Consider the following 72,089-nt stretch of genomic DNA (forward strand, 5'->3'; position numbering starts at 1 on the left):
GAAGAACACCGGTCATAAATAGTGTAATAGACTTGGTGCCAGGTGAGCATCTGCATATTTTTTCCATTTACCTCCCTTTGTGCTGGTGATGCTCCAGGATCCCAGAAAACTAATTCTGTCCCCATCCTCCCCTCTGCTTCTGCCGTCACTTATGGAGTGGCCACCCCTTTATCCATCCCACCTTGGCTGTTCCCTGCAGGAATATCCCAAACTCTCACGTTGGCCTCTGCTCCAAGTAGGAGGATCCAAAGCCCCCACGGTGCTGCCTGCTTGGAGCAGGGCAAGGGAGAGGCAAGGCAGGGATGCCCCCAGGGAAAACGCCATTTGTGTTGATGCCTTTTCGGGGCTACCTAAAAACAGAGTCCAGACAAAATTAGGAGAATAAAAAGCAGGTATATTTATTGAAGGGCCTTCAGGTACATTTTGGGCAGAGGAAGCCCCCCAGTCCTTTTTGGGTGTAGCCCCCTATTTTGGCTACACCCAAAATGGACCATGGGTTTTCATGCTTTTTTTTTTTTGTAAGTTTGGTCCATTTGCATATCGGGTTAATCTTCCAATTGCAGCTTCAGGTAATGAAGTAATTTACCCCAAGTTTGCTCCCTTCCCAGTTCACTTTTGTTTACATTTCTTGTGGCCTGAGGCAGTGAGGTGTTCTTGATTCCCAGGCCTAGAGAGGAATTGTTGTGTCCAACCAAAATGGGAAAAGCAGCAGCTCACACTGTGGAGTTTAAAGTTGTACACTAAAGAATTGCAGAGTTACAAATACATGAAAAGTACAAAAGCTAAAATTCTAAGGCATCAGTGTCCCTTTTCCCCAGACACATTTGAGGAACACAACATATAGACCCTGTGGGGATGTTTATCAGAGTGCAGGGTGGAAAAGCCTGCCCAGGCTTTTCTAGGAGCTGTTCCTTGGGAGAGCAGCCCAGATTTACACTGCTGGGCTGTGTAGCTGGTTAATGTTAACACTGCCTCTGTGAGCATTGGGGGAATTGTAGTAAATCTTCCAAGAACAAAGAGCTGGTTTCATCTTGTTTGACACATTGTTTCCTGATAAGAGCTGCTGGGAAAATACTTCAGTTTTCTTGTTAGACCAAGTTCGCTGAGTTGTCAGGAGATACTCTGAATCCACAAGGTCCTGAAAAAGAAATTTAAACAGCCACGCTGTGGAGGGAGGGACAGTGAGGTATGAAATGGCTGAACACCAGGGGCAACTTGCTGAAGCATTGATAAATGTAAAAGTATGTGGAAATTTCTCTTTGTCACTGCCTGACAAAGGAAGGTGAAGCTTTTCATTTTCTCTGTGATTCCTGGTTGCTGTTGCTGGTTCCCTAGTTGTGCCTCCAGGTGGGGCTGAGCTATTTGATCTTGGCTGAAATTTGCAGTAGTCAAAAACTGCAAACAAGGGACTTGTTCACCTGGAGAAACTTTGGAGAGCCAAGGTGACTCAAGTGATGCTGTGTAGTTTAAAGGCAATAAGAAACAGGACACAAAACCAGTATACAGCAATGTGATTTGCTTTTTATTTTTGGTGGGAGGCTGAGGGATTTCTGTTCATTTTAGCTTAGTCCCACTGCAAGTCTGTTCCTTATGTTATAGTTTGTGTTCCCATGTATCCCAAGATCTCTCATAATCCCACTGATACTTCTTGGAATCATGGTCTTTATTGCAGAACGTTGTTTTGAAAGTGTGTGTGTGTGCCAGCAAACACAGAGGCTTCTGTTCTGAAAACCCAAAGCTTGGATAATACTTGAGCTCTTTTTGTGTGCATGAAGTTAAACATTGCTCTAGTTTTTGGTGGAAAACCTGCACTAAAAATTTACGCCAACCTATGTTGCAACCCACAGCCTGTGCATGGGCTCAACAGAATTTGATGGCTGGTTTTTGACTGAAGTTCTTTCAGACTCAGAAATTCAAAGGCTGCAAGCTCAGATAAAAGTAAACAGACTTTCCATGAACCACAGTGAACTGAAGCCATTATTCTCAGAAGAACTCACACTGAGTGGTGTTCAGCCCTGAACTGCATTGACTCCAGCAGAGAGGGAGCATTTGCTCTAAAACAATTGTGGATGTTTATTTTTGGCATCTCTGAAAATCCAGCTGTGGGCATAGGTGTATAGTGAGGATTTATTTGCCACCTGAGCTGCAAAGTATATTCTCTGCAAAGTATCCAGCATGAGAAAGAAATTAAAACATGACTGTGGATAGGGATATGATTTTATCATCAAATCTGTGTGAAGTAGGAAATACATCTTCATGCCCTGTGAATATTTCTTTTCAATCTGAGTTTCTAGTTGCAAGAAAGGATAAACACTTTTGAAAGAGCACACTCATGACAGACACACACAGTGACAAACTTCTAAAAAATACATGTCCCTAATTTTCTAAGCAGCTGTTTAAAACAAGATACATGTCAAAAACTACCTTAGTGATGTCAGCTCAGCCTTTTGCATTTTTCACTACCTGTCCCTGGGCAAATTCTGATCCACCACCCTGCACAATCAGAGATGTGTTTCTTCTACAAATTAAAGTAGTTAAGCAAAATGGGAACTTGAATAGAAAAGTTTATAAATTAGCTATGAAGTTCTGTAAACATGTTTGCTGCCTTTTTCCTTTTTTTCTTTTTTTCTTTTTTTTTTTTTTTTTTTAAGACTTAATTGCAGCTCTAAATGTTTAATTCAGCGATTTCAGCAGCAGACATAGCTAAGAGTTCTGATGGGGCTGCTGCAGAACAGCCTCCTGTCTGTCAAATGGACTGTGCTCCCAGGAAAAACAACCCAGATTGCCCAAAAGACATCTGTGTCAAATTGATGGTGAGCTTGACTGGCATCTTAGAAAGATCTTGAGATGGCAAGATTAACCCTCAAATGGCCTGGGAGGCAAAGGGCATGGCATTTGAAAAGAGGGCCTCACACAGGACTTGGCAGGTGGAAAAACCTGCAAGACTCAGCTAAATGCAAGTCTTCTTCAGAAATGATAACTTTGGAACTGGGGAAGGGGATGCAGGTGATGCTGTTGGTTCTCCCTGGTTTTCCTTGAAGTGGTACAGGTTTTTAGGATGTATTTTCTATGGAAATAGCCCCTGTGCAGTGCTTCATGGAAGTTACAGGCTGTGAAATGTTTTTCAGGCAATATGTTGGAAGGTCTCAAGCACAGAACCCTAAAATACGCTGAGCTAGAAGAGACTCACAAGGATCATCAAGTCCAGGTCCTGGCTATCCACAGGACAACACCAAAAATCTCACCCTGTTCCTGAGGGCATCATCCAAACACTGCTGGAGGTCTGGCCACCTTGGGGCTGTGACCACCGCCCTCTGGGGGAAGAATCTTTTCCTGTCATCCAACCAAACCCTCCTGTGGCACAGCACCTGTGCTGTTCTCTTGGGTCCTGTCCCTGGTCAAAGCTGCCCCTTGGGAGGAGCTGCGGACCCTGTTGAGGTCTGACTTCAGTCTGCTCTGGCCTCAGCTACTTCTTAGATGGCTTCCCCTCTGAACCCTTCATGTCTTAGTGTTCCTCCTTTGGGCACCCTTTAGTAAATTTATGCCTTTCTTACACTGTGGTGCCCAAAACTACACCCAGAACTCAAGGTGAGGCAGCACCAGCCCATCCTCCTGCTTTTCTCCAAGCTGGAGAAATCCATCACAGCTGGCCCTTGGTGCTGCTCTGGTGCCACCAGATACTAATGAGCCACCTTAAAAATTCAACAGTAGCTCCTTAACGTTTCCCTGAAGGAAAATAAAGAACATGAAGAGCGTTGCCCTGATAGTAAAGGGAGAGCAGTTGCCTGTGTTTGAATTTCCTCGTGTTTGAGTTGCTGTGCTTGTGTAGGGTCAGCAGTGTGACTCCTGGCATGGAAGGAGCCAGCTCCTCCACTGGTGTGTACTGGTGGGTCTCTGCTGCTGTCACTGGAGCAAGAGTTATTTACACCAGAGGAAGAGCTGACCTTCATAAATTGTAAATAGTCCTTGACAGGAATATGTGCTCGTGGCCCTGTCAGCTCTCAGAGGTTTTGTCAGTGTTGGTCTACTGGTAAATGTACTGGCAAACTTCCTCCAGCAGAGCCAGCAAAATCTTGTCCTTCCTGGCCTCGTATTCCAACATCTACTGCAGTAAGAAACCTAAAGGGCCACATCTGACCCAAAGTGAGTTCTGCTGTTGTGACTGCATCCATGGCACAGTGATGTTCATTGGAAACTCTGTGTCTCTGTATTTCTCAGTGTCTGTTCTTAGCAAAATTGTGCAGTGTAGGTATGACTTGATGTCTGTAATAACTCCACCACTGGAAGTAATTGACTGTCTCAGTGAATTTAGCTTTATTCCCAAGGCTTGCAATGTTTCCAGAGCTGTGGGGGAAAAAAAAAAAAAAAAATCAAACTTACATTCTGGTCATAAGGAGATAATCATATGTCTTTTAATAATTTTTAGGTCCCATAAAAATACAAGATAAGGCAAAGATTTGGTGTTTTCTCTCATGATAGTCACTGGCCTCACTTTGGAAATAGTCTTTGGAAACCAAATGTAAATTTTGTGCAAGTCTTATGTTGCTTGTGGTGTTATGACAGCATTAGAGCCCCCTGTGCTTCCCCTGTTTCTTGGGAATTAATCAAAGTGTGCCTGACATTTTCTGAGGATCAAAATAGATATTTAATAGTGGATAAATACTGAGATTGTTTTATTCCTAAAAATGAGCAATAAATTGCCTAGAAACAGTCACTGAGAATGTAAAAATTATTTAATACCTATTAGGCAGAAGCTGATGGACCTCAAGGCACTTTATTAACAAGGAACAAGGCTCCCACGTAGTGTTGTGATTGATATGAGTGTCTCCATGTACAGATGTGAAATACTAATGGAGGCTTCAGGAGAAGAGTTAGGGCTCTCCTGGGGATTTCTCACATTGCTTCAGACTGGGGAGAAGCAGAAGTTAACAGTGAGTTGTAAAGGCTCTTGCAGGTTTTCTCACCTGCTGTATATACTCGTTTATGAAACAAGGGGTTCACTGAAGAGGAAATGGACTCTGGAAATATGAATTTTTATGAAAAAATGCATTCAGAAAAATTCGAGGATGAATGAAGGCCAAATGGGAGCTTCTCAGAGTAGAAATCCCTTAAGTTTACAAGTTTCTTTTGGGGCTGCAGGAGGAGATCAGGTGTAAAGAGAACTGGAAGCTGTAAATTGGGCTGGCAGGTGCAGCTCTGCAGCTCTCAGAGAGCCCTTCTGACTGTGGGGATGGTGCCCAGGAGAATCCTGGCTGTGATGGAGAGCCAGGGGGTGAGCAGCAGCCATTTCAGAGAAATGCTTCCCCTGGCATCATAAATACAGGTGACCAGGGTATTATCCTCTGTGTGAGGACATCCAGCAGCTCTGGGTTTGTGGGTCATTAATATCTCAAAGTTCTGAACTGGCACAGACCACAGTGGTTTACCACAAGTGAATTAGATCAATTAATTTCCAACCCAAACCTAATGGGCATTTTAGAAAAGGATTTAATGTCTCATTTACTCTCTACAGTTATCTTGTTAAATCCCAATTAAGTATCTAAATATTTCTTACAACCTTAATGAATTACAATATAATAAGTTATAAATGATCACTAGTTTTTGCTAACATGCTGAAGTCTGCTGTTAACTTGAGGAAGTGAACATTAAATTTTCTTAGGACAGTTGTTTGTGCCAGTGAAAGAATTATTTTTAATAACGCTGTAATTTTAAAGGAATATAACTGGTAGACTACAGTCTCTTTTTTTTTTTTTTTGTCCAGTAGGATAATGTCAACAAGAAAAAGTTGAGATTGCCCTTTAAAGGTCACATGTTTGAAAAACTTTTTAAACTTATTTTTTCTCCTAAATTTTGCAAATACTTCAATTTCTTCCAATTAGTTGGTGATGTAATTAACCTCATTTTCACATGCAGTTGCACAGCTAAACTGAAAATCTGGCCCCACATTTTCAAAGTGATGAAAATATTATTGTGGAATTTCAGAGTGCAGTAGCACAAGTATATTTTTCCAAGTGTATTTGGTGTCCTTTAGAAACATCTGTGACTTTTTAATTTCCTTTTTTTTTTTTTTTTATTATTTGCATGAACCAGAATGGAATATCTATGAGTATACAGGTACAAATAAAATACTTGGAGGTGATTTCCCCCTCACTTATATTTGGGCTCCATCCTTTCTTTCTATTATTTGAGAACCATATGCAAACATCAAGGAGGTGATTTTTAATCAATCCTTTCTGTTATCCTCGAAGAGAAGAAAGCTCATTCTTTGGGACAAGTTGGGTTATGTCAAGGTGAGAGGTGCATAAAGCTGCAAAATCATGCAGACAGGGTCAGGTGGGGTGAGGCAAAGGACAGGATCTCCCCAAGCCTGTGAGCAACCCCTGGAGTGAAACCTGGGCTGCACAGATTCCATGATGATGATGATGATGTTGGGTTCTGGTCCTGTTGCAGTGAAAGATCTTTCACTCCTCCGAGGCCTTGGTCCTTCTGGTGGGGTGTGAATAAATTAACTTTGCAAAACCAGAAGGGACACTCTCCCTGCAATAATTCAGCAGCCTCAGGTTCCAGCTGAGTGCTGTGGCTGGCACTGGGGTTTTGAAGAGTGGCTGAGTCTCCTGGGTTGTGTGGAGCTGTTGGGGCAATGGGAGCTGTGCCTTGCAGCCATGCCCACAGCTCTCTGTTCCTACAGCAGAGCTGTTACCAAAGCTGGCTTGTGGTTTTCTGTGCTTTGTTCCCAGATTAGGGACTCTTAGGAGTATTCTGCAGGTATTATTTCTAAGCAGTGTCTCTGTGCATTGTATTAAAGGGAATGCAAAGGGATTTCATCTCCTATGCTGTAGTAAAGAGAATACAAAGGTATTTTCAGAATCTCTTTCCTTTGAGCATTGTCCTCCCTATTTATGACAGCAATTAGTTTAATCTTAAAAGGAGGAAAATAGAAAAAGCAGCACACAAGCACTCAAACTGTGCAGCTCCCTAAGTGCTTTTTTCCAATTTATGAAACAAACAAAACAAAAAAATCCCTCCGAAGTTAAACTAATATGAAACAGCCCCAGCATTTGAACTTGTCGCACGAAGCTGGTTTAAATTTTAATGTGAGCTCTGGAGTAGATTTGTGTAAGGCAAGGTAAAGCAAGTCCCATGAAATATTGATTCTGTACATTTTCTTATGAATTTTTATACTCCAATTTAGTAAATTTTTCATCTCGCCTGCACTTAGAGGTTGCCTATAAAGTCGTTACTACCAATTGTATTAACTGTTGTAAATAAATCATCTTGGTTTGGGCTATTTGTATGAACATGGGCCGACAGGGCCCGGTTTTGTTTGAGCTGTGGCATGTTATGGCCTTAGTCTGAAAGGGCTAAAAAGGGATTATCAAAATTTAAAATCCGTCATGGCACAGTGGCAGAGCTGCAAAGCCCAGGAGCATCTGTCAGAGGCAGGAATCTTCCTTCTGCATTTCCCACCTGGATCAGACAAAGCAGCAGGGAGGGGTCTCCAACAGGAAGGTTGTTTTCTGTTTTATGTCAGGAGAAAATGAGGTGAGAGGGGTGGCATTGCCACCTGTGTCCTTATACCTGCAGGTCACTCCATCGAAGAGAAGAATAAAAACCATAAATGTTTGCAATGCTTAGGTATAGCCTGACTTTGCAAAGTGTTTTCTCTAAAATGCCACCTGCAAAGGGACATTAGAACAACTGATTTGAGGGAAATCAGAAACGAAAATTTTTCCTTTGGTGATTTCAAGCCTCTAAATCCCAGTTGTCTCTCTACCCAGAGCTTCATCATGAGCTCTGATATCCTCCATCAAACCTAGCTTAGATGTTCACACTGCCTCCTCATCTCTAATTTTAACATATTAAGTGGGTAGGTAGGCAAGATTGTTCTACTTTGTTTCTCTGTATGAAACACAGGTTTTCTGATGCCTTTCCTTTTAAAATAATATTTTCAAAATGTTACACAACATTCAGCTGAACAAGCTTAATGATTTCTTTTCTATGAGCTATTCCACTGGTGAGTTTGGCTGCTTAACAGAAACACAGCATGAGAGCTTCTAGGTGTTTAAATGGTCTCATTATTAATGTTGAACTGTATTGCAATTAATGCATTTTATTGTTTTTAATTTGGTTTTCAATGCTGCTTTTCTGTTGCAACTCTGACTCAGAGAATTTCAGCAACACTCTGAGCTGAAGGCTGGTCATGTCTGGACTCTGCTGTAGACACAAGTGCAGGCTGTGAGCTATTAATGTCATTGCAGCTCTTTGAGTCATAAATGTCAGCAATCATTTGATGAGGGCCTGACTTGAAGCAAGTTTTTGTATGTGCTTATACCCTGTAGTCTTGAGAGGAGCTTAAATATCTCCTTAGAGCTGGAGTATATGCTTCAGTGTTCTGAAGATGGATGACATGAACGTGGCTTGCTGTGGTGGATGTATAAATAAGAACAGATGGTTTTTCCAGATTCCAGTTAATGGCAATTAAACTCTAATTTGTTATTTTATACAGAACAAATCTCTATTAAATTTCTGGCTTTGTAAATACTCTGAAACAATGCTTTTTGAGATATTGTCATGAATGTTTGGGCTATTTTGAGATAAGGCCAAACAAATTATTTTGTTATTTTTGATAACAAAACATACCAGGTGCACTTCTGATCTTGGTTATCTATGTATAACTTTCCCACCATTTTCTATTTCACCTACCTTTAAAGAAAGATTATAAGCTTATTTTCACAGTAGCCCTAAGCGCAACATTTTTCATAAAATGAACCTGTTAATAACCAGAAATTTAGTAAGTTTTTGGAGATAACAGCAAAACAATTCATAACTGAAATTCACTCAAAGTGTACAAATAATCCTCTTACTTGTCCTCCTCTATCCAAGCTGAGTCCTGCTCAGAAACCAGCTGTGCTCTGTTGGTTTATGTGTTGCTTGTAGGTTGGGTTCTTAGATAGATTTAAAGTGTGGTGGTTTTTTTTTTTTTAATTTTTTTTGGTTTTTTTTGTGGTTTTTTTTTTTTTTTTTTTTTTTTTTTTTTTTTTTTTTTTTTTTTTTTAAATTCAGAATATCAATAGTATCCAAGGAAAAACTCGACTATTTTTCAGAGGAGCAGCACCTCATTAGTTAAAAGGCTCTCTGTAATAATCACCTCGTATTCCATTTAGTTTGCCCTCCTTGGCTGGAGCTGACCTTTCAGCTCTCTGTATATCCTGAGTGTTTGTGTAAACAGCAAAGGATCCCGTTAATTACAGAGCCTTCCTCCCATTCAGCAGAGCGATGTCCGGCCTCCTCCGATGGCCAGGGCGATAGGAGAAGCCACTGGGAGACAGGAAGGAGCTTGCAGAGAGGGAAAACTCTGGAGGGAGGGAGGAGGCAGTGGGAGCCTGCCCTGCACTGAGAAAAAGTGAAACAGAGCAGGGGCACAGGCAGCATCTTGGTCTTTGGAAGCTGTGGGAGGCAATTCTGGGATTACAGAGCTGAATTCTCCCTGTTTTGGGGTAATCAGGGTTGTAGCACCAAAACGTTTTGCCCCAGAAGTCCTCACCAAACATTGCTGTTGGGGTTTGTGTCATATTCCCCAGTCTGTACTGGGGAGAGCGCTGACTGACGTGCTAAGAACCAATCCAAATATTTTCTCCAAACTTAGAGCTACTCCCTGAGTCTTAGGGGAGTTAAAAAATCGAGCCAACCCCCTGGTGTTGCTGCTTTTCCCCATGCAGCTCTCACTGAGTCTGTAGCTTCTCTTCAGTCATGGCTCTTGCTGATGTGGAACCTGCCTTTCCCTGGCACAGCATTTGTGGGACTTTGTGCTCTCAGGCAGAGAGCAGGGCTCGAGCTCAGGTGCCTCTTCTCAAGGGACATAGAATTTTTGTGTAGTGATAAATGGAATTTCACTACAGAAAGCAAATGAGATTGACAGCAAATCTTCGTGAAAGGGTCAACATTTACATTGCCTTGGTGTAGAGTGTCAAGACTGGGAAGGAAAGTTAATTGTAGAAGAAAACCAAGTTTTTCCTTTGTGTGTTTATTTTTACAACTCTGATTAGTGTTGGCTATTCTAAATTTCCATGCTATTCAGCCTCATTGTAGATATGATGGTGACGTGCTTTGCTGGTTTGGGTTGGATGGCAGCCCTGTGGAGCTATAAAATTTGGAGAATCTCAGATGTCACTCTTCCTCTGCAAACCTGCATATTATTGATTCATTTTGTTTCAAAAATGCAAGAAAAATCCTGCTGGTTGATTGGAACTGACAAAGTGTAACTCAATCAGTTATATATGAAAGACTTTTGAGGGCAGCTAGAAACCAATGTTACATTAAGTTCAGATATTTAGACTTCAACATATATGGCAAAAGCCATATATTTAAATTTTTAAAAGCTATTTTGTCATCATAGTATTCTCAGCCAAAAGAGTCTTTTCTTTTGAATAGCTGTTAAATCCATCATTCTCAAATTCTCTATGTGGAGTAAATAAGATGTAGACACAGCTAATTGATATCAGGGAAGGTAGGATGGTTGAATGCAGGAAGAGCATCCTGCATGTTTCCAGCTGAATTTTTAACCAATGGATAGGCAGGGTTGTCCTCTTGGCTGTGATATTGCCCAGTGTGCTAAAACAAAATTGCTCTGGTAAATGAAGCTGAGGGCCAGCCCTGTGCTCACACAGGTGTTATTGTTGGAACATCAGCTAAACCTTCCAGTAGCTACATATGGTTAAGTCCTGCTAGTATTTCTAATTTTTTTTTTTTTAATCAATTGAGCAAGTAAAAGCTCAGAAAACTGTTTTGATAGAAAAATGTCTGATTTAAAAATATTCTGTCCATTTTTCACCTGAGATACAACTGGAAGCATGGATAGCCGACTACTGCTTTGTGTGCTGAAGTGAAATAATGATCACATTAGATATAAAGTCCTAATGGAGGCAGCAGTTTTGGTGTATATTGGCTTATTTGCTGAGTTGCCTTAACTCCTCATAACTCACCCTGAATAGACTCCAATGTCAGGTGCTAGAAAGGTCAGCAGGGAGCAAGGTCAGACTCAAAGGCCCAGCATTTTCAAAGACAGGAGCAGATTAAGTTCACCCTTCAACCTTCTCTTCTGAGAAACCTGTTTTAGCTGTAGTACCCAAAAGTCTGACAAACAGAAACCAGAAACACTTCAGTGTGTATTTCTCCCAGAAGCAGGCAGTGTCAAGAAATGCAATTTTGTTAGATGACTGCATTAGCCTTGAACTTTTCAGGCAGATCTAAATGAAGAGGAGGAGTTTATCCTGGCTTCTAGGAACTGATGGGAGCCCTGTGGGGCGTAGGTTCAAATTTTTAAATGCTCACATAAAATCAGATAGTGGTGTCCACCCCCTCAAAAGCTCCACGGGTGGAGAAGGAAAGAACATACCAGTAAGCACATGCAATCCTTCAGAGTTCATTATACAGCAAGTGTGTTTCAAAGGACCTTGAGAGCATGTTTCCAAGGGAGGGGTAAGGTCGATGCATGGATGGGAGAAGCCAATTGAAATCAATGGGAATTGATTTAGAGTCCGGGGGCACTGTGTTAAAATCTCCAGTCTTACGATACACCTTCATGAATATTAACGGCAGCGGGATCAATACGCAGCTGATTTTCAGATGTACAGCTGGCTCCTTTTCGTCTGTAGATTAAAGACATGGCAATCTTTCTTTCTTTAGATAAGACTGAGAATTCCAAAAAATTACTTGTGACTTTAGAGCCCGTTCTCCAGGGCTGTTTGATGATGTTTACGATATTTCCCTACTTTTTAAGGATGCATTTCCCCAGTTACGTTTATCTCCAGTGTCTGTTTCAAGGATTTCATCTAAATAAAGCGGAGTGGGCTGCTCAGTGGAGCACTGAGGTGGCTTTTTCGTGTGTTTTGGAGTGCAGGGGTTTGGGATAGCCCTGGTGCCTGCCCTCCTGCCGGCTGCCTGCCAGCAGATGGCTGCCGCTCTCTGATGGAAGCGAGCGCTCCACCGCACGTTTCACCCCGTGCTCCGCAGAAAGTCACTGCAAAGCTCTCTGCCCGTCTAATCCCTGCCAGCTCTGCCTCCAAACCTGTGCTCCCACAGCCTGCGAGCCCCAATGACTGCTGCAATCCACGTGGAAGAGCTCTGCGAGGCTCAGAGGTGGAAAGCTGTGATGCTGCTGTGAGCGTGGTACAGCAGCTGAGCCTTCCTCACTCTGAAAGTGAAATCAGACTTTTTCAAGTCTCCTTTTCTCTCCCTTAACAAAGGATGCACGTTATTTCAAACATCCTGAAACGTTTTTGTTTGTTTTTTTTTGAAAGTGCAGGTCAGGCTCCAGACTTGGCAGCTTGTCCTGACTTCCTAAAGGAGCTGAGCAAATGTCCCAGGCCCAAACAACTGAAATTCTGGGAACATTTTGGATTCCTCTTTACAGCAGACAAAGATTGCCATGTTCAGGCAGCTTAATGACACAGAATAATGTTTCAGGCTTCTGTATACATTACAAAATACTTATAGAAAGCTGAGTATGTCTCAGGGCTTATAGATTTAATGCTTTTCCCTGTGGCTTCTTTAGGTAGTATCTGAAAAATGCATATAATTGAAAATATGCTTGTTTTATTCCAGTTTTGTCACTATGGCTGGTGATAAAGATGTAGACAATGCAAGATACTCACATTATCTCTGGAATCAGATACTGGAGGGAGTAACTCAGGGAGGCTGGGCATGCTAAGGTGGTCTAATGCACCCCAGGAATATGAAGTGGTCAGGGTTTCTTCCAGCCGGGGTTTGCCGCATCCTTGTCCTGCTGAGCTGTTCCTGATTGTTCCAAAAGTGGCAAAGTTACCCCTGTGCTGAATTCTGTTGATTGCTTGCACTTGTAAAGACATTGCTATGTTTGCATGTTGTGTTTTGCATTTAAGAGAGTTCAGGTTTTGAGACAATTTGCTTATATCTGTTTTTCAATGAATTCTGCAAAACTGGATTCTGAGGCCTGAGCTGATGCCTGTGACAGGGGAAAAAAAGCTTGAAAAATTAGGGAAAAAGCTAAAAAGTGGTTTCTGTAAGTTTGATAAGGGTCCATGTAGCAGTGCTGCAGTGGCTCTCAGAACAGTTTTTGAAAAATAGAAATGGTGTGGAAGAAGGCAATGGGAACAATGTAATACAAAATGGGGTAAACTGAGATTTTGTCTTTCTATACATTATTCATCACGGCTCATGAAAGGCGACTTGGCTTCTCTTGTGTTTTTGACGGCCAGTTGGAAATGGTGAAAATGTTTGTAACTTCTATTGTGTTTTTTCCTAATTAGACAAGACAAATAGTTTATGAAGAGCAAGGACAGAATTAATCATGGGCTCTTGCTCATCACAGCTGTGCTCTGAATGCCTGACAGAGCCACTTTATGGCATATAATTCAACATATAGAATAAATGTAGTACAAAGGACAGAGTTTGGAAAGCATTTGCAGTGGTGATCACGTTGTTTTGCAAAGTCCTGAGCATAACTGATTACAATTGAACTGAATGGGAGCTGTGAGATGCTTTGGAAAGTGAAATCCTCGCTGGCATTTCCAAAGAGGAGATCTGAATCTGGATTACAGCTTTTTGTGCAATTTGGATATAATTTCCATGTCTAATTTGGTGGGTGCATAAATGTATTGAGTGTTTTCTGTAGGCAGTTGGTTACCTAAGCATCCAGCTCTCCCTTTGGGTTTAAAAGCATAGAAATCAGGAGGTTCAGCTTGTACTTTCATGTCATATGATTAAAGTCTTCCCTCTACATCAATCTGAAGATTAGAAGCTGTATTTGTATTCCATATGAACGATGTGTGTGTTTTTCTGAATGATCTGTTGCCAGTAGCAATTGTAATTAATGTTTCTTATGAACTTCAGAGTGTATAAAACTTGGTATATTAGCTTTTTAATGAAATATCAACTTGTTATTGCTCTTCAACTCTTTTTCTTCCATCTTAGAATGAATCTGAAATAATTCTGATGTTCTATTTTGATTTTAAAAGCCCTCTCCTATTTTACCTTAGTGACTGTCCACTGTACAGAACATTACCCTTTGCATTGTATGAGTAGTTTAGCTTTACAGGGTGCAGCTGAAGTGGTTTCTCAGCCTTTTATAGGAGTCAGACTTCAAAATGATCAGTGATCCTTTTCACCTGGACATTTGTCTGCCTTGCACCTACTTGCACTGAGTAACTGACCTACAAGTCCAAATTCTGTCTAGATGTGCAAGGTCAATTCATTTGCATATTTAACTAGCTGTGTCCACACTTTGAAGGTCTGTTTTAAGTCACTTTGAGCATGCTACTGACAGGCAGAAGTGTGAGCCTAAGTGTTAGTGCATAAAATGTCTAGCAGAAAAGAAAGGGGTTTATTCTCTATCACAATATTATTATATTGCAGCAATGTCTGTAAATTTCAGGCTCATATAAAAGCTGAATTGGATGAAAGTGTGGCTTGCTTGGCTGTCAGTTCATCTCTTGCTAGAACAAGATGTTCACAGGTTTCCATTTGATTCATCGGTGTTTGTATATAGTATGCTAAAACACCTGACTTAAACTCTGCCAGCTCTGGCTGGAAATACTGGAAGCATTGCAACTACATACGTTAAAGTTTCAGAGAGTGAGATAAGTGTCTGATCATGGAGGTGCCTTGTGAAAACAAACCTTTCAAAATCTGCCACAGCTGTCTCTTGTCATGTGGCGTGAGCAGGTTGTGGCTGTTAGGTCCAACATACTTTTGATTATCAGTTTTTAAAGCACTGGTTTTCAGAGGGTGGAAGAGGAATCTTGGTTTGCAGATTTGTGTTATGAGCAGACAGGTTTCCAGTGTGCTTGTCTCAGTGTCTGATATCTCACACTGGTGTTTAGAATTTGGCAAAGTTGAGATCCTCACAGTAAGAGAGGACGGAAAGCAAACCTGCTGCTCCTTACTGGTGTTTGATACTTATTTCAGTACAGCAATTCAAACTTTCACTGGGTTCAGAAGTGCCAAACCAGCACATTTAGTATGCTTCAAAACACAAAAAAATCAGCTTCTGGAAGTGAAGAACATCTGCATCTAAAACACACCAATTAGCAAGAAGACACGAGTGATGCTAACGCGCTTGCTCTATTTTTGGTCACTGTCTACGTGATCAGGAAAGAAACAGAGAATGTTATGGCTCTGATTAACTCTTCTCATTCCCTTTCAAAAGCATTTCTTCTTTTTTTCATTAGTGAAAGGTTGGTGAACAAAGCAAGTCCATGATATATAAATATGGCTGGAATCAAGCAAATATATGGTCATGGACAATTTATTTGATATATTTACTAAATAGTCTGCAGCCTACTGAGTGTGATACACTGTACCTTGCTATACAAAAAGCCAAGAAAGGCCTATATATTTAAATAATTCATGTTTGTATAATTAAAGCTTGAATTCTCACATCTCCAATTTTTATTTTGTTTTGACTTCTGTCATGTCACTTGACATTGTTTTTTCACATTTTCAGGATAGTCCTGAGTTAGTGTTTCGTTTTAGCACAAGTAAACATAATAAAATGGCAGGTCCTGATACTTTCATCTCTACCAGTGTATTATTAAATAAGATTTTCAGACCATTAAAATTGGTATGAAACTCTGTTGGCAGAAGAAATCTTAGTAGAATCTGTCCAGCTCAGTGCACTGCCAGAGAACAGAGATGTGAGGTTGTTGTGTTTTAAGCATGGCTTCCTTTTTAATGTGTGGGGTTTCTTTTTGTTTAGCTGGGAATTTTTTTTAGTAATATTTTTTATAAAATTGTCTTTTTCCAAAATCACTTACTGAAAAGTCTGTTGAGAACATCCTTCAGACTACAGGGAAACATAAATTTGTAATATATTGTAATACTTTAGTTCATCCTTCTGTGTGTCTAAATATCTCACAACCACCAAAGTACAGCAGAAGGAGCAGTTTTAAGTTAATCAAGGAGATTTTGCCTTTTGCAAAACCAGGCCTGAGCCCTCACTAAGGACATAACAGGCAATCATATTAATGCTGATTATAGACAGGCACTTCAACTGGAAGCTGAATTTGGTTCCCAGTGCATATAAACAGTACAAAGTAATTCAGGTGCTTGGGTTTATGTGAAATGTGTTGCAAGTTGTTCAAGGCTTAGCTTGAGAGCTTGTGTGACTTCTCAGGCACGTGCAGAATGTGGATCTCTTGGCTCCATTTGCTCTTTTACTTCCTTCCAGAGGTCAGGTGTTGTCCATACCTGATCCCAGGCGACTGCCACTCATCCCTGGTGCCCTGGTTCAGCCCCTTGGAAGTGAAGGCAGCACTTCCCATGGATTCTGCAATTTTTCAGATAAAGCCATTAGCAGCTCTGCACCTGTCAGAGTTGCCATACCTTAATGGCTTTGAAGCTGATTTACAAATACTTTAGTGCTGTATTATCTCAAATGTTTAGCAATTTTCCTGGTCCTGTCAGGTAAAACAAACTCAGGTGTTAATTATTGTTACTCCAAGTGTAGCATATGGGGAAATGAAAAACGTCTTGCAGGTACAGCAATAAAACAAAATCCTAATTAGTCTTTGGGTAAAACTGACATCAAAAGAGGGCACTAGTCCTCCACTGAACCCAGGTGTGGTGTGTTCCCAGGTTTCCCTCTCTGTGAGTGTGGAGTGCTGGTGATAGAACAGTTATCTTTTTGGAGTGGAGCAAAATCTGTGTTTATTTGTATTTGTAATTTCAGTGGAATCCTTCCAATGCTATTTATGAGATCTTGAATAGACTGTGAGATGAGGAACAGGAAAGCTTAGTGCAGAACAGCAGTAGCCTCTATTTTAATCCTTCAGACCAGGGATGTGGAATTCAGCAATAGTCTTGGTGCTGGTGGTGTAATAGATGTGACCTTTTAAAAGTACCACTTAAATTATGTAAAACTACCCAGAACAGGGCAACAGACACCATCAAACTGCTTTTTCTACACCAAGAGTGGGGTGGGTTGCAGAGAGCTCCATGGTGCTTCACAGGCTCTGTCAGAGTCCACTGAAATGAATGAGAAGATGCCTTCAGAGCTAAATTATGGTGACTTTACTGGGTTTTGGGCTTTGCTCAGGTAGCTCACAGCATCTTTTTCTGTGCTGCTTACAGCAGGTCCCTCAGTACCTCAAAACTGCATTGTTTTAACCAGCAAGAGTTACAGATGGTGACTGGCCCCAGTATGGGGAAAAACTAAAAAAATAGAAAAAAAATCAGCCTTTTTTTCTTGGTGATTGTTCAAGGCCCATGCTTGTTCTGGTCTTTGTTGTTGGCTGTGTATCTCCCCTCAGGAAAGCAGATGGATAAGTCTGCAGAGCACTGGAAAACGACTGCAGTGTGGCAGTTTAAACCCAGTTCAGCTGAAATACAGGCAGCCAATGCCTTTGGCACCAACTCCAGAGGGCTCAAATAGATCTGCTACTGTCACACTGCTGCCACTGCTCCACAGAGCAGCTGAAGCCCTGAAATGGCTCAGCTTTGGGGTGAACTGAGCATCCTGAGAAACAAGAGTGCTTTGGTGGGTGGTACCACTGCTCAGGTGGCTGGTAAATGAGGTCCTCCATTTATATAACAAGTATAATCTTGTTGCAGCTACTTCCTTTGTTCCTTCACTTCAGCTTTGACTTAAATGGAAGTATATTTTCTAGAGATACCCAACAAGACCAGGAAAGGATCCTACACATACTAGTCATTCCAGCTACAAATAAAGAAAATAGGAAAAAAATAAAATCACAGGTTTTAAAACTGTCATTTTATAATTTTATACATTTTGTAATTTAAACATCAGGCATTTTTCAATATTACAGATGCCTTGAAATTGAGTAATATAGTCAATGTTTACCCTAGAGCTTTTTATGTTTTTCATTTTAGTGCCTTTGGTGACCAGGATTTTAATTTGTGTACATGTGATGTTGCTGTCCTGGTTTCAGCTGAGGGAGGTATTTTCTTCCCAGCAGCTGGTAGAGCGCTGGGGTTTGGATTTGGGATGAGAAGGGTGTTGGTGTTTAGGTGTTGCTGAGTTGTGCTTGTACAAACTCAAGAACTTTTCAACTTCTCATGCTGCCCTGACAGCGAGGGGATGGGGGACACAACAAGCTGGGAGGGGACACTGCTGGGACAGCTGACCCCAGCTGACCAAAGGGCTGTCCCAGGCCAGCATTTTGTGGTTCATCTATAAACAGGGAGAGGTGGCCACTGCTCAGGGACTGGCTGGGAGTGGCGAGCAATTGCACTGTGCATCACTTCCTTTGTATATTCTTTTGTCGTTCTATTATTATTTGTCCTTCCTTTTCCTGTCCTATTAAACTGTCTATCTCACCCCACCTTATTTTTTTGGATTTTCTCCTCCATCCCACTGGGAGAGAGGGAGTGAGCAGCTGTGGGGTGTTCCACTGCCTGCCCAGTTAAACCACAGCTGTTGCTAAAGCTTCAGTGGAAACACTGAAAACCTCTGGCTTAAACTCTGAATTTAGGTCTGGTACAACTAGATAATGGCTACGCATCAAAGGCTTCAAATATCTTTGCATTATAATTGATCTCTCTTACACACCTATCAAAATTTCTTTCAAAATTTAAAACAGCCTCAGGCTTTCCCCATATAAGAAGAGGATCTTGCCTTTCCCATATTTAAAGAGTTGATTCCAGAGAGGTTTGCCAGTGTTTGGTTCCTCTTAAATGCTTGCTATTTCTGTACAATTCCCTGAAGTGTATGATGGTTTATTTGATTTCATTAACATTTGGAAAGGATTTGAGGAATTGCATGGTTTGGTCACTACAGTAAAAAGATAATAATGCTCTTGGGAGCAGCTGAATGTGGAAATAGCATGTGAGAAGCTGCATGTCCATCCTAGGAGGCTGTAACAGCCTCTCTCCACGGTGTGCTATAAAGTTTTAACTGCTGTAATCAGCCAGGACCATCACTACCACTCATGTCAGAGGAATGGCTCTCTTCTATGATAACATCTGAGGGCTGTTCTCATTGATGGCCCTGCCTATAGATCATTTTCCAAGCATGAGAACACGTTCAAGTCCAAACTTGTTGCATATTGAAATGATTTGGAGGGAAGGCCACCTCGAGAGGAGGACTGGCTGGGATCTGGCACTGGATGGGGAAAGTTTGGATTCACATTTCCTCTTTCCATGCCTTCAAGCACGCCTGTATTACAGGCATGGGTATTAAGCCATTTTCTTCATCAAGCCACCTCTTTTACCAGCTACATCATGCCATGAGTACTGTCACACTGCCAGAGCAAGCTGGTGAGGTTGTTCCTTTCCCTAAAAGAAAGGGCAGGAAGGCAGCAGGGGGCTGCAGGTGAACCCTGGCTGGCAGTGGCAGCCCCCAGTGTGCTCTGGGCTGCTCTTCCAGGAGTGCTTTAAGCTCTCATAGTCCATGTGCAGCAGCTGATAAGTGCTGATGGGACTCCCATATTTCAGCAGCATCTTACAAAGGTGTTTGTGGAGTCTTACAAGTTTTCATTGAGTTTGGCAGGGATGTGAAGGGACCTCTGGGATGTGGCACACTTCATGCAAATCCCTGTTGCTTAGTAGTATTTAGATAGGCTTTTGCAGGACCTCAGAAGAGGATGCAGTGGTTCCTATGCCATAAATTGTTGCAGTAGCTTGCCCCAGAGACCTTCCAGCATTGCTTGCAGCCATGGGAAATTGCACTTGAAAGAGGCTGCTCTCACAGCAGCCCAGGCTGGCAGCAAGAACAAAGCAGTGTGTGGCCTGCAGCATGGTCCTTGCTCAGGATCACTGCCTGCAAACCAGCAAAAGGCTTGGAATGCTGCTGTAAGAATATTGAAGTAGTTTCATCTCTCTTTTTGAACCTGGTCTTTGTATTTTAGCAGAGCTGTGTACATTACCCAGCATTTGAGAGGATAATACAGGGCTTTATGTCAAATCTTTGAGAACTGCCTCCCTTGGAGTCTGAAAGGCTGTATCTGATAGTAGTCACTTCTTGGGAGGAGGGCTGCCCTGCTCCAAATTAGAAAGGCAAAAGCTCAATTTTATTTTTCTTTTCTTTTAGAAATATTGTGAATGAGGCACAGAAAAACTTATCAGCCCACTGTCACTTTAGTCTCTTGTGTTGAGAATTCAAGCTACAGTTTACATCCCTCCCTCCCTCCCTCCTCTCTCTGCCTCTTCTTTTACATCCTTTCCCTCCCCACCTCTTCTTCCAGCCCCATACATGTGCTTAATCTTAGACATGGGTGTAAACCTGTCTATTCCTTATTTTGCATCCTTTGAGTATTATTATAATCAGGCCAGTTTATTAAGAATTAATGCCCCTTCGTGAACAGAGGATAATGGAATGGCTACATTTCCTCTTGTGCTGGACTGTGATTTACTAATAGGAGCTTCTAGGGAAAGGATCATAAAAGAGTGAGTCCCCCACCTCTGGATTAATATTTAATCAGGTGTTAAGAGAGCCTTGTGCTGGATCCTAGAGTTGCTAGCAGAAACCTGCAGGGGAAATGAGAGGGTCCTGCATCTTAAAGGGGCAATGCAATAATAATTAAAGGCTTGATCCAAAGCCCTTGGACATAAATTAAAAGCTCGTGTTGACTTGAAGACCTCTGGATCTGGCCCAAAGGGAACCAAAAATAATGAATGTTTTTGCATGTGAGACATAGAAAGACAGGCATACTTATTTATATAATTATTTCAAAGGTATCAAACAAGGTTAACATGCATGGTCTACATTTAAAATGAATGGGATGGAAGAGGGCTGCTGCCAAAAACATGCATCAAACAAGCTGGGGGCCAAACTGTTCCAAACTTTTTAAGCATGTGAACGTGAATTCAGATGGCTTAGCTCTTGTGTTTCATGGCTAAATAAGCTACACTGAGAGAAGCATGGCAGTTGACTTGTTCCAAGTCTCATTATGGTTTGTGGACTACAGCTCAGTAATCTGTTTTTAAGTAGGGACAGATCAGCTCCCTTCAGTTTATAGACCTGCAGCTGGCTCCCTAAATCAGCTGTACCACATCCTCTGCAGCCCTGTCCTCCTGCAGGAGCAGCTCAGGTGGGATGCTCTGGGTGGGACACAGCCCTGCAGGCCCCCAGAGCAGAAAGTGCAGGCAGCCCATCTGACAGTGCATCTTGTAAATCAGATTTAATCTAATTTCTGCAAACCAAGTGCCTTTTTCAGTTACTGTATCATGTTTCCAGTACTGTCACTGGGTTATTTCATAATAAAGCTGGTATAGATTTTTAAGGACTTAAAATATGTTATTGACTTGGAACAGGGTGTTGGGGGGTGTGTTGTTGGCCACTGTAGTTTATTGCTGTGTTTCAAACTTTGCCCAGTAAGAAAAGCCTCCAGCTGATGTGAAACTCCTGATAAGAAGAAAGGATGTAAAAATGAGGGTGGTGCTGAGACTCTTTAGATGAGGGGGGAAAGGAGGGGCTGCTCTGCTCGTGTAGTGCCTGTGAGAGAATGAAGTTTGACCATGGCAGATCTCTCCTCTTGCTACAAAAAATACTTTGCTGTCTGGTGATGGGGTGATGAGGGGCTGCCCAGCTGAGCTGATTTTTATGATCTTGTGCCATCCTTAAAACCAGCCTCCAACCCAATACCCTCAGTATGTCTGGGAGCACATTAAATCCCCCAGGAAGATGGCCCGTGCAGGTGCTCAGTGTGACTCCCTGTAATTCAGAGCAGCCTGTCTCTGGGAATCCTTAAAATCAGAAGGTTTTGGACAAGTTGCCAAAGGCAGGCTTCAGAGATAGCAGAACTGTGATTAGAGCTAAGCAGTAGCCATAAGATTTGTCAGCAGAAAAATTATACAAGAAGTAGAAAGTAAGGACAAATAGAACAATGGTCAGTGTATTAACACTTGCCTAGAATAACTCCCTAAGTTACAGAAAAGTATATCTAGTGAGATATTAGGAAGTTCTAAGCTTAATAATGGAGCTCTGTGCATTGTATCTTAAGGCTTACAAGCAGGTATTGTAATACCTGAAATAAGAGAGCATTGTTTTAACCAAAGGTACATGTGCTTATAATGGTTGGACAGAACTCCTGTCAATATGCTTTTGCTTTATGTGATTGGTCAAAAAGTTTTTAAAGTAAGTTGTAACATCAAGTTCTTAGTCTGCTGCCTGGGACGTGAGCTGCTGGCATCTTCCCATTGTCATAACCATGTAATGAGGCTGATGCTGGAAAATAAACAGCTCGAGACGCGTTCCTCACAGTCCCGTCCTGCTCGTGATTTGTACACAGTGCCCCGGCCAGCGATACCTGTCATGTCCTAGGTCACTGTGTTTCATTGATCTCCATTTGCATCTGCTCTCCATCTAAGCTGGTTTTGCATTTGTGCTAAATATAGCACAGACAGGGGGCACTGATTAGGACTGTGTTTGCATCAATAAATCTCCCCTCTCTCTGAACATCCTGGGGGTGCCGTGCACGAGGTAACTTGGTGCAGTGTACTGTGGGATGATGATGTGGTGCATTACATCTGGTTAATTTAGAAAATCTGCCAGTATTCTTTAATTGATCTTGGCTATTTGTATTTTAAAAAGTAAAACCTGTAACAGGAGTGTAAATTTAGCTCTAAAACACAGCTACAGTGCTTGCATGAGTGATAAATCATTTGAGAGAAAATTGGTCGTGCACTTTCTTGTTTTGTGTTTTTGGAATTGCACTTTGAGCATGAATTCTAGTTTTCCTGCAAACTTACAACCTAGAGTTCAACAGAGACCCACAACATGCTGCATCTTCCAAACAACAGTGGAAGTGAATTTCTTTACTTTGGACCTGGATATAATAGCAGAATCTTATGAGCTGTATCTAAACCAAATATATTCATAATAAACCTCTACTCTCCTTTTTCCCAAAGTCATCTTTTCATTCATTTGACGTTTCTGATTTCATGAGGGAAATTAGAAACCTTTTATGCAGAATTTTTTAATTATAATTATTTGTTTGTGGGTTTTCCACATCCTGTGCTTTTGGAATTAGAAATCAGAAGTTAGATTTTATGACTTGAAATCTGTAGCTATAGAAGAACTTTTTCACTTCAGATTTACACTGAAAAAGTTGATTTGATTGTACACTCAAGTTTTCATGATGTGAAGGCAATAGAAAATAGGCTGTATGTTTTTGTTGGGTTTGTTTTCATCATCTTGAGGTCTTTGCAGCTACCTCAGGCTGCGTAGAATGTTAGGATGCCAAATTTTGGCATTTTGAAGTATTACAGTACAGTCAGTGTCTGTGAGAATCCCCAGCAGAGATGTACAGGGATAAAGAGGGCATGTGCCAAGCAGGAAAAGCAGGAATGGATGTGGAACCTGCATCCACAGCATCTCAACTGTGCTGCCTCCCTTGTGATGATTGCTCCCAGAGAAAGACTTTCCCTGAAAACCTCTTTCCACCACCATCTCTAATAGGCAAAGCTTATTTCAGAGTTTTATTCCAGCTCATTTAAGTTTAGGGAGCTTCCCTGTTGCTCATTAATCTCAAGGAAAAATGCAGATGAGAGAGGTTCAGCCGGTGTGCAGCCACTCCAGATGAATCTGGGCAAGGGCTTCTCTTTCCTCCTGCTGGCTGGAGGTCAGGAGCCATGGCTGTATTAAACCACCTCAACAGAGCAATGCCCAATTACACAGCCCCTCATAAGGGCTGGGGACTGTGAGACCATTACTATTGGATAGGAAGAGCTGGATCTCCCCATCGTTTGGTGAGAGATGAGAAATGATCAAAGAAAACTGACTGGTGTTTGAAATGAAGTAGGGAAGGGACTTTTGCTTCTAATGAAACACTAACAGCTGCTTTGTGATTCAGCCTGCTGCCCTTGCTTGAGAATAGTACCAAATTGTCCATTAGTGGCACACAGCATTGCAATAAGACTTATGAAAATTATTTATTGCTACATCAAGCTGTACAGTTCCTTCTTACAAAGCAAGATATAGCAGAAATGGGGTAAAGGCCAAGCATTTAGCATTAAATTCCCAAATAGTAAGGTCTTACCTAATGTGCAATGTATCCTTTGCAATTAAGAGTAGAAGTTAATGAAGTTTCTGACAGTCCTTATTTTTTCCTGGGGAAACTTTGGCAGTCTGGGGCTGGCCACAAAGCAAGTTCTCTCCAATTCGTGCAGACCTCAGCTTTGCTCAGAAAAGCTTCATTCTTTTCTCAGAACCAACCTATTAACCTTGCTTTCCTTTTCTTTTGGAGAGAGAATTCCTTTTTTGTGGATGTAGCTGTGAGAGATTTGTTGTCTGTGCAATTCTCAACCAACCAGACCTCATCCCCTCCATATCTGAGAGCTACAGAAGGTAGTGGCAGGTACCTGACCTGATCAGGCAAAAGCCTCCCCCTTCCTGTGGTCAATGGGAACGTTGCCACTGACTTGTTAGAGTCGGGATTTCAGCCCTGATGTTCTCAAAGAGATATTGGTGGCACCTGGTGGAAAACAAAACAAGGTATTTTATCACAAAAACAAGAACAAATGTGCAAATACAGCCACAGAGATAAAGGTTAAAGCTGTTTAATGGACCTTCATAAAGTTATGTGCCACTTAAAATCCTAATTAAATCCAGTTTGGGGCATTTCAGTGGGATTTAATAAATAGGCTTGTGGAGAACCTCTGCACAGGGTTGAATTTCAACCTTCACCAGGAAAACAGGAGGAGGTTAGTTTACATTAGGCATCTGTGTATTTTGTTCCCAAAGTAGCATTTAGGAAAATGGCCACAAACAGCACATGCTGTGTTATAGCTGGCAATTTAATCTGCAGGCAGGAACATATAAAATCCATGATAGGATGAAGTTTGCATTGCTGTGAGTGTTGTATAATGGAAGTACTCAACAAAAGCCAGAAAGCTGAGCAACAAGTGGCATTTCAAACCTCTGGGTTTACCACAGGCTCACGTATTTTGCAGGGTGGATATTGTACTTAGGTTTCTTAGGTTTCTAGTATTCCAGATGCTCAACTTGTCATGGAAACAACGGGGCTGCATTGGCAGGGGTGGAGCCAAGTGGTGTTACTACAATGCAGGAAAAAAATCCATTTATTCTGTGGCTTACTATTTATTTCATGGTTGGGGAAATATCAGTTTAAGTGATGATTATGTTCCCCAAGCATGTGGTACACTGACTCTATGTTTAATATAAACAATTACTGTATATGGCTTGCATGTGTGGTTGTAATGTCGTGGTGTGGTACTGAGATTTTATCAGGTCTGGGCTTGTCTCATTCCTCACCAATTCAAACTTTCCCTTAGGTCAAATGCTTACCATCTATGCAGGTCATCCCAAGTGAATGTGAGCAAAACCTTTAGACTGCCAGTTTCTCATCATATATTCCATTGTTGGCATATCCTGAATATTATAAATTCAGTGTCTGATGAGTCCTTAAAAGCACTTGTGGCACTCTACATGAAAGGCTTGGCTTCTTCATTGTCAAAATCCTGTGCAATAAACTGTTAGAAGAAAGGAAAATGTTCATTTTTTAAAGACTCTCTGGATATTATTTCTTTATAATGTGATTCTCTGTGGCATCTCAAGATTTTTGGCAATGCAGAGATAAGTGGTTTGAGCTCCTTGAAAGGGCCCTGGGAATTGCACTGTTCCATAGCACGTTTAGTTCACAAGACATTGTACTTGCTACCAGTTTCTGGGTTCATCCAGCCATCCTTATCATCTGTTCTCTGAATTTGTAAAGCAGAAAGGTCAGATTCAGTATTTCAAAATGTGGGGAATAAAAGCAATGCTCATTTCAACCTCACCCCTGGATCCTAGTGATGCATTTGGATTTGTTGGGCCTGAGCTTAGTCTGTCAAGGCAAGCAGAAGTGTTGTCACACCCTGCCTGTGGTTTTGTGTGCCCCCAAAGGCTCTTCCCCCGCCCAGGGCAGCATTTGGCAGGTGAGAAACCAGCCAGGCCAACCCTGACAGGAGATCTGGGTCGGGCATGGAAAGAGGCCCTGTCACAAAGTCTCTGAAAACAGCCAAAGCTCTGCTTTTGGTTAGCTGGGAGCAAAGCCTCTGAAAACAGCCAAAGCTCTGCTTTTGGTTAGCTGGGAGCAGCAGGGAGGAGGAAGGGACAGGACAGTGCTCCCTTGCCAGCAGGCAGATAAGGGTTACTGTCTCAGCATGGCATTTCAGTCTTGCCTCGTACTCCAGTACCCTCCCCCCCATCCTCCCTTCAGCTTTAATATCTAGGTTTGTCTGATTTTTAAACTGGGTTATTTGAATGTCAAACTTTCAATAACACTTTAACAGAGGTGTCCATTAACCCATGCTAAATTACAGCAGAACATCTCTGGAAATACATGTGACATCCACATGAATACCAAATGAATTCATTAGGATCGGCGCTATTACAATGAATACCAAATGAAACCCACAATGATGGGGACATCATCTCTCTGGGAATAATCGACAGCGTTCCTTTGGCACTAGTCAAACACATCAGCTGTTTGTTTCCACTGATGAGAGGTGGCAGTCTAGGTTTTGGTTAGATAAACAAATGATGACACCAATAATCACTTAGTTGGTGGCTGTAACGCTTAATAATCACATCCTGATATCATGCACACTGGAAGCAGTGCTGCACTTTTTATGCATAATGAATCCCAAACACTTCATAAAAGGTGATAACTTTCTTTGACCACTGAATATATTATTTATAAAAGTGCTCCCTTCCCTTCCCCCTTCCACCCTTGGAGATCCTTTTACTTTTTTTTTTTATCAAGTAGAATACACTGGTAGCACATCTTAGACTATGAGGTCTCTTCTTATACATAATTTATAAAACAATTTACAAGTGATTTATTTTTAGCAATAAGATAAAACATGGTGTGAAGGGTTTTACCAACAGAGATATAGACGGTTTGGGAGTAATACTTGTGGAGGAGACTGGGATCAAGTGAAAATTATTTTTCCATTTTTTCCCTGAGGAATGAACTTAAAGGAGTCTCCTCCTGCACCCATTTGCACAGTGCACTAAATACACACACTTTGCTACAACTGCATGAAATTGTACGGGACCATGCTTCAGATGGCCTTGAAAAATATTCTTTCAGCAAACATATTGGTGGTAGGTAGATCTTGTTGAGAGACACAATGAGCGTGTCCTTTCCAGATGCTCTCTGGTTTAGTGGCTGGCTCTGTCTGGCTTGAGGCCCTGCTGAGTGCTGGAGCTGCTGATGCCCACAGAGGTGAGACAAACCCTAGTTTGTAATTAACAACGCGCTGAGGAAGAGGAGGGGCTGTGCTGCCTCCCCTGCCCCAGGAGATGGCAGTGTTTAAGAGCAGGAGCAGAGCATCCTGCATGTCACGAACCTCCTGTCCTTGCACCAACCCTGGTCCTCATCAACCAGGAATTTGCAAATATCCTGGTAGTAATCTGATGGGAGAAGAACCATGGCTTGACCCAAGGATGGAGAGAGGACTGTGTTGTAGAAGAAGCTCTTTATTCCAGTTGTGGTAGTCTTTGATTTGAATTACTGTTTCAAGAAGATGTTCAAAGATGTTGACCTTGTAGTTCTCACATCCCAGCTTGCAGCTTCTTGTAGTTCTCACATCCCAGCTTCCTACTGCAGTAGGAAACCCCATCTCACTGACTTTCACACTAAGTATTATTTCATACCAGCCATGATTTTTCACAAGTCTAGAGAGTCCATTTCTACAAGGACCCTGCCTTGGAGCACTGGTAACCAGCACAGCATAAAATATATCCAGTAACCATTGAATGAGGTTCAGGCCTTCTCTTTCCAAGCCTCTTCAAAGAGATGTCAGGAAAAATTGCCTGTTCTCACTGGCTGAGTAGAAACACCGGTCGGGGTGATCCCAACCTGCTGTGGTCACCAACTGGTGGCTTTGAAAATTGAAGCTCTAAGTTGGGTTCTCCAGCATCTCCAGGTGGCACAGCCATTTGTGACCATGCAATATGCACCTAATGAGCATGCTGGTGCTCTGCTGGTGTGCAAAGCTTTGCAGCTTTGCTCTGTGCATGACCGTGTAAGATAAGAGAGGAGAAGGCTTCCAATTTTCAGAATCTGCTTTTCAGGTGAAAGATTGAGCTGGTTTTGACTTCTGGCATTTATGTGTCAGAGCTGGGGAAATGTGCAGCTGTTGTGGGTGTCCAGGTAGGAGCAGGGCACCAGGATTTGTGTGCCTGGAGGAAACATCCTCTTGGAAAGCCATCTGAAAGGGTAAACTTGGCACTACTTAACTAAAAACTTAATCAGAATGGTGCCTGTGGTTGTGTTGTGTCCAGGGACTGAAATGCCTGTGACATGAGAGAGTCCAGAAACTGGGGATATCCTGCCATTTTTGGGGGACATGTTCAGAAAACCTGAGGAAGAAGATGGAAGCACAGTCTGGGCTGTTCTGGGATCACCTTGCTGGATTCCTTTTGCATGTTTCCTCCTCTGTGTCTCACCCTGCACTCCTGGGCTGCCTCTGAGCTCTTCATTGTGGGATCCTGGCCTTGAAATGGTTCAGCCTTCCAACTCCTAGGCAACTAATTTCTTACTAATCTATTTGTTTAAAATTAGTATCTACAAAGATAACTCTGTGAGCAGCCTGGACTTTGATTTGGGGAGACTGGGGATGTACACCCCAGAAAACCATAAATGCAGGCACTGCTTTCCTTTGCATCCAGAATTCAACAGAGCTGTCAGATAACACATGAGAGATGGTTAATAATAAATTAAAAACATCGCAGCCACAGGGAAACTGCATCTCTCCCCTCCCCCCAAACTCCCCCTCTCTTTTGCTTTTTTCTACCCCATGGGCTTAATCAGCATCAAAGAGTAACAAATCCAATAAAATGCTTCCCTGAGCCAGGAACCAGCCTGAACTGGATACACACACACACACACCAGCCTCTCTCCTCTCCCCCTGACTGCCAGCCCCTTTGCAAAACAGCTGACAGTCGAGGTGGAGATAGAACAAAGGAAGAGATGGGGAATGGTAAATCAGAGACAGCCCCCCTCTCTCATCTGGCACTGGGAAGCTCTAACAGGCCTGTGCTTTTAGGCTACCGATGCAGAAAGAGCTTTTCTTGCTCCTGACTTGGTTTTTATCCCACTAAGTTCAGAGGTTCAGGGGGAGGGAAAGGAAAAGGGAGAGCACACATGCATTTCTACTGATTTCTCCCCTTTTAAACCTGAATTCAAGCAACAGCAGCTCCATCAAATTGCAGTAGGCCATATGTAGACCTTTGATGAGTTTATGGCCATGGTGCTCCTCAAGTCCCTGCCAGTGCCTTGCTTGGCTGAGAGCAGGTGGTGCTGTGGCAAGAGGGTCCATACAGCGGCCCCCTCCCCACCCTGCACTTGCAGGTTTCTCCTGTGCAGGAACATTTATTTTCAGAGCTGGGGGGAGATGTCCACCCAGTCCTGAGCAGGAGGAGAATGTGGTGGGCTGGATCTTCAGGGGTGAAAATGGATGTGGGTGTGTTTGAAGTCAACAGGCTGACATTGCTTTTCTGTAGCTAAAGATTGAGCCTGAGGGATCACCTGCCTAGCAGCAGTGTGCAAGTACTCCAGTAGTGCTTATGGCACCAGGAGATTGGAAAAAAATAAAAAGAGGTTAGCAGGAAGAACTAAGGAGAACATAGCCTCAGCAACTTCTTTCTGTGCTGCTCTTTGTGGATTCCTTCTTGGGGGTATATCTGTGTCCCCTGAAGCTGTAATATCTAAGCACTTCCTAGTCATTAATATGGTGAGTGCATCTTCTCCATATCCTTGGTGAGAGGGTTGCCATCATTTCTGTCTTACAGATGAAAACTGGAGCAACAGAGGAAAGAAGGTTTTGCTCATGGCCATGCAGAAAACCCTACAGCAGAGTCAAAAAATGAATCCCCATAAGTCAAAATCTGCTATATCAGATCATAGCTGGAAGAAAATTCCTTGCCTTTGGCCTGTCTGAGCTGTAACACTTTCAGGTGAGTTCAGACATCAAATCTGTGCTGTGCTGGGTCCAGCTTTCTAAATCTATGCTGGAGAATAACCACGCTGATGGTAGAGATTCCAACAGCTCTGCCTGCCAGGCTACTGGACATCTGGACAGCAAGTACTTTGAAACTTGAAAAGTCTGTGTCAATTAGCTGTGCATTTTGCCTGTGCACACCTCTTCCAAATGAGAGCCCCAAAACCTGCTAATGTTTCATGCACATTGCCAGAAAGATCCCTTGGCATTTTTCACAAGAATATTTCTTTACGTTTCCTGTTTTTTAATAATCCTTCCTGTGTGCTGCAGTGCTGTGGGTGCTGCCACCCTAGTGGATCTCCAAAGGTGCTCTGCCAGTGGTGTTTGTGTGGACAGGGTAGGTGTAGGGTAAGAGTAGTCTATGGCTCCTGTGCTGCCCAACTCTACAGGACTGGATCACCCTGAATCCAGTATTAGTCATGAGAGGAGGTTGAGGTGGTGCTGCTAAAGGAATTCTATCACAACACTAGAAGATACTGGCTTTTTCAGAGAGCAGAGTTCTTTGGATTTGCTTTCCCAGCAAGCCTCCCCCACGAGAAGGTGTAAGTACTGTGAACTAGCCAGGCTTTAATGAATGAATTCAGAAACTACCAAAGAATTCCGATGGAAATACAGATGACATCTGCATTACGGCCATAATTAATTAACCAATCAATTATTATGATGAATGTTATTTTAATGAATCAGTTGCAAATCATTTTTGGTTCTTATGGTTTTCATTCAGAGCACATTAATCATGGCAGGCTCTCTGGGTTGCAGAGGAATGCAGAATGTGAATCCAAGACCTTAGTACATCTTTAACAGAGGTGAGCCAGGTTCTCAGCAATCAGATCCAGATGCAGGTATGGAAAGCTCTCCTCTGAAGGTCAGAGGATCTTCAAATCTGGGAAAATAGTGCTGGCATATTATAGACATTGGCCCAGAGCAATAAAGAAGCAGGTAAGAAATGGCCCAGGATAGGGATGGGCTTTCAAACCCTTTCAGATTTGGACTTGGCTGCTAATTCCATTTATACTGGGAAGAAGGTAAAATGATGTTTTTGAAATGTTGGGAAAACCATACTAGTTTAGGGCTTTGGTTTGGAATTTTTCTGATATTAGATAGAATTCTTGTAAATTTGTATAAATTCAGTTGGCTTTGGCAATGCTGCAAAGGGACAGGGTGTGAGTGGAACCAGTTGAGGGACTCAGGTTAAACTTATTCTTGAATATTTGTTTGGACATTGCACTTTTTAGTTACTCCTGGGGTGAGCTTGCATGGTTTTACCATCTCTGAAAAAATCCAAAGAGTGTGATGAAAGAAGCACCAATTTGAATTAATTATTAGACTTCAACCCTTGGATATAACACCTTTATTTATCTGAGGTGTTGCCAAAACTCACTGCTTGTTCCTGGAATCAGTCAGGGGATGCACTGACTGAGCTGGGGTGTTTTGTACAGCTGTGCCTAAAGCTCCTTGGAGCTGGATCTGCTACAGAAAAGTGCAACAGGTACTTCACAAGACTCATGGCACTGAAGTGGAATGACACAGGGAACACAGGCTTTTCTACTGCAGGAAACAGGGATTTGTGATGTGGAGGAGAATTTTATTTCTATTTTTAAAATTTTATTTTAAAGTAGAGATGCCTGGGAAAAGAAAAGGTAGGAGAGAGATAGAGTCTTGGATAAAAAGAGTTCTGAACCAGTCTGAGGAGAATTATTAGCTCCTTATTTCAGGGTATTGTATCTGATGAGGAGAATCAAATTAGAACAAAACCTTAAACCAGCTAGAAAATATGTAACTTCATCCACAACATCAAGCTTGAGCCTGAGGTAGTTTTATAGTGTATGTAGCCATATAAGCATTAATTTAGGAATTGATCTCTGCAGTGTACCTGTTATGAATAGCTTATTTCACTTGCAGCTAAGAAATTAATAGATATCCTCCTGCACAGCTGAGGGAATGTCATGGGGTGGAGTCTGGATATCTTATTACATTTCTGCTCTCCCTGTTGGTGTAGCTGCTCAGAATGCAGTAAGAAGAGGTATCTTTAGTGAGTTTAATGGTTTGGGTAGATAACACTGGAAGCATTTTTTGAGACATAGGTATTATTTATATTATTAATTCAGATAATATGTTTTCTTTCAATGTTTATTACATGTTTCACTCTAAAAGGCACAGTTTTGGCAAATGGGAGCTTAATATTTGTTTCATAAAGCTATACAAAAGTATCCATTGACTTCTGGAATCCCTTTGAAACCACTGTCTTCTGATGGGATGTGGGCACCCAGTTCATGCAACAAATACAAAAGCTTGTGAATAGTCCTGACATGGCTGTATTAAAAAATGTGGGGAAATATTTGTGGGATATTTTCTGGAGTCTTTATACTGCTTTACTGGCAATCACATGAATTTTATATCTGTCATGAAATCTCCTGACATTTCCACCAATATGTTGCAAGGAGATCATTAGAACAATTACTGAGATGTGGAAAAAGAAGTAGCATTCCATAGCATCAATTGCCAGCACTGCCATCTCTAAGCAATTAAAAGCCATGAGAACAAAAATTTGACATTTTTCTGGCCTATGTATCAAGAGGGTGCACCCGCATTTGTTTCTGAGGTTTTCAGCATTGCTATAGTACTAGACGTACATTCTTGAAAAAGATGAAGCTGTTTTGGGAAAAAAAATTAAGCCAAATGAAAAAAAAAATTCACAGAAACTCTCTGTTTCATCCATTAGAACTCACTGACTTGATACACATTAAGATTTTATAGAAACTATTAAATTTTGAGGACTTCCCATGGGAAACAAACAAGTTTTGGTAGAAAGCTTGTTTTTCTGAGGTTCCATCAAATTTTGTTTCAATTGTTTGTGAACCTGAAGCAAAGAGTTGGTCCAATCCAATAGTCACAGTTGCCCATAGTCACTTCAGCCCTGAGCCTGGCCAGTTCTGGTGGGCTGAAGAAGAATCAATGAATTTTGGAATATCACCCTGTCTAGGGCCCTGGGGCTGGGGGAATGATGTTTCTGGGCTCCCAGATCCTCACCTGTCTTCCTCTGGAGTGAAGGAATTTTTCCAAGGGCATGGAGTGATAAAAAAAGGGGAAAAGGCCTGAAGGAGAAGGGAGGAAAGGTTTAGATTAGGTATTAGGAAGAAATTCTTTGCTATAAGAGTAGAAAGGAACCGGCACAGGTTGTGTGGTCTCCATCCCTGGAAGTGTTCAGGGCCAGATTGGATGGGGTTGAGAGCAGCCTGGTCTGGTGGAAGGTATCCCTGCCCACGGCAGGGGGTTGGAATTAGTTGTTTTTTGAGGTCTCTTCCAACCAAACCATTATGAGATATCAGTGATTTTAACCTATTGCCAGCGACCTGTGGTTTTCACAGGCCTTTGGATCTCAGAAGTCTTTAATTGCCAAATGGCTGCGACAGATTTGAAAATTAATGTGACACTTTTCAATGTGGAGTGGTAATGGCAAAATTACTGAGATGCTGTTTCACCCTTGCTTGGCAGGGATGAGAGATGCTAAAGCCAACAAAAATTTTGTCAGGCTTGAGCTGTAGCGACCGAGACTGTTTGACTTGCTGTAGTTCTCTAGGAAGGTATTTGGACATCTGAGAGATTGTAATTCATCCTGGAAATGGCATATTTCAATATTAAAGTTGAATTTCACTTCCATGACATGAAGCTGATTTCTGAATCCAGATGGAAAAAATTCCAAAACTTAAATAATTGATATCTGGTTTCCTGACCAGCTCTATTTCTCCTGTGGCAATAAGCTAGAGTTCTTGAGAAAATCAAGGATCGAAAGAACTGAGGACTGGGTGTATCAAAAGGCTCAGCCAGTCTCCCACTGTCAGTTATGCACGTAGGATTATTTCCCTGGAGACTCAGAGCTGAGCCTTCTGACAGTGTGGCCGTTAATAAAACAGGAAAAAATATTAGTGAGGTTTGTCCGAGACCTGCTTTGAGTTTGTGGAAACACATTTTAGTCCTATTGGATCCAAATATGTGATTTATTCCCCTTAAATCCTAAATTTAGCAGAAAATAAACCAGACTGGGCTTTCCTCACCCGGGTAACGAATTTCTGTATGTTATGTTGCTGGACCTTGGTTTTGGGCTGTAGGGACAGGGATTAGTTTGTTCATCAGCCAGACTGCATCTTCCTTGCCAGGCCTTTGCAGAAAGCCAGGTTTGCCCACCCTCTCACACCTGGATATTTTTCCCTCAGGTAGGAGCACTAAGTTGGTAGTTTGGACAGATGATAAAACTGCACAGGACAGGGTCTGTGATGGGTCTGGTATCTCCTGTTGGGTGGGATCCTAGGGTGGGGGGCTGCTGGAATGAGAGGGCTTTGTGGGAACACCTGTCTGTGTTTGGGGCAAGCCCCTTGACTGAGCCAGCCTTGAGCCTTCAGACCCAGCCTCCAGAGACTCCACTACTGTTGCAGAGGTGGTGGCTTGCACTTTCCCAAACAAAGCACAGCGATGTTTCCTGTAATTCGAACCGAAGAGACAACTTGCTGCTTTGTAATCTGTGGGTGGGGGAGGCACTGTTGAGTCAGGAAGCCCCCAGAGGGTGCTGGCTTTACTGGTTTCAGCTGTGAAATCAAAACACATGCATGAGTCAGGCCAGTGGTTAAGTTCTGCTCACTTTGAGGCCCTGGCTTTGATTAAATTCATGTGTCATTTTCAAAGGTCCATGTTTAGCTTGGTTTTAGATCATGCTCGCATAATTAGTTTATTTAAACTATGTCTCATGTTAAATCAGATTTTGCCTGTGGACTTAAGTACAACTATGTAATAAGATATACCTATTAAACAGATGTTTAATCTTAATGACTATGTTCTTGACAATCAATTGGAATTGAACATCTAATAACTACATTGCAACTAGGCATATCTCTTTGCATTTAATAAGATACTATAGTAATATAATTATAGTAATATAGGATATTATAAATAACATATTCATGGCAGTATACCAAAGTTTGTATAATACATGCTATATATATCTATATATATATAGATATAGATATATAAATCGTCTGAAAAATGAGGAGGCTTTAGCTCAGCTCATCATTTCCCTGAAGGAAGAGAACAAAAAAAAAACCCAATCCTCCAAATTTCCTCTTAGAGAGGAAACAATTTGTATTGGCAGTTTGCACTGCATGTCCTGTAACAGCCCAGTGTCCCCAGGTCATCACCCCGAGTTCATCCAAAGTGGTGTCACAGAGCAAAGCTCCACCTTACGTTCGTATATTTGGCGACTGGTGGGATGCCTTTATCAGAAAGTAGACTAAGAAAAATAAGGTGAACAATTAGAAGAGATATGTGGAAACATTTGCTGGAAAAAGAGCCAGCCAACCTCATCAGTCCTTATTGGAACTGTGCTTCTAGTTGTGTGCAAACACAATATTTCTGCATTTGTGCACCCAAGTCTCTGATTTTTGGTTGTGACCAATAAATGAACCATTTCTTTAACAGGTCCCACAGAATAGTTGATTATTCTACAAATTTGATCTGATAGTCCCTACTCCAGAACTTTATATTCTGCTACCAAGATGTGCACAAATATATTTGGATAATATATTTTTTGCCATGCTTCTGTACCATAACTGTATACTGATGGACATTTAAGTAGAAAACCAAATAGCTTCATTATGTTCTGTTCAGAATTAGCAAGTATGTGTCAAATAACCTGTTGAAACAGTTGAATATTTTAGTAGTTGTGCATCATTTTAGGATTTTTTTTTCTAGGCTGTAGTTTGAGGAAGCCTTTAAGCCCATGCTTAAATCTATCTTTTCAGTTGCCCATGTGTTCAGTATTAAGTGCATGCTAACTAGAAAAAAGCTGATTAACTTTTGTCTTCTGGTTGGACCTACTCTTCATTGAACTATATAGAAAACTTTCCATTGACTCCAATGAGCCCTGAGCTAAACACTTTAAAAACGTGGTGGAAAGGCAGAGAGGGAGGGTGGGAAACAGGTGGGTTAAAATGAGCCTGGATTATGTGGTATCTTTTGGGCTATTGAATATGTATGGAATGGAGCTCTTGTTAATGCAAATTACAAACATGTTTCAGAGTCTGTCTTGTGGCACATGCACACATGCAGTGATGGACTAGAAACATATGAAAGACATATTGATGATAGTAAACATTAGCTTGGCATTCTGGTCTCCAGCATTGCTCAGAATTGGGGGGAATAAAAAAAGTCTTCAAACTTTTCATGTTCCACAAAAATAGTTATCAAGGTCTCTTTTTGCTCAGCCTTCCAGATTCCTCTTGAAAAACTAGTCTGGCTTCCCTGAGCATCTCTTTCCCAGTGTATTATATTTTCCCCACGCCTGCCTGCATTAATTTTTGTTAATATTGTTGTTGCCATCTTTGCACTAAAAAATGCATGAAGCAGAGAGAAGTGTGTAGTGTTTGTGTTCTCCCTTCCTCCTTTCCTCATCTAACTCAGAGGCTAGGGGAAGAAGACACTTTTAAAAATTCCTTCCTTCACGTGCCAGGTTTGCAGTGAACAGGCAGTGAATTCTCCAGAGGGAAAGCCTGTTTTGGTGGCCTTCTTGTAACTGTATTACTGGAGGGCACGTCTAGCTAACAATGCACTGAGTTAAATTAAGCTTAGAACTTCTCAAGAGACTATTTTTACTGCTGACTTTATTTAGCCCCCTTCACCCTTCATTTAGGCTGGGAGAGGATGATGCTCTGTGTTTTGTTTTGGGTCTTTTTTTTTTTTTTTATTCTTTCTCAATTCTGTTGGTAATTTTTCCACACACCTTTATTAAAGACAGTGATTGCAAACACATTTGACTTAATATTCCACTCACGCTCTAAGTTAACAAGTAGTTCAAAGATTAATTACCATGTACCTTGCAGTTCATAGATTCTATTATGATATAACTCAAGCAAAGGGAACAGGGGAAAATCCAGCTGATTAGCCTGTGATTATGTGTTAGCCTGTGCTTGTGGTCTTTGGTTGGTTGTCACTGCATGATGCAAGAACTTCTGAGTGGTTACGCTTTCCCATCTGTATTTATTTTGATGTAGTTGGAGAGTTTCTAGGACTTAGAAAAACTATCAGTGGCAATATTTGTCAGGTTAGTACCATTTCAATTGCTAATACTTTATTGGGAGGAATTAATCTCAGTGGTGGGATGAGGGCAGCTGTTAGCTGTGTTTCACACGTGGCTCTCTGCAGCGTGGCTCAGCTCTGGCTGGCAACAGTCATGCACTGCCCCATCACCCAGGGCACAGACTCCATGGGATCTGCAGAGGGAGTGCTGCTGCCTCTGAGGAGTTCACCAGATTGGAGGGTGGAAGCCACCCTGGTGCTGTTTTCCTCCCAGCCTGCAGGCTCCAGGAGGGACTGTACGATTTTGGACCTGCACAGTTGAGGCCACATTACACTGGGCAACCTGGCCATGGTGTCCCTGCCCACAGCTCGGTCTGGAATTAGATTATCTCTAAGGTGCTTTCCAACTCAAACCATTCCAATTCTCTGATTCTATGCCTTACAGATGCCCAGCTAAGTTAGTATTGTGTCTGGACACTCCTGATTTGGCAGTACTGTACCTAAAACTACATTTACACCTCATCAGACTGTAGGGTCTGGTAAGAGTGGGTTTAGCAATGTGCAGAAAACCCCAGATGAAGAGTTCATCCCGTTGTCCCCCTGTTAATAGCTGGAGTTCTGTAGTTTAAGATTTGCAAAGTGAGATCTGTCAAAGCTGTGATTAGAATTTTCTTCCCACTCTGTTCCCATTGCAAGCAACTCACTGTTCCCCTTATTCTAGACTAAATCGATTAGGACTCAATAAAAAGCACGGGCAGAACCTGCTTGTCACTTCTTAAATGTCTCAGCCTGTTTGGAGACTGTGCCTGAATCCCTGAGCAAGCGGGAGCTCTTCTGGTGTGAATTCCCCACATATAGTTTCCCTGGCTAACAAGGGAAGGCAATATACATAGGACAGAACAGGTTTCTATTCAGCCGTGGAGAAAGCACTTGTGAATGTTGCAGGAAATGAGATCTTAAGTCAGTGCATGAAACAATCTAATCCATCACAGCCCCTAGAATGGCCTCTCATAACTCAGGGGCTGTCATACCCCTTTGTGTGCATGAAGGCAGTTGTGGAAGAAGTGACGAACTGCACACATATTCTGCTAAATCCGTTCTGGCAGCTGAGGTAATATATTTTCAATGCCAAGTCACATAATTTTACTTTAGCTCATTTGACTCCAGGCTACAAAGCTATTCCAGAAAACAAAGGGATGGTGTTTGAATAATGAATAATAATGAATTTAATTCTGTGGGCTTGTGCTGGGCTGAAGTCTCTAGGAGGTTAAATGCAGATAAAGTAATGGAAAGGAAAAGTTTTACCTTACAAAATGGTGTTGTTTTACTCTAGTTGCCTTGACTTCATTAGGCATTGATACATTTGGATAGATGCTGCTGACATATAATTTTAAAACTAATCTGTTATTAAGTGTGATTTACAGATTTACACCTACAAAATACCTTAGAATTACTCTCAATATCTTCTTCCTGCCCTCTAGGTGGGTTTTTTTTTTTTTTTTTTTTTTTTTTTTTTTTTTTTTTTTTTTTTTTTTCCCTGTCCTATTGTTTTTTCTTGCTTTTGATAGTTGTAGATCTTCACAGTAGTTGCAAGGAAATCTGAGTGTATCCTTGCAGCATGATGGATACACATGCACTCTCTTTCTGGTGTTATCAAACATCCTCAGCTGATAATTCAGTGCTTTTCAGAAAATGAAGAAGGCAATATTCCCATGGGCAGGGAGGTGATGCCTGCCTCTGCCTATACAACACTGAACATGCACTAGTCCTTACTCTGTCTGACACTTTTGGAATCACTTTAGTATCAATGCCAGGTGGGCAGACAAGGAGAGGGGATTCCCCCACAGGGAAATCCTGGAAGGCAACTTCAAGAAAGACTTTTGTATTTGTTAATTTGCCACAGACAGGAGTAATTAAATACCACTGTGGCTTAAAAGACCACTGAGCTCTGGGTGCCTAATTGTACCTTACCCGTTTGAAAATCCCCCTTTCCTTTAGTATTTTGAGGGAGCATGAGTTTGTTTACAGGCTATTTAGGTTTTTTGTGAAGTTGCTCAAAGCTTTTCCAGGGGAGAAGGGCTGTGCAGAAGTGCTGCAGGTGCTTGTCTGGGAGGCCTCACCCCATCTGGAGGGGAAGCTGGAGAACATGTGCACAAGGATGTCATAACCTTTGGGTTTCTCAGCACCTCACACACTTGTGTTTGGTCAGAGAGGCTGCTCCTGCTCAGCTGCTTCTGCTTCAGGTGGGGGTTTCACTGCAGGTGAGGTCCTCAGACCCTGAGGAGGACAAGCAGGAGGTACCTGCCCAGGGCTGAAAGGGAAGGCAGGAGCAGAGCAGCAGCTCCAACGGAGGCAGTGGCTGTGTGAGGCTTCCCTGAGAGCTGCAGGAAAGCCCTGCTGAGGTGATGCCTGGAGGTGGGAAGGGCCATGGTCAGGGGAAGAGGAAGACTCATTTCTTGCTGGTGCTGGCGTGTGCTAAACGGGTGTCTGGCAGTCCTGGGGGATGTGCTGCTCCCATCCTTCTATCTATTTTGACAGCAGGTCTTTTCCAACCTAAATGATTCTATGCAGTGGAAGTCACTGTGATACCAAACATGCAATGTCATTGTTAATTCACAGCAGAAGATCAGATAAACCAGGAAGGGGAAGTGACCTCTAGAAACAATTTGATAAGTACTAAAAAGGAAAAAATCCAGAGGTTTGATAGGCAAAGTGGGCTGTGGGGAACCATAACATAAACAGAGATTTCTGATCCTATTCAAGACAATTTATAGAACAGTGGGATGAACATTCCTTATCTGCAGCCTGAATGTGGCAATGCTTTGTTAATTTGTGAGAATGAGAAAGTGAAGTTGATTATAAACAGAAATTAAATAGTCATTCAGGCACTATGTGCATGGGACTTCTAGTGAGCTCCTTTGGAGGTCCAGGCACTGAATATTTGCAGGATTATGTGTCATCTCGTGGATCTGTTTTCACAGTCCAAGCCATCTGGCATACAGGAGTAAACAAACATCAGAAAATATAATAAGTAAACTGGTTTTTAACTATTTTTTCCCCAGTCTAAATACTAGAAGAGCCAAGGAATTTTGATTCCTGAAACAGATTAATTTTAGATTACATTTTATATTAAGTGAAATAATATAAAGATTATGACATCTTTATGTTTTAGATCTATGTGTATTAGATCTAGATGTATTTAGATTGCATTTTATATATAGTGAAATGATATTAAGTGAGTGTAACATTTCCACCTTGCAGGAAGGAGTCTCCTATTTTTGTTCAGAAGGCTGTGCACATGTTTTCTCCCAGCTCCAGCTTAGTGAGGAAATGAGTGAGCTCAGCCCTTCCCAAGGTTGCTGCCAGGCCTCTGAAGTGATGCTGATGCAGCTGGGTAGCCCTGAATACCTAGGACTGATGCAGGCAGCTCTGGACACAATTTTTGGTGTCACTTGGAGAAGTTATAATCATTTTGCTGAAGAATGTCCATTGGTCACCACTGCCTCACTGGTCTGCAGCATTTCACCAGTGTTGTTTCATAGCACTGAGCACAGAATTTCACTACAGGGTGGGAAATCACATTGACCCAAACTTGTTTGTTTCCTGGTTTTGCTAAGGAGAGTCTGGCAGAAGGGTTACAGCACCCACTTGCTTGAATTCCTGGTGATGGTTCAGAGAAATAGTTTCTCAGAGTAGCTAGAAAGGTTCTGTATTTCATCAAAAAGTCTTTGAAAAATTTCTATTATGGTTGATTAACAGTACATTTGATTTCACAGAATCAGAGCTCTATTAGGGTAATCCAAATGTGTGTAGTCAAGGTTCATTGTTAGAGCTCATACCATTTAATTGAGTACTGCATTATTTAATGACTTTCCTTCTGCTGTAATCTCATTTTGAAGAAATCTCACTCAAAAAAAAGAAAGGGAGTTTCTAGTTTTCCTGTCCATAGAGGAAACCCAGAACATGTCATCACACAGGCTTCCCAACAAAAGAATTTAACTTAATGAACTTAAGTTCCCCTATTTTGTGGTGGAGAAAGGAGCTCCATCATGCCCATGAAATTATCCCAGACAAGCATTACTTCTTGCTGTGGCACCTTTGGATAGCTCTAGTCTCCATGTGGCTGTGCTGAGGTTTTCACTTCTTCAGAATTACTTCAAACCCAGCTGGTGAGTTTGGGCTGTAAGGGAACAAGGGGGATTAGCTCAGGGTGCCACTTAGGAGTGTGAAATTCTAAAGCCCAGCTCCAGTCAAAGGAGTCAGTCCTGCCATCTTCATCCCCACCTGCCCATCCTTGCCCCATTTTTGGTGCACATTGGCACCTCTGAGAGAGAGGAGCCAGGCCAAGAGTTAAACTGGCTGAGGAATACTGTAGGGAAAAGCCCAATTCCCTACCAGTTTAGCCCTTTGGATCCAAAAGAGGAAACATAGCTACATTAAGGTATACAAAACTAATTAAAATGGAAATTTTGTCTGTTTGAAGGTGGAAGGTTTGTAACTAAGGTACAGTGAGAAAAACTGTCAGTCCTTTCCCTCTGGTCAGTAAGATTTTCAGGAAATTGTCTCAATTTCTAGACACTGTGTGAAGTATCTTCCCAGCCTAGATGTTTATCAGAGTTTAACAGGAACAGGAAAAAGGCAAAGTCTTTTGAAAGTGCTTGGTGGTAACATTGTCCTTTCTGAAATGTGTGTAATAGCTTTTAATATTTGAAAATAATCAGAAATATTAAAGAGCAGGAATGAGCTCAGGGGGCAGGACAATTTTTGATAATCTTGGGTTCTTGGGTGCCTTTTTGGTTCCTTGTGTAAGGTGGTGTTTATGTTGTTTGATCTCATTTCCCAAAAGTATTTCCCAAGCTGTGCTCAGACAGAGGCTATGGGAAGGAACCTTCAGTGAAATGGAATCCCTCATTCAAGATGAAATAGGACATTTTTTTTTTTTTTTTTTTTTTTTTTTTTTTTTTTTTTTTTGTAAGCTGTTTCCTGGCAAGGTTTTCCTGTGACATTTGCTGAGAGGGTAACCCATTAATTTGAATCCAAGCACCAGCAGGAGCTAATCTGGATGACACTAGATCATGCTTGGCATTTGTTTCCACACTGGTTAGGTGCCATGTGAAATATTTCCAGTGTTGACCCGTGTTTCCAGCTTTGGAAGCTGTGCTGGAAAGTGCAGTTATGCTAGAAGAGTTGTCTGATGATTTTGTTTTGTTTTTATCAAAAGTCCAGTGGAAATGTTAACTAGTTCACAGAAAACTCAGGTGCAAGCACAGTTCCACACCTGTGTCAGTACCAGAATGAGGAGCTGGCACACAGTTGCTGTCACTTTTATCATATTTATTGAGGAAATGCTTAACTTCCCAATTGAAGATGAGGATTTCACTCAGCTGTGTCTACATGCACAGCTTAATCTGCTCTTGAACCTCACAGAATTCCTCACCACAGCCTGTATCTGCACATAAAGGGCTCCCAGAATGAGCTGTTTGAGTTGCAAACCTCAGGGAACATTGCAGAGCCATGCCTGGAAATAGTGGGTCATGCTCAGAGCTGGTGCTCCATGTACTGGTGGGTAGACTTAAGAAGTAGCCAAGATTTAAATACTGAGCAGGAAAATATTTTTAATCAGTCTGTTCACGTCAGCAAATAGCTGCTGGTGCACTTCCCATGGGCATTGATTGAGCTGAAATGCTCTTCCCAACACGGGGTCAGGGTATGTGATCAGAGAGAGCTTTGAAATCACATGGTTGTGGTTATTACATGGTACCAGTTTCCTGCTTATTCAAGTACAGGCCAGGCTGATTTGGTTTTAAGGACATGATGTTAAGTGGTTTTATGTGTCCTAATTTTTATTCAAATAAATAAACAATTATCAGCAATTTCCTATGGTGACAAAGGAGGGATGGAGGAGTAAATGGCTAAAGCAAAAAAAAAGACAAGATAGTTTAATATGTGTTGAGATGCAAAAAGTGACTATGAGGGTGTGATCTCTTGGGGAAGCAGATTGTCTGCTTGTTGTCTCCATTTTACAGTCCTCTGCACAGGGGGCTTCTGCTTCCTACTGGGTTTTAGGTTAGGGATGGAAAAATAAGACAAGAGAGTTGCATCAGGTTATGGCTGGGGGTGGTGAATGCCCCAGGAGAGAAAAGGATTGGAGGGACCCTGACCAGGGACAGAGCAGAGAGGAGAGGCAGGATGGAAACTTCCATCTTGGTGGCTGATATTTGTGGCCGACAAGTGATACCAGCTCAAAGATTTGTGGAACTCGTTTATCTGGGCTCACAGAAGCAGAAACAAAGTTTTATGTCATGCAATCCTTTCACTGCATCCTCTATTAAAAAAAAAAAAAAAAAAAAAAAAAATCAGGAGCAGTTTCCAGTCCCTGAATTTTTATCTATGTAATTTTCCCACTTTGGTGAAGTCTAATATTCTGGTGCTTGAGGTGCTGTGAAGGAACAATATTGGGATTCCAAATTCTTGCATCATGGCATAATTTTCAGTGCAGAATCTTAGAATTGCCCCACTGCCAGTTCTGGAATATGGGAATTTAGCCCCCACAGTTCTGGATGATTAGCTCAAAGTATGGCTAAGAATTTGAGTGACCAGGTGAACGTGCTAGGTAGTTTTGAAAGATCCTGGAGTTTGAATAGATAAGAACCTGCTTTTACTCAGAGAGATAGGCAAACTGGTTTCCCTTGAATTGCTCCAGTTTTGAATTCATCCTCAGTTACCATCAATGGATTCCCATTAATCCAGCAGCTGGATTAATTGTAAATCCAAACTTTTTTTTTTTTTTTTTCCCCACCAGATTTGGTTGTTTCAGGCCCTGCTTTTTGAAATTAGTGGGACTTTTCAGTTTACTTAAGCCCCATATTAGATGCCTGTCGCACTGGTGCCTAAGTGATCTGTAATTCCAATGAGACCTTAGGTTTGATGAAGAAATCTTTAATAAGATTGCTTTTGTGTTTAAACAGCTGATTTGTAAAGGCTTCTTTCCCCACAATAGTAATTGGATTCCTCAGTATTCAGTCATTGCATTGCAAGATATTTCACTCTAAGAAAATAATTTCCAACCCGTGTTTCTTTTCTTCTTTTAACTTAAAAGAGCCTCTTGTCTTCTTTGTGGTCAGTGCAGCCCATTTGTATCTGTCTGCTATGAGCTGAAATCTCTACATTCTTATCTCCCTTGCTTTGTTTTTCTGTACCAAACTGTAAGCAAGCCCTGAAGTTTGTTCAGATTTGGGATCAAACACTGAATTATTATTTCTTTTCTTGCAAAATCCTAGGGGGGAAAGAATCAATATGCTAATGCTGTTGCATCAAGCTTTCAAATCTATGCAGACATCAATAGGCAGTTGTTCTGTGCTTTTTAGCATTTTGGGCCAAGTTTCTGATTTCAAACAGATTGATGTAAAACCAGAGGAACTTCATAGGAACTTCTCTAGATTTACACCACTCGCTCAGACGAGGTCAAGCTTTTAATTTAATTCAGGAACCAGATTTTGATTTTCATTGACTATTTATATAATAATTAGAATTTTATTAGGAATAGGACATCTGCACCTTCATAGCTGCTCCCTCAGGAAATTAAGCCATAATTTTGAGACATTGTGTGCTGCCCAATATGTATAGCTGCTCTTATTTGGTAAATGTATATCAAATAGTATTTGTTACTTTGCCAATTTAATGCAAAATAAAATCCTTTCAAGTCAGAGTAATGTCCTCTGCTTTATATTTGAAAAAACAAATTAATCCCCTGATAGGCTGTGATTTGCAATAAAGTTGATCAATGGGATCTACCTCCACAAATTGCAGAACATACCATTCACATTGTTTTGAGTAATACTGTTCTTTTACCTTGAAGTACATTGCTGTTGCTCCCTGTGTTCAGTATAGCATCTTAAGACTTTTTAATAGAAAGAAACTAAATGAAAATTGATTGATAAAAGCTCCATCAAGGTGTTTATTGTTTTTTGCCCAGGGGTAAAGCAAAAACTTTTGGAAGCCATGTCATTTGTATTAGATTCTGTTTTTCAAAGTGCGTAGGCAATGGAGATGTGAACATAAAGGTAGGAAATTGCTTTTAATCATTAATAACTTGCACAAGGACCTTGTAGTACAAGGTGGAGTGTCCACCTTCATGCTGGATAATGAGGATTTGTTGCAAAAATTGGTGTATGGAGGAATAGTGAAGGATTCTGTATGCAGTTGTAGTACTGACACTGGCATCCACAGCAGCTTGAAGCATATGCAAATGAAAGAGAAAATACCTGATTAACAAGGGAGCTGTGTTATTGTCAAGTACTTTACCAGAAGTGCATCAGTAGAGACAGGATGTGCTTCAGCAGCAGTTGCCTGTAGGGCCTTTAAAGCTCTTAACCCTTTGGAGCAGGGCCTGAAACAACTCATCCTTCCCTGGTTCATGGAGTATTCTGGTTTGATTGGGGCAGAATCCCAATTTTCACCAGTAAGAGAATATCCATTCTCACCAGTAAGAGAATTTTAGTGAGGTTAGGAGCTGTACACTGTTCTGTTATGTAGGGGGTTTATACCCAAAGTAAGAACATGGAGTAAGCAACAGGAAAGGTGATGTGAATGGACAGAGTCTTCAGAGAACTGTGGGAGGACGTTTGTTCTTGGCTGTAGTGAAGGGACACAGGCTTGAAAATACCCACTCCAGGCAGGAGTTTGCTGCATGACTGCTGCCTTTAACCCCAGACAGGCTGAGCAACCAGCTCAGCTGTGTGTGAGTGACCAGGCTTGGGCTGAACTTGGGGGCTTGGGGTTTTTTTTTTGCCATACAGAGGTAATTTTTTTCCCAAAGTATCCCAAACTGAAACATCCCTAGTTCTGAAGATACATGAATGTGCATGATCAGAAACTTATTTCCTGCTCCCCATCACTCATAGATGGAGAAAAGCCCAGTGACTTGCTTCTCTGGCTGCCCAAGTAATTTTGCACTCTCAGGTCTCCATGGGCCTTTTAGGATCATTAAACCATCTTCAGGATCATGAAATGATTTGGTCTGACATTGCATGTCAAATGTAATTATTTGAAAAGGTACAAGGGGGTCTGGCCTCTGTAACCAGATATGAAGGCAGTGGGATGCCTGTGTGGTGCCATCCTTGTCCCAAGAACTGGGGCCATAGTGGAGAGCTGACCCTTGGTATTGGTAAACTGGTTTATCATGACATCCACTTCCTGACTTGGAAAACCTCCAATCTAAACAGAAAATCAAACCCCAAATTGGAATAAGTTTGGGAAAATGGCAGCTGATGTGACTCGCTCGAGACTTTGGTGGCAGAACCAGAACTGAGTGCTGGAGGAGATTGGATTAATATGCTCTATTCCTTACTCAAAAGTGTGTAGCTGAATTTCTCTACTGGTTCTGCTCTATTTTTTTACAGATTAAGAAAGAAGAATTCTGTACATGGGTTCCTGGTGGTTTGGGGGTTGTTTTGTTCAGTTTGTCAAATAGAGACACATTAGAAATGGTATTCACACCAGGGCTGGTTCTTATTGGGAAGGTAGCTATGAAAACCAAGTGGAAAGTGTCTCTGGTTTGCCTTTTACCTAAGAGGAATTTCAATTCATTTTCTTAGGCCAAAGGAAAAAAAACAATAACTTTGTTGAATTTTGCTAGAGAAAAATGAGAAAAATTGTGTGGAACAGCATTCTACTTTTTGTTTGAGTATCCTGTAATTCATCAATTAAATAATTTATGTAAAAAATACTAAGCTTTGGTTTCAGAAAAGATACTTGTAGTCAGAACACAGTTGAATGAAACTCAGTAATCTAAAAGTGAAAACATGAATTCATTTCCACACATTATAGAAATCCATGTAAACTAATAAGATTTATTTCTTTTATATTTGAAGAAGAAAGGAATGGTTTAATTGGAGAAAGTTCAAACCCTGTGGTGATAAAACCCACGTTGCTGCGTACACGAGGAGTGTGTGTGTCTGTAATGTTGTATTCCTTTCCCTGTAGGTAGTTTCTGTAGTCCTTACTCAATGTACATATGTTCTTTAAAAAGGATAAAAGAGAACTAACAAACTTTCCTAGCTGTGTTGTACAGCATATCCTATATGATGGGATTTCACTTACATACTCACTAGATTTTACTTACTAGGTATTTTCAGGCATGGTTGCTCAGTGCTTACAAACAATTGCAGTGGGTGTGCACAAATTAAACAGAAATGCACAGCTAAGACCTAACTCTTTCAAGGTCAGGCCCTAAAAATCCACTGCACATCAGCTGTGCTAGGAGTTGGCAATGGGACTTGAATGAAACATGTGACAAACATATGGAAAATATATTCTTTTGTTTTGTACATTTAAAAAATGGATTATACTCAATGTGCTACTGCCTTTGAGGGCTATAAGATAAAACGTTGCAAGGTTCACTGACTTCAAGATGGGAATCCCGGGGACAGCCCAGATGGAAGCCTGATACAAAAAGCTGCTCTTGCCTTTGAACATTATTAGCCCCAAAGAACTGAAATTCCTTTTAGGTTTCTCCCCACCCACTTTAAAAAAATATGTGTGCAAAGAGTTCCCACTTGGTTTTGTTCCTGGGCTGACCTGCAGTTTAAGCACTGAGGAAAATGGAGTTTAGGAGAAGATTGACTTTAAAGTCCTCTTAATGGCATGGACACTGAAGGGTTTGGGGAGGTGTAAGAAGCCCATCTCGAACTGCTCCAGGGTAGCTGTTCGGATGCTTGTAGAGAAGATGGTTTAAGGAGGTTGTAGCCCCCATGGGCCTCACTCTCACTGACATCTTGATAATTCTCTTTCCTCACCCTGGTTGAGCTGACAGTCACTTGTGGATCTGATCCCTGAGTCAGATCTTTGAGGTGATCATGTCTAATATCTGCATTCCACTTACCTCTTTTCATTTTATGAAGTTTATTTATACGTGGCATCATTTCATAGTGATTCCTTAGAAATACTTGCACTAACAGCTGCGGGTGGGAGGGAAGGTAAGTGTGGGTAGTGGTGGGGCTGGTACCAGAATCAACCCTCAAATTGCACCTGCAGTATTTTGTGATATTTTTGGAGTCATAAATCAGCTGTTCACCAGTGAACAGTGTGTGTATTCCTGTGTGATGATGAGTATCTCCAGGAGCAGGGTGTGAGAGGGGCCATGGCAGGGATACACTGACCTCTGGCATCCCCAGGAAGTGTCATTGTCACAGGGAACAGGGCACCCATGGCACTGCAACCCAGGAGACACAGCAGCTTGTTCCTGGCACCCACAGGAACAGCTTCCCTCCATCCCCTCTCCTGCCCTTCCTTTGGGAAGTTCCCACTTCCTCCACTGGAATCCTGAATGGAGGTAATTCAGGCAGGAAAATACTTTATTAAGCTTATTTTCATATTGGTTTTGCTCCCTGAAGTGCTGATTGAAGGGGTTCTGCAGTTCATTCAGTTCACCTCCCAACTTAGAGGGAAGTGGGACCTCCGTTTCTGGGGTCTGGGTTAAACCACACACGGGTAGGATTAGCTCAAACTGCTAAATTGTTCTTAGCTGACCTGGTGGTGAGCACAGAAGGTGAAAAGATGCCTTAAACTTGAATTTTTCTTTCTTCCTTGCAGACTTGTGCCAACTAGGGAATGGAGAAGTTGGCTCAAAAGCCTTTGTTTTTTTCCTGCTCATTTTCTGTTATTTGTTGTTTTTCGTTTCAAGTAGACTTCCAGGCTGAATGCAATTTTCCTGTGGGAGTAGATACCAAGTTCTGTCTGTGTTTTCATCTCCATAGTTGACAGTAATAAAAATTCCAAACAACTTCCCCCCACATTCCCTGCTTTGCTGTTGTCATGTTTTCTGCTGGTTGACAAAGTCACCTCTGCGGCCTTAATATCTGAGTACATTTGTTTTGCACAGTGCTGGGAGCTGCATGGCTTATTGATGTTTTCAAAAGCTGTTGATACACTGCATGTTGCATGGTTAAGAATTTAGGAATTTTCCACTCCCACTCCCCAACTGTTTTTTTGGATTAGTGTTTGTGTTTCTCTAAAGCACCCTGCAAACACCTCCTGTCAGAAGGGGATGGGAAAGAGGCTGAGGATACCAGTAAGGCAGCCTGTCTTTCCTTGAAACATTACTTGTCCACTGGGAACCTAAAGAAAAATCATCCCAGGAATTCCTCACCTGTGCACAACCCTTTCAATGGAAGTGAAATCCCAACCCTCTTAGGAGGGTTTATTATGTGGAGTTGAATCCTTCTCTTTTCCCACTCCTCCCTTGCCTGTTTCCTCCTCCCACCTCTAGGCATTTCAAAGTATGACTTGTCTGATCACTAATTCGTTTTACCTGTTTGAAGATGGAGAAAAAAAAATACCCAAGAGCAAAAAAAGTCACTGAAGAGATACTTTTTGGGGAATAACTGAGAAAACAGGAACAGGTTTCACTTTAGCCTGATGTGTGGCTGGAAGAGGAGCAAAGTCTCCTCTGGCCAAAGGAAGGAAGGAAAAACAGATTTGGTCTGACAGTTTATTCTAAGTGGTGTTTCCTGGACACTGCAGTAGCAAATCACATGAAAATAAGGAGGGAAAGGAAGACAAATCTTACTTTAGAACACTGTCATGTTTTTAATATGGGCTTTGTTTATTCAACTGCTTTTTCATGGATATTGTTCTCCTTACACCATAGTGTTATGTGTAACTTATTCATTTGGTTATCTGCTCTTACACAGTGGTGTAAGATGCTTTTGATGCTGGAAGAGGAAAGGCAAGATGTTTGTTTCATCTTGAGGAAACCTCATGAGCCAAATAACATAGCTCCCTCTAAACATTAACTTCTGTGCTCCCAAGCCCCGATTTTAAAAGATTGCATCTTGCAGAACTGCCAGACCATGAACCTTGCCAAGCATGAGATTCTACGCATTTCCAAAATGGCAGGAAAAATAAAATTGGCTGAATTAACCAATGAACCATCTTCCCCTTTACTATTACCAAGTAATAGCAGTAAACATCATTAAAACCATTCACTTTTTAGTCAAATATTGTGTGACTAAAAGATACTTTAGACCACAAAATACATTCTGATCAGTGGAGTTCCAGGCTGGATGCGTATAATGTAGTAGTTCAGAAATTCACTGGCCTTCATTTCAACCCTGTGCTGTACAAATCAAATTGCAAATGAAGTCTGCTTCTGTTGGATGGTGCCAACCATCTGATAAGGAGATCTTGGCTGACTACTCCTCATCTGTCTTAAGGGGATATAAGAAATGAATATTTTTAATTTTTATTACTCTTTGAAAATGCCATCTTTTTACGCCTAATAAAAACTACTTGATCAATTTTCATCTTAAATCAATTATCACGTGGCCTTTTCTCTTTTCTGCAGAATGTTTTTGTCTCTCAGAGTTTATCTTAATAATCACAAAAAATCCAATGACCCATAACAGGATTCACATTGTTCCTCATAATGTTTTATTCTGTGTACAATTTGGAGATGTCTGGTTCTGAATGGGGCTGTGATTGAGAGTCATTTAGGATGGTTGGGGCATGAAGAATGTGAGCAGAAAGCTGGTGCAATCTCTTCATTTCCAGCCAGGTCAGCATTTCTCCTTGCCTCCAGACCCTAAGCTGCAGTTTCATTTTAAGTTTCCCTTGGTGGCTGTTCTGCTTGGGCTTCTGTTGTAAAAGGCAAATAAATACATGGAATTTTGTTATTTTAAACTTGGCCTGTCAGTGCAGCAGTGCAGGGGTGAGGGGGATACTGGGCAGGGGAAGGTGGGGGTTGCCCATGCTGACTGCACCCCTGGGGAATGGAGTGTGAAACCGAGAGATTCATTCCTCCAAATGTTCTTGCTCTTCATACTTTGGGCTCAAGAATCTTGTCTGAGTGGGAAGTCAACCCCATTCATGCTGTACTGATTTCTGTGCAGTGTTAATGAGTGTGAATTAGCATGATGGTGAAAGATATGTAGTTTGTATCGTGTATTTGTTAAATTTCTACTTGGCTTGTAAAAGGAAGAGAGATTATTTAGTAAAAATGCTTTATTAAAAATATTATTTTAGAACCAGTATTTCAATTCCATAAATGGATAATTACACTGATTATTAAATGTATATATCAATTCTATTAATGGATAGTTACACTAATTATTAAATGTTTGCTTAGTGTCAAAGTTTTCTCAAAGTGTGTGCCTGCCATATGCTAATGGCAGGCTGGTTAATATTATTTATTCCAGCCTACATGTTCTCCAGCAATATGAATGCATAGAAGGAATTTTGTGTGCATGAAAAATGATGTGTATTCAGAGCAAGTAATTTTTCAGTTTCCCATCATGTGTTGGAACCATGTTTTGAGAACTGTGTTTGCTTATTGCAACTGCAGTCCCAAATTACTGAGTTTCTTACAACTCCAGAATCCTGGGTTACATAAAGGGTTGTGGATGAAACCTTCAGTCAAGCAGAGCTGGGTCTTTTAGGTGTTTTACACTGCATTTTCTAACACAAGGAATCAAGTGAAAAAGGGTAAGTAGCAAACCAAGCTCTGCACAGAACTATGGGACAGGATGTCTCCTTGATGATTATCATCATTATCAAGGTGTAATTTATCCAATTAGCCAATTCCATTAAACAGGTTTGACTGACTCTCCTTCTCCTGCCACATTTTAATGTGTTTATATCTCAAATGAGTGAAGGATGTATTGTTTGACATGACAGCTTGCTTTGCGTGCAGCTATCTCTTTATTTCAACCCACTGACTGACAAAAGGTAGGAGTGAGTCTTTTTGATGTGGGGTAGGGAATTGTTTCTTGATTTGACATGCTAATTGATTGGGGATTTCTTATTATATTAAGGAATATTCATCCTGAATTGCTCAGCAGAACAGCATTGGTACATTGCAACAGGAGGATAAAAATGAGGGATCAAACAAAAAGGAGACATATTTAAGCATAAATTTTTGTGCTGTGATTATTACACATGGTTAATAATCTTTTTGCCCTCTCCTATTGTTACCTTCAATCTTGTCCTTCTGTTTTCTGATGTGGCTTCAGGGCTTCCATTGAGAGATAGTGGAACTTCTAAAAACAATTTTAAAATAGTGCCAGTTGAAAAATACGATGTGTGTTCATGTAAAAAGTTGACAATCTGCGTGTTTTCACTACAAAACTGGAGTAAGGTTTTGAATTTCGGATTCTTCCCTCTCTTTTCAATGCCAAATAACAAATGGATGATAAAGGAAAAGCGAGGCGGGACCCTGGAGAAGCTCTTTGGTAGCAAAGGTAAGATCCTGTGCAAAGAAATATTCTCACCTCTCAGCTGGGTGAAATCTGGTATTGTACCAGTACTGTAGGTTTAAACTATGTGATCTGGGTGATTACATCCTTATCCTTGAAATCAAGATCATGGAATCATAGACTGATTTGGTTTGTAAGGGACCTTAGGGGTTTTTCATTCCAACCCCCTGCCATGGGCAGGGGACACCTCCCACCATCCCAGGCTGCTCCCAGCCCCATCCAGCCTGGCCTTGGGCACTGCCAGGGATCCAGGGGCAGCCACAGCTGCTCTGGGCACCCTGGGCCAGGGCCTGCCCACCCTCACAGGGAAAGATTCCTTTCTAATATCTAGTCTAAATAGAGAGTGTCAATTTAAAGCTGTTTCCCCCTTGTCCTGTCACTCCAGCCCCTTGTCCAAAGTCCCTCCCCAGCTCTCTTGAAGCCCTTTTAGGCACTGGAAAGTGCTCTAAGGCTCCCTGAAGCCTTCTCTTCTCCAGGCTGAACATGCCTGACTCTCTGTCTCCATAGATGTGGTATTCCAGCCCATGGAGCATCTTCATGGCCTCCTCTGGACCACACCAAGGAGCAGCCAATGTATTCTACCGTTGGGTGGAAATAGGAATACCTGTGAGGACTAGGGATGGCAAGATGCAGGCAGGGGGCAAGCAGAGGCTCAGCACAGCATTTAGGAAAAAAAAAAAAGAACAAATGAAGTGAGTTGATTCTTTTTATGGAAATTTTTCTTTAGGGAGGATGTTGCTCTGACTTCTGGAAGGAGCTGGATATTCCATCACATTCCTGTGTTTCAATAAATGGAAAATACATAGTGATGATGACGCTGATTGTTTTTAAAATGAAACTGTCTGTAGTTATCTCTAGTGATAATAATCCCCTGCTGGTTTAGTGCTTCCTTGATTTCGTTTGTATAAATCTGGAGGATGAGACATTGCAAGGCTGTGTCAGCTCCCCCACGTCACCTCCCAGAGCAGTGTCTCATCTCACCTACCTTTCAAAATATATTCTCTAAATTAATCCTAAAAGGTTCTGCTGGTCTGCTTTAGCTCTCTGATTGTTTAATACTGGACCAAAAGCTTGAACACAGCAATCTTTTCTCCCACTTCGTTTTTACTGGAAACTAATTAATTGTGACCCCCCTAATTTGCATTGCACAGGAGAGCCTGTGGCATGTCTGAATATTGGGGGGTTTTAGCATCTCAGAGGGCAGAACAGCTGCTGCCTGGTATCCAGGTACCCAAATAGTGCTGTGCAAAGTGGGTGGAGTGGATGGATGGTTACTATTTCAGAGATTTTTTTTTTCATTTGCCTGAGTGCTGGTGGCCATGTGTAAAGGAGAAGATTCCGAATTTGTAGGCTCATGTTGTTTTTGCATATAGGAGCCTGGGTAAAGCAGCTTTTACAGATGTGACAATTATTCCCTTCTAGGAACAGTTTGGTCATACATCTATCTTTTAATTTTTTTTTTATCCAAATATCTGAAAGTACTTTTCAATCATTTAGATTCATTATTTGCATTTTGACAAGATAGAAAATGGGAAATAAAGTGGAGAGAGGGTAAATATATGTTTGTTGCTTATAATGACACCAGGATCTAAATCACATTTGCCTAGCTCCCATTCTTCGTAGTTACTTTGAGACAGTTGTTTTACTTAAGATTTTTGTGCATTTATTTCAGGCATGCATCATGGTTTACCCATGATAATTTTTGTGTAGAAATGCAGCCATGGATTGGACAAGGTAGAAGACCTCTGGAATAGGATTTGTAGAGCCCAGCTAGAGCTCTTTTCTCCAAATTCTGTCAGTATAACAGCTCTTTTCAGAGCCTAAATATGACAGTGCTTCATTGGAAGAATATATTATCCGACTATCAAGTTGAAAAGGGTGTAAAGTGCAATGTGGGGGGCGGTCACGAGGAGCAAAACCCCCAGGAGTGAGATGTGTCATCTTGGCAGGGTATGAAAAGCCACCAAGGGGTTAATCATCCCCCACTCTGTATGAAATGACAACAAGCTCTTGGCAGCTTTCCCCATCTTTATATAACACTTCCAAGCGCTGAAGCTTGTATCCTCCTAGTAATGCTTTTAATTTGTGCTCTGCTGGGGAGAGGCCAAGATTTAATCGAAATCATTAGAATGTCTTTGCTTGAAGTAGCTGAGGGCTTGTAGTGAGCTGGAGGAGGTTACTTCAGAATAATTAAAAGAAATACATAAGGTCATCATTGGTGTCTGAGCTATTCCAGGCACCAGGTTCAAGGGGGAAAGGTTGAGTTTAATGACAACTCCTCTTAACTTAAGTAGGATGCTTGCACGGCCACATAGTTTTAATAATTAAACTTTGCCTTTTTCCCTTCCCACACACCTGCCCGAGTGACTTTGTTTCTAGCTTCATCTCAGTACAGCAAAGATGGGCTTGAACCAAAGCCCAAGAGCCAGATTTGTCAGAAATTCAGGGCTTTGGGGGATCCACCACCTACATCCAAATCTCAGTTTTCTGGTTAATCTTTTATCTCTAAAATGGGGTGAATTTCAATGTGTCTGTAAGTATTCACATATATGTGTGTGAGAGAATGTGGTGTTGTGTGTGTGGCTATGAGTGTGTGTTTATTTACAGCCTCAGCTGAGATCTGCTCTTGAGTTTTGACTCCCTTCATTTCAGTGGGACTATGAGAACACAGGTGCTGCTGCTTTCAGTGTATATTGGTGTCCATGCATGGATTTTAGTCCTGCATGAGCCTGAAAGGCACTGCCATGCTCTGGGTGTGTGCACAGGGAAACAAACTGCTGGGGTAATTTAGAGGCACAATACATGTGCTAATTGCTCAGTGTAAATTAGAACATTTCTTTGGTGGTTGTATATTAGACAAAAAAGTACTCAAAGGAAAGTTGAAAAAGATTAATATTTTTTGCACTGTACAGTCCTATTGTTGTACAGACAGAGATGGAGGGAACTGGCAAGTGATGAATTTCTGTGAGAAACTGTCTTTTTTGAATGACTTTTTATGCCTACATTTAAATACAGCCTCTTACAGCAGAGTAGGTTCAAATAATGAACTAATAGTGAATGTTAAAGATTTAGGGAATTGTCTGTGAACTTTTGACCCTGGGAATATAAGGAGGTTTGCTTTTCAGGAGAATTAGTCTAGCTGGGCTAATGGGTGCCAATAAGGGCTGTAAGCAGTGTGTCAGGGACCAAATCTTTTAATTAACCGCTGAATGAAAAGTAGTTTGGGAAATGCAATAAGTCAGATTCAGGTCAGATCAAGCAGAATAATATGTGGGCAAAGATGAAATTAACATACTAGGAAATGCAAGCTGAAAATCCCCAAACTTTCCTTATTAGACTGATAGAAAATGGGATTTACTTTGATTGCCTCAAGGAAATGTGGCACCTACTTTTACTGACTCATTCTAGCAAGTTTTAGATTCTCCTGGCCAACGTCATCTGCAGATGAAAAAGATTAAACTGGATTAAACTGGAGACATACCATGGTCCAGCTTTGAAATGACTGTGATTGTGGTGCAGGCTGGCTTGGCATTGGCCTGTGCTCCAGTGGTTTTGTTCAAGTCTGGGATGCCCACAAACTTACAACAAGGATTAAATTGCTAGTGAGCTACTGACTCTTGTCTTTCTTGACAAATAGTGTTGCCTCTGAGCTTCTTTGCATTCTCAATTTTTCTGAGTCTGCTGTCTGTTGCTTTGACAGTGACATTTTAACTTCTCCTGGAGCAGTTTGTCTTTTTGTCCTGTGCTTGTATCTTCCCTGTCACAGCAGTGTCATGAAATCATAGAATCATTCAGGTTAGAAAAGACCTTTGAGATCACCAAGACCAACCCAGCACTGCCAAGTCCACCACAAAACCATGGCCCCAGGTACCACCACACCCACACAGCTTCTAAATCCCTCTAGGGATGGTGAGTCAAGGTGAGCTCCACTAATTATTAACACAACATGGGTAATTGCTCTCAGTATTGTCCTGTAGATGGAAGGATCTCGCTTTTAATTATACCTTATTAACAAAATTAGTAGGATCAAAACTACATCTAGAGAGTTTAGAAGGTAAACCAGTGCCTGTCAACGTATCATTACAGAGTAAGGTTTAAATTATTAGCTTAATTCATATCTAATAGGATTTTAATCCTATTCTGATTGTTCTCTGTGCACAGAAAGTATTATTTTATAGGAATACTATGCCTTAAATTTTGGTGTAGAAAGCTTTGAAATTAATGGAAAAACTCCAAGTAAGCTTAGTGGGCTTTGAATTGATTGATTTTGAGTTCCATCAACACCAAAATTCAGATATGCCTTGAAAACTGTGATTGTGGGTCCCTAATTTCCTAAGTATCATTATCAACAATGGCAATGTGACATTTGATGCCAAATAACTTATTCAAACCTCCACTAATATCTCAGTCATCACAAACTACTTATGTAATTTATTTAATTGGAAACTGCACTAACTTCAATGTTACAGGCACTGTAGAGTAGTGAGGGATTCCATAAGATCAGAAACAATTTCCCAAGCCTCATTGCATTTCCTCCTTGCTTTCTGACTGGCTTGAGAGTTGCAAAGGTTAGCTAGGATAATATTTTTTTTCTTCATAATTATTGCAAGGTGCTCTTCTTGCCAAAAAATCAAAGGGCTAGATGCAAAATTCACTGACTTAAAATCAGTCCTGCTGTCAGCTGCGATACATGTATAATTGTTCTGCCTCTATGTTGTTGGGCTGGAACAGCTTCAAACAATTTACCAATCGTGAGCAGGGAAAAAAAAATCATTAGAAAATCAATTTCTGCTTAATTGAAGATCTTTCTTCCAAATGGGAATGAAGCAAGATTTATAACCTCAGATTCACTGACTGTATAATGATGGCACTTGAGCTTGTCAAGGTTTTCATTTGGTAGCCATGGCATGGACAGCATTTACTTTTCCACCTGCTGTGGGTCAGCACAGTGAGGGCTCTGGGAGCAAAGGGCTGAGGTATGAGCTGGGTGAAGCACAAGAGGCTGTGTTTGCAAATCCAGGGTGGGAAATAAGGCATTGTACAGAGAGGAGGCAGAACAGTAGAAGGGAATTTCGAATGCATTGTTTGTTTATACGTTTCTCTTGAGTGCTGTGAGTGGAAATTACAATGACTGACTCTTGGAGACACCCTTTAGCATCTGATTGTTGATTCCAGCTCTGAGGAAATCCCATATCCCAGTGCCCTTGGGAGGGTTCATTCTCTGCCCCCAGAACAAAGGTTCACAAAGGTAAACTCCTGTCACTCTTCTGTGTCAGAGCTTTGCCACTGATTTCAGTAGGATCAGCATTTCACACCATCTGAAAACTTGTAGTCTCATTTCATTCTGTTGAAAACTGAGCAAATCACAATGTGGTTAAATGGCAGCAGCAAGGAAGGCATAGCAAAATGAAAAACTGATAGGAAAACTAGACTTGTGATTGTAGATCCTTTCCCCTTCCTGGATTCTCCTGCTGCACTGAGAAAATGCAGCTCCAATCTCCTTTAAGTCCAAAATGAGTGGAAGAGAGTCATGGTGTAAATACCAAGCAAAAGCTAAAATTGAATTTACCAAAGTTCAATAAACATAAAAATGATAAATTTATATGTCATGTAATTAACTCAGAATTACATGAGCAATAACCAAGTAATTACACCTTTAATAATGCATTAAACTTGTCAGGAATACTTAGTCATTCAACTAGAATTTAACAAGATAGCCTATAGCAAGTTACAGTAATTAGATATCACTACTGAAAACATTGACAGATCCTAATTGATACCTTTTATTATAAAGTTAAATGCCAAACATTTCTTTTGAGTGTATTAAGGAGTAGTATTAGCTGTGTTTAAGACTATGTTGCCTACTCTAATAAATTGTATGCAGGTATAAAAACCAACAACAAACAAAACCCTAAGAAAAAAAAAATCAGCTAAACCTAGCAATCAGTTACATAAATGTGGTTCAAGTTCTCATTCCTGTAATTTGAACTACAACCTAAGAGAGAGTGTTCCCTGGCAGGTCTGTCAGCAGGGAAGGGAAAAGTGAGGTGGAAGAAAAAACTTTGTGAAACAGATAAAGAGAATAACATTTATATCACCTGAAGGATGCAGGTCTTCATGGGAATAAGGCACCCTACAGCCTTTGCAGGAGTGGAGCAGGAAAAATAAACAACCTCAGGACTTTGTAAATTAGCTTTAAAAGCAGGACTTGGGCTTACTAATGATTAAATCAGATTGTTTAGGCTACAGGAGAAAGGGTTTTGGAGAAAGAGATGGAATAGAATTGAAACTATGTGTTTACTTGCTGCTTCTAAATGTGGGAAATATTTCTGCTGGTTTTATGTTGTTCAGTCTATGCAGTTAGCAAATAGTTATTTTTAATTTTTTTTTCATTGTAACCATGCCAAGAAGTAGTTTGTTCCAGGGGAAACTGAAAGAATAATGCAAAGAGAAAGTAAAAAAGAAATTTTTTGTCAACTTTAAATGTAGTTTTTCTGAAATAAAAATGTATTTTTTAATTCTATTTTATTAAAAAAACCCTTTTTTTTATTTACAATTTTCTTATTTACAGCAATAGTACCCACATTTTGCCTGAATTCACAAAAAATTTTGTTTTTCTTAAGTCCATCTCTTTAGTGAATTTCTGGAGAGAGAAAGTATGCAATCTTATTTGGGATATGTACTGGAATCTCTGATGCTTAGTGGAACCATCTGTACTTTAAACCAAACTGAGCAGAGATTGATGGTGTCTGTGTGAAGCAGCAGAGATCAGCTGGAATCATCACATACATCTTTTGTCAATTCTTTTTTCATCTGTATAATTACAAGTCTTATCAAGCTGCATGCTGAGCTATGGCTGATTGTCAATAAGACCTCTCTTGATTGCATTGTATATAAATATTCCATGTCAATCTCTCAGGATGCAATTCCAGGGGCCAAACAATTGTACCTTAGCCCATGGATACAAGGTCCTGGCCTTTTTTGCTACACTGATAATCAAATTAATACCCAGAAGGGGGGCTCAGAGATACTGAGTGGTTAATTCCCCTGCACCTTAATGCTGCTCCTCTGCTCTGGTCTGTGGCTCTGCTAAGCCCTTCTCTCCAGGTATGTAAGATTATTCATGAAAATGAAAGTTCTACATTTATGTTTACATGATCCTCAGCCAGTTGCATGGCAATTGGGATTGTCTTTACTTTTATGCATATTAAAAACACGCAATAGATACCCATTCAATAATTAATTGGTAATGCATGTAGAGGTTGTAGAATGATTTATCCAATGTGTGTAGGCTTTATCCAGTGGTTAAACTGGATAAACAAGGTTTGTGGTTTTTTTGTTGGGACTTTCACAAAGATGCCATGCACTGTTCTCAAAAATACCAGGCAATAAACAAAACCCAGGAGGAGCTGAGTGACCTGGGCAGTGTCAAGGCCAGCCAAGTGTGTGTGTTTGCAGGGCACAGGACAGAAACTCTGGGCAGAGAAGGCAGAAAAATCTATGCTGTGAGGGAGGCAGCAGTGATTTTCAATCCATTTTCACCACTTCTGATGCTCCTGACACCCACCCAGTGCCTGTCTCTCTCTTTGGACTCCCCCAGTGTGCAGGCTCCTCCTCAAAACAGTTGACACCAGAACAGAGATGCTGTGGCTTGAAATAGCTCTGCAGGGTTTTCTCTCCTCTCTTCACTGACTATGACATAAAGAGTTTCCATTGCATGGAGAAAGGGAGCATTTGTAGACTCAATAAATATTTTTCTTGTTCCTTCTTGCTTTTTTCCTGGCCTGTTCCAGGGGAAAAGGAAAAGGTCAACTCAGCCGTGTCTGCATCACTCAGTAATTTCAACTCTCCCCATCATACCTTTGGGCTTCTCTCAATAGAGATTTGGGATTCCAAAAACTGCCCTGGCTGGGACTGGACAACTTTTCCTCCTTGTTGGGAATGTGAGCAGGACTTTTTCTAAAAAAAGTCAGAGGCAAATGTCTGGTTTCTGCGTGGTTTTTATCCTTGTTTCAACATAAGGTAAAGTAAAAGGTTTCTTTACTCTCCTTTGTACTTGTTTAACCAGAGCAGAGCCCTGAGGGATGCTTGTGCTGTGTAGAAGAGTTGTACACCGGCTTGTTTGGCCTTGCCAGCACTCCCTGAGCTCCCCAGTGAAGTCAGTCACTGCCTTGCCTGTCCCCTGGTCTGGAGCATATCTGGGGTCACCCCTTTGTCCCCATGAGGATCTGCTCATAGATCTGCTCGTGGGGAGGGGGGCACAGAGGAGTCCTCGCTGACCCTGTGAGCGTCAGCAGCAGCACGTGCAAAGTACTCAGCTGATGCTTCTTCCTTCCTGTCAGAAGAAGCCAATCACGTTGTTTTGTTTACATATAAATACCCTCACGTGTGCATTTATATCCATGTAACACACACAAACCCCTTTGCTGATATGGAGCCTCTTCTATCACACACGACTTTGGGGTTTGAGGTTCCTTACAATGAGGTGTTCCCAGCAGCTAGGATGGGAAAGCCACCAGCAAATCTGCATATCTGTTCCTGCAGCCCCTCAGGTGGGGCCCAGTTACCATGGCTGCAGGATGCAATCATGGCAAGTCATATAAATGAAGGACACTATTGATCATTTTTGCACACACCATTACATGCACACACTTCTGAAAATAAGGCTTGGGGCATAATTGGTTGCCAATGGAGCTTCACCAGGTTGGCTGCATACATTTGGTTTCTCTTATTTTTACATTTTAGAGAGCTGCTCATGCTGATTCACAGAACCTGTCTTAGGGCCTTGAATTTCCTCCTAGATGTCTCTCTCTGCTTAGCTCTTGTGTTGTGTACCTAAAGTAGTGGTCAGCCTTTTAGATGCTGGTTGTGTTCTGCTTCTTCTCTATAAAGCAAGGAATTGAGTATTCCCCAAAAGGCTTTCCGAGTTTCTTCCCAGAAACAAAAGCACAAGAATTTTTTGAAAGCTTGAGACAAGATATGTGTGGAGGCAAATTTGACAAAGCAGATGATGAGTTTACTACTGAGCAAGTTGTTGGGGGAAAAAACCAGATTCTCTCTTGAAACCCGAAGATTATGCAGCATATTGAGGACTCTAGTGTTGATCCCGAGGGTGGAGTTGCCTTGGGTGCTCTCCTGGGCTCTACACCCCTGTGAGGGACCTTGAGCACAGAGGCCCCTGTGTTTTTCTAGCTGCCCCAGGCTGCCAACTGATGGAGTGACAGTGGGGTGTGACAATTTGCCAGCCAGTGCTGACTTACAGAGCCACTGCAGCCCATTAGCACTTCCTAGCAATCCTGTATGGCTCTGCTTTGCTGAACCTGAAAGGCATTAGAGTAAGGACTCAAAAAAGCTGAAGCCCATATGAAGTCATGAGTGTTCCTGGGGCAGCAAAATTAGTTAGAGACTTTCAGATGATTTTTTGAGCCAGTCTGACGCTGGGACACGCATGTCTAAATAATTTTCTGCATGAAAGCCCAGCATGTTGTGTATGGGCTTTATGTGAGGAGAGAACCTCTGGGCTGCTGCATGAGTGACCTGCTCATCTTCCCTGATGCAGAGAGGAGAAGGGATACAGTGAAGATGGGAATGATCCAAAGGAATTAAGAGATAATGGGGGACAGAATGTCTTAATCAAGACATCCTTCCACTTCTATCATTGCAGTCAAGAAAATGGTGCATAGAAGAGTTTCTCTAGAGCTACAAAAGTTAGTCCATCATTTTTGTCATACATTACCTGTATTCAAGCTGCTGCATGAATTATCCTTTAATGATGTGCACTGTATAATAACCTAGATAGATAGATACACCTTAACTATTATCTTTTCCAAATGGTGCAGGAGCACTGGACCGGTGCATTACACCACAACTGAAGCAATCAGGGTGCAGATGTTTGGTCTGGAAAGGTCCAGAGAATATATTTCCCATACCACCTACTCACCACAAAATGTTTCTAGTGACTTACTTAAGACCTAATGAAAAAGATCAAAGGGCTGTACTACACTAGAGGAAAAGAGCAAGAGAAGTCAAAGTCATCAGCAGTGTCCTAAAGCCTGGGAACTACAAGCAACTTGCTGAAATTCCCAGGAAATCCTGGGATGCTGGTAGTGCAAGCAAAAAATCTTGAGTGATTGCTATCAGTAGGGTTTGGAGGAAAGCTCTGTCCTTAATCCAAGATCTTGTGATGAGCTGAGCTCAGTGCACACAGGTAAGAGATACCAATGGGTAAACAGTGGCTCTAATGTTACTGTAGGTCCTGATTTGCTTGTCTTGGTGTCCTGTTCTAGATAGGGATCAGGGGAAAGCAGTAAAAATCCTCAGTTTCCCCCCTTTGTGATCCTTGCAGCAAAATAGTGGAAGACCTGAAAGATGGGATTAACCCAAAGTAAATATGTGGTGGGCATGTTGTGAAAAGGTTTAAAGTAGCATATTTATTATGTCCTTATTGAAAATATTAACCTTTTGTGACAGGATGAGAGAAGTGAAGTTAAGATGACCTGGCTGGTTTATAGCTGTGTAACTACACAATCTGTACAGATATCTCTGCTTTGGATAGCAATGGGAGTTTTCAGTGTCCACCAAAATCTAAATTTCTGTCTTTGTTTTATTAAAGCTCTGACTCAGCAGATCCCTCCAGCACTGCTTTGCTTTCAATTACATTATGCAAAAATTGGCTTAAATGCTTTGGACTCCCAAGTTTGATTCCAAGTGAGATGGAAAATGGCAAAATTTAGAACATGGAACCAATAGGTGCCCTAATCCCCTGATGTCCTTGGTGCCAAGTTGTGTTTCAAATCTGGCCCATGTGCAAAAGATCCTCTTCCCTTTTTATAGTTCATTTAGTCAGGGGTGTTTTTGACAAAACCCAGCAAAATATCCTGGAATTACCTAACGTGCTTGCAAGGGATTGTCCAACGGTTTGTGCAGCGTTCCTGTGCAGGGGTTATATAAAAATGTTCTGTTGCTATGTGAACTGGAGGTTTGTTTTGATGTAGCATCAATACCCAGGAGGGGAGAAAGGGGGGGGGGGAGGGAAGAGAAGCGAAGACACTGGCGTGGTGCCAATCTCTGGAGTTTTTTGTCATGATAAATGGCTCACAAGGAGTCAGCATGACCCGCCAAGTAAACCCAAATGCTCTCAAAGAGCCGTGGGCTTCAGATACTGCTGACAGACAAGTACTCCTTATCAGCCTTTTTGTTTAAACACACAGGCAGAGGCGCACACAGGAGATGTGCAGCAGCAAGGGAGAAGCAGGCCAGCAGAGAGGACTGCACTGGCAGATAATGTCCACCCAGATGGCCACAGCTGATTTCCACCCACTTTGACTTCTGCAGAAGCTTTGCATTTCCCCTCAGCTGCACACACAGGTCACAGTACATCCCCTCTGCTGCTGCTGTCTGCTGTGGGATGATACTCTCTGTGGAGTATAGCAAAGGCTTCTTTGGTTTCTGGAGGGAGGAACTCACATTAAAAACTGTTGACTGAGGCAGGGGAGCTCATGTTTCTGTTATACCTGCATCAGAGGCAGAGCTTCTCTGCACTTGTGTTGGTTTCTGTTCTGTCCTGCTTTTTGTTTTTTTGTTTTTTTTGACTCAATGAAAGGTTTGGGATGTATAGCTTTGAAAATTGATTTCATAGTTATTTCTGATATTTTTTCTCCTTATCCACTCTCTCCTAGAAAGTGTCAATCTTGTTCTGATGGGCAGGTCAAGTCATGAGCTCAGTGGTGGTTTGGGGAACGCTTGTACACCACTTAGATCTCCTGCCTGATTTTATGGAAATCTGTCTGTAAGTTCAGCCCCCACAATGCCTTAAACAGCCTTTTGCTAACAGAGACTGTAATGCGCTCAATTTACACTTGCAGGAAACAACTACAAGGACAACCAAAGATATAATTAATGTGAAATAAGTATTCCCCAGCAGAATGAAGCTGAAGAAAACTACTTTTCTCCAGTTACTCTCAGAGGGAATTTCAAAGCAATGGAAAATGTTCAGGAGAATATTCAAATATAAAAAGACATGTTAGAAAGATCCTACCCTTAACTGAAAGTGAACCATTCAAATCCTCTAAACCTAAGGAGAACAAAACAAGATAGATTGAGAAATAAAAAAATGTCAACCAGAGACAGAAGATAAAGGGATTGAATCATGAGTCTTCCACTGTTTGGGTGAGTGTAATCATCTCTCCCTTATCCACTTTGCTGTGTATACAAAGGACAGGCGACGGGAGAAATAAGAAGGACATTTTGAAGCAAAAGTAGTCACAGGACATTTGAAAATACGAAGTATTTTAATAGTAGCAACTGTGAGCAGAGTGGATTAAATAGGTGCTTTGGTGAATAGCTGAGTTAAATGATCTGCAAGCCCAGAGCTGTGAAGATAGAGCCCGGTGTCGGCGGCAGTGAGACGGGGTGAGCTGGCAGGAGACATCTCTTAGGGGAGTGAGGGGAGCAGAAGAAACTCTTGGAACAAGCTGTGCCTTGTATCCCTGAGACAGCTCGGGGTGAGCTGGAGCCTCTGCACAGTGCAGTGAAGCTCTGGAAGTGATGCTGGTGTGGGCTGCAGGAGTGGTGTAGCTACATCAGCTTTGTGCTGGGAATGGATCACTCAGCGAGCCAGTGGGGCTGATTAGCTTCTCTTCCTGGGCTGGAGTGAGCTTTGTCAGAGTTAGTGAGGGGTTTTTTTGTGCTATCCTTTGCTGTAAGGTGTTGATAGGTCTTCAGGGCTTGACCATGAACTTGTGATCAGGCTGAGTTCTCTGTGGTTCCCAAAAAGTGCATGGAGTTAATTGAATACCTTATGGAAAGCACAATGCAGACACAAGAGTTAATGCTTGCAGTCCATACCTGGCTTTTGATTTTTGACTGTCATGACAGTTTGTTTATCACTTTGTGTATCTGCAAAATGGGGAGCGGTGGCAGCAGGTATCACCTTTCTGCATGATTGGAGAGAAATGGGAACGAGATTGGAGAGATATGGAAAAGGAGAGCCTAGGAAACAGGTTGACACAAGTGTGTGAGGCTTCCAGGAATGAGGAGGTGGCTTGTCTGATGGGCTAACCAATTGCTTCCTCTCTACTTAATTATTGTTGCCATCAATGTGAAGATCCAACAGCTGAAATACATATTTGATTTTGTGAGTGGGACTTAAGTAGACAGAAAATCAAATTGGAGCCAAGAACTAGCCTGAAGGCAGGCACATCCTAATGCAAAAAAATTTTTAAAGGGATTTGAGCATTCCCTGTGGCACAGCTTCCTTGTCCCACTGCTGCTGATGCAGCATGGACTGGTTTCCCCCAATTTCCAGGAGACCAAAGAAATAAAATACTGTTCTGTCAAAACCAAAATGCCTCTGGGCAGCAGATGAGGAGAGTTTGGAGCTCTCTATCTTTTACTGGTTTTATTTTTTTCCCCTTTTCCATCCTGCATTCGCTCTTAAAGAAATTGTCATTGAGGGGGGAGAAGGCAAACAAAAGTTGACTTTTGTTAAGCGGTGGAGACTTGGCAGTTGTGTGGAGGTCATGGTGCTCAGTCAGTGTCAGCCTCCATTCCCCAGAGTTGTATCCTGTAATGTATTTATTTATCATTACAGACGGCCAAAATTTTTTTTCCCCCTTTCAGTTTGTTCTGTCCAAGGCCGCAGGGTTCCGACAGAGATCAACAGCATTCCCGCAGTGATGAAGCAGCTCGTCAAAAGCTGAATTAGATGTTAAATCTTTCTGAAGTGGGGAGGAGGAGGAAGGAGGGGAATCACATTGTGCTAAGAATTTATCATGTGTTGTTTCCTGTGAGATAATGTATAGGAGAAGATTTGTTATGGTGCAAGTTTCAAACTGCTGTTTCAGGGCTACAGTGTCTGCCAAGCTTATGATGTATTTTGATCTTCTCTGAAAGTCCTTCTTTTCCTTTGCTACCTTTTAAGCAGACTGTCTTCCAGGTAGGTAAACACTTGAAATGCTTCATCTACTGAAACATGTACAGCTAAGCACCAAAATTTGCATGGATAAGGGGAATAAGCAGAAATAAGCTAGATTAAACTGTGAGGTCCAATGAGGCTCCAGCTCTGGACAGAAGGTTGGGTGCTCAGGTCAGCCTGAGCTTTGCAGTTGGTTATGTTAGACAAGCTGTGCAGGTGTGCCTTCTTGTGGAAATCTATGAATTTTGGTACAGACCCTGAGGAAAGCAAAGCCTTGATTTGCAAAGGTGCAAAATGTGCCCAGCATTACTTAAAGCCCAAAGAAGCAACAGCCTGATTGTGAAGACATTTATTGAACCATTCTGCATCAGTGACCATCTCTTACAGTGCAGGTCACTTTCTTGAGACTGTGCATTTGTAACGTGGTAGAAATACTCTTTGTGGTCTTTCTTTCCTCATGGTCCTTTTATCCTCAGAAGGACATAGAGCTGAGCCTCATTTACGTTTTCTGATATAATAGTGTTTGCTCTTTGCAGTTGTCGAAAGGGCAATTCATGTCCCTTATTAATGGACTCTAAAATACACCCTTTTTAATCTAAATTGAGAGGGGGAATGTGTCCAAAAGATTTTTCTCTCTGAATAAGTACACTGGTGTAAGAACATTTAGGGTAAAATAGCTTTGCTCCAACTCCTCAATAAAATGTCAAGTGCAATGATAGATGAACAGACAATCCCAAAGTTTACTCAATATTGTTTTGTTCCCTGTATCTAGGTCAAGATATTTCTGGTTTGTTTGAATCAGAGTTTCTACAGGTCTTAAATAACACTGTTGATATTATGAGTGGTTTAGTTATCAGGCAGGAAGGAAGCTTATTGATCAGCAGGAAAAGCACTGTGTGCATATGAGCCATCTCTTCCTGCCTGGCTTTAATGAATCTGAAATCCAACATCAGACTTGGAAAGTCCCTTGTGCTGAGGGGTGTGGGAAGGAAGTTTGTAACACGCCTTCCTCCTGCCTCAGCTCCTTGCCTGGTCTTTACCAGAAGCACCTGAATTACCTTTAAAGAAACTTTTCCTTAAAGCAATCCTGAAAGTGTGATTTACTGTGTACTTTGCTTAGGAGCAAGTGAGGTGCAGGGGAAAGTAAAAAATTCACCCACTATTGAATGAATTTGGGCCCTGACTTTGGGTTTGAACCCAGTCTTTGTACTATCAAAGTGTTGGTTTGGCCTCTGGACAGGGTGAATGTGCTTTTCAGAGGCTGGTTCCCTCCTGAATATCCACATGGGGAAAACACATGACTGGTTTAAGCTACTAGGCTCGCAAAACACAAGCAGATACCAGAAGTGTCAAGGGTGAACAATGATGTCACTACAATCCCTAACTTCATCCAGTGTTTGGGACCTCAATCAGCATCTCAGGTTGCCCAATTTGAGTACAAGGAACTTGGAGGTAAAATCCAGGAAAAAAAAATATTCTGACTTTTCTAGGCTGATCTAAAAGGAGCTTTAGTCCATCCTTCTTTTTGGAGGTTTGTGATGTTGCCAAAGAAGTTCAAGGTAACCTGTCTTTGCTCAAAGCAGAAAGATACATAAGATGTGACATCGTCTTTCTTAAGAATGTCTCCCATCTGTCACATTATATTATTTACAGAAAATAGGGCAGTAGCAGGAACCCCTGAGTGACCATCATCATCATGAGATGAAAGAAAATCATGGTGTTTCCTCTGCCCATTCACTCAATGAAACTTGAACCCTTCCTGTGAAAGCAGCAAGGCTTTGACAGGAGGAGAGGTGAAGAGCAGGATCTTTCTGGGCTATGGGAAGTGTTAATTTGAAGCCCTCTGGTTGAGAAGTGGAATTTCTGCAGGCGTTCAGGATCTGCTGAATAACTCAGTGAAGCAGCAGTGGCATTTCTGTGGTGTGGTTTGGCCTCAGAGGAGGCCCCAGCAGCAGGCTCTGGGAGGAGCACACCCACCTGGGAGCACTTGGTACTCACCTGCAGCTCCTGTGAGGCACTGAGGGAGATGAACACCTGTTTGTGGAGTCCAAGCAGAGCTGGGCTGAGCTTGGTGTGCAGCCCAGCTCAAGTGGGGACAGGCATGCCCAGATGCTGAGCTGCTCAGGGAGCACTGCAGATGGAAACAAGGACGCATTAAGGGTTGGGGATTGGGAGCATTGCCTGTTCCAATGAAGGCAGCCATAGGGCAGGTTGTGCAAAGTGGCTGGGCTGCTCTGACAGTTCACCCCTGCCAAAAGAGAGAAGTCTCTCTGTACCACCCAGCTCTTGGTAGAGCTCTGCTGGACCAGTTCACCACACTGACTGCAGCAGTGGGGACCTATCAGAGCAAGGATCTCATGGGACTTCATCCTGCCAGGTGTTTGCAGAAGGCCACAATGAAGCAGAAAAATGAATTCTCCTCTGCCAAGCAGTTTTATTTACCACATGTTCCTCTTTGCAGTTTCTGAAGGATCTGGAAGAAATTACGAGTGACAGTTGTGAGAGGGACATACTCCAGATTGGTGGGGTTGGTTTGTGCCTTGTTACCACATTGCCTCTTCCTAGTAAAATGGATGTGCTGGTTGTATTCCTGGATTTCTTGAGCTCTCATGCCAACTCTGGTAAGTGTCTAGAAAGGTAATAATGAGCATCATACAGGAAATAGCAGTTCAGGGGTTTTTTGTTTGTTTGTTTAATTTGGTTTTTTTTAGTTATTGCAGATCTGTGTTTCGAACTGGAAAATGCCTCTGTAGCCCACTTGGATAGGAGTGTTGTATTGCTTTTCCTGGTTCTTGATTTGTTCCATATTCCTTTCTGTTGTATCAAGCTACCCAGCCTGTGCTTTTGGGCAGGATCTGGTCCTGCCTGTGACACTGCAGGTCACACAGCAAAGTTTCCCAGTAAAGGAGTGTAACTGTCACAAGAATGTGTTTCCAGTGCACAGAAAAGAAATCCAATAGAAAAGTGACATGATAAAAGATACGCTGTGTTAAACAAAGACGTTTTCTGTGTATCACACCCAGGCATGGTGTATTTCATAATACAGCAGAGCACGCTTCATCAGAATCCCAGGGAAGAAGCAGACCTGCTAAAAGAATAACATTTTTGTGCCAGGGAAATTATGCATTTAATAGATCTCCACTGTATTTTGTAGAGAGATTTGCAGCTACATTCAGCCTTGGCTAAAATGTGATAGCAACATGTTGTAGGAGCCAGTTCCTCCTCAGGGCTTCCTGTTACAACAATGGAGCTGTAAATGGTGTTATGGAAGTGGCAAGTGTCAGAAGGCAGCAGGATGTCATTGCAGTTGGGAGGTGCTTTTGATTAACTGGCCTGTTCAAATGCTGAGCTGTCCAGGAGAAAATCCAGTCAGGTTGCTTTTCTGATGCTTGGAGGGGAGGAAGTTTGACTGTGCTCTACATGCCTTGTTGCACTGGATCCTGATCCTTATCCAAATCTACTCTGGCCAGAGCAGAGCCTCAGGAATAGAGTTCTTCTCCTGCACGCAGCCTCCCCTCACTCCTGGCAGCTGCTGATGGGATGCAGCTCTTGCTGAGAGGCAGGATGGATGGAAGGTTGTTGGTCTTCCTTTAACCTGTCTCCTACTGGCAATTCTTGTCCAAGAGAAACCTCTGCTCAATGTATTGAACAGAAACTTTTCCAAAGGTTGCCAGCTTTGAGTGAAAACACATAGAGGTGGTGTTTTGGTTTTGCATAGAGGGTTTGAAAAATATCACCTACAGCATGTCAGAGTGACAACTATTTGCAACTTTTTGGGCACTTCCTTTCTGCAGCATTCAAAAGAGTAAAGAGCTCACCCTCTGTCACTTCTGTGTTTACTTTGGGAAGGATGTTCCTCTAGGAGAACTGGGACTGTCTCTGAAGAGACCAAGCTGCCATTAAAAGATTTGTGCACTCTGACTACAAGAGGAGAAAAGTCAATTTTATAAAGGTATGTCCCACTCCTCTGTCCCTGCCTTCCCACATGTACCTGTCCACACTCCAAAAGGAGACTGAAAGGAAAGAGGATGGTAGGTGGGACAGTGGATGGTGTTCTTGGCTGATACCAACAGCAGGGACCATCTGCCTTGCATTAGAAATCCTAATAGATTCATTTTAATTTAGGCTTCATAGTCAATAGGTTGGTTTTCTCTTCCATGTTCCACTCTGAGTGACAACTTTACTATTTTCTGACTGTGGAAGGAGGAACTGGTTGAATGAAACTACTTCACAATGTATGAGTGGGAGAAATCCCTGTGCCAGGGGTGGCTGGGGGGCAGGGGCAGCGTGAGGAGGGGGGCACTGGGCAGGGTGGATGCTCTCTGTGCCCATGGGGTGCTGAGGGGGAGTTTCCACCACCAGCAGTCACCACTGGTGCTGCAGGATCTGCCCTTTGTCTGCAGGCTTGTGGAGGAGGCTAAAATAGTTCTTGGCATCAAGTCTTGGATCTTGGAACCTCTTTGCTTAATAGATTGCTCTGTCTCCCTAGTGATAGTGCTGCAGCTGCAAGCCACAGAGGCATTTTGGCTGAAGTCCTCCTGGTTTAAAGGAGAGAATACTGGCTAAATCTGCTCGGCAGCAGCATGACTGAGTGCTCTCTTTCCACCCTGGCCTGGGAGAGTCCCAATTCTGCTAACCTGAGGGACACATCCCTTCATGTCCCAGGCTCTGGAGATGAGAGAAACAGTGTCTGCGAAAGTTTTTGGTTTTTATAGAAAGATTTGAGGTCTCTGCCCAAGAGGCATTTTTTGTGCCTTTTTTCCCTTTTGAAAGTTACTAAGTTTATTTTTGTCTGTGTGAGTTGGCCTGGTTTTTTTAATATATGGTAAAGGTGGCTAGAGTCCTGCATAGACACTTTTTTATATTTCATATAAAACTAAACAAATGCATTAAATAAAGGTCCTTTCACCTCCAGCTTGATGGTTCAAATCCAATCGTGCTTGGGAACAGAAATGTTCAAGCAGTAAAAATAAAACATCTCCTGATTTATGAATAGAAGTGTCAAGCTTTGACTTGCTGTGATTACTGGCATCACATTATTTGTGAACATTCAGACAACTGCCAGAAATCCACGAAACACATTTGTGAATCCCAGAAGTTTCATAAACTTCAGCCTGAGTGGTTATTTGCTTTCTGGTGGATAAGTGGTCTGCCTAGAGTTGTGTAACGAGGCCAGCTAACTAATGCTCAGGTGTCATAGTAATAATAATGAGTGCAAAGCTCTTGTTCCTATTACACAGCAGAAGGTGGCAATTCTGCTCCAGTTTACACCAGACAATTGCCATTTGCTCTGGGGAGATGTTGTTACTGGTTTGAGGGAGCCAAGGAAGAGGGGATACAACCTGACTTTCAAACCTTACAGTGTTTGCTAGGGCAGCTCTTGTGGGGGAAGGTGGGAAATCAGTTATTTGCTTCAAGGCTGAATTGTTCTATTGGAGAAACCACAGCAGTGGTAAGGCCAGGTCCTGCTGGTAGAGAACAGGAGGTGGTGGGAAATGGGGCTGTGGTTCAGGGCTCTGTGCAAGGCAGAGCACATCAGCCACTCTCTTTATATGTACCAGTGTTCAAATGCCTTAAAAAACATAGGAATTCAGGAAATCCATATGGATTTCACAGCAAGAGAAGAGATGCCACATTTAAAGACTAAATTCAATGCATAGCTGTGCTAAGATGACTCTTTCCCCAGCAGCCTCTGCCATATACCTATTTGTTGGGCATTCAAAAGCAACAAGTGAATGAATCCCAGGCTGTGGGAATCTTGGCTCAAAATAATGGCAAGACAGGGCCTAGAGTATTGCAGAGCTACTCTAAGACTAATTGTACATGATATTTTGAACATTGTTTAAATGTTCTTTTCCTTTATGTGAGTCTTTATGTTCTCTCACTGCTTTCTCTCCATCTGCAGAAAGTAAAAT

Source organism: Vidua macroura, chromosome 17 (genome assembly GCF_024509145.1).
Source record: "Vidua macroura isolate BioBank_ID:100142 chromosome 17, ASM2450914v1, whole genome shotgun sequence".
Classification (NCBI taxonomy): Eukaryota; Metazoa; Chordata; class Aves; order Passeriformes; family Viduidae; genus Vidua; species Vidua macroura.